This window comes from Dasypus novemcinctus, chromosome 18 (genome assembly GCF_030445035.2).
Source record: "Dasypus novemcinctus isolate mDasNov1 chromosome 18, mDasNov1.1.hap2, whole genome shotgun sequence".
Taxonomy (NCBI): domain Eukaryota; kingdom Metazoa; phylum Chordata; class Mammalia; order Cingulata; family Dasypodidae; genus Dasypus; species Dasypus novemcinctus.
Genome location: NC_080690.1, coordinates 66,614,522 through 66,684,974, shown reverse-complemented (window position 1 = coordinate 66,684,974; position 70,453 = coordinate 66,614,522). Strand labels below are relative to the sequence as shown.

The window sequence follows — 70,453 nt, the reverse complement described above, 5'->3', positions numbered from 1 at the left end:
ATTCACAATACGCTTTCATGAGTTTACTCAGTGGTGAGTGCCTCTTAATCTTCACCTACAACACAGAACTGAAAATTGGGGAAGTGTTGGATTCCTCTAGGTTCTTGGCTATGTTGCATAAAAGACTAAGAACAAGCCAGTTTAGTTAGGCCAGTAAAAAGAATTTATTGGGAAATGGGGGAAAAGAACAGAACTTGCTGAGAAATGGGAGAGAAGGATGGATATACACTCTGAAATTTGGTGCGGGCTCCTCTTGGCAGATAGGGTGAGCTCTTCTTGTGTGGTCACCTTTTTTTTTTTTTTTAATATTTATTTATTTATTTATTTATTTAAATTTCTCTCCCCTTCCTCCCCCGCCACAGTTGTCTGCTCTCTGTGTCCATTCGCTGTGTGTTCTTCTGTGACTGCTTCCATCCTTATCAGCGGCACGGGAATCTGTGTTTCTTTTTGTTGTGTCATCTCATTGTGTCAGCTCTCTGTGTATGCCATTCCTAGGCAGGCTGCACTTTTTTTTGCGCTGGGTGGTTCTCCTTACGGGGTGCACTCCTTGAGCGTGGGGCTCCCCTACGCAGGGGATACTCCTGCGTGGCAGGGCACTCCTTGCACGCATCAGCACTGCGCGTGGGGGTGTGGTCACCTTTTAAACCATTAATTATTCCTCCCCCTTGCTAATGTTAAGGGGAGGGCCTAAGCTGTTATTGGTTACCCCAGCAATGGTGAGGCCAATGGTGAGGCCTGTTTGGAATATCTGGGGCTAAGGGGAGAGCCTGGAAAGAGAAACTGAGACCTCAAGGTTAAACTCACGGTCTCACTGGGGTCTTGCAGCCATGCTGTCTGTCGGCCATATTGTGGCTCATCTTCTGTCTGTCGGCCATATTGTGGCTCATCTTCTCCATGTTTCCCTGGCTAATCTGCCCCAACGCCCCCCTCAGAGAATTCACGCCCTTATTTTTAAAGGGGTGCTGAGGGCTGATGACCATTCTTCTGTAGTTACTTCCTGCTGGTTAGGGCAGTAGTCCCTGCCTGACTGGGCATAAACCTCTCTGGCTATTCTACTGAGTTTGAGGAAAGACATGTCTGACACTGTGGTGGAAGTGGCTGAAATTTCCGCACGACTAACATCTTGTTCTGGAAGGTGTTGATTCTGGAAGAAATAAACTTAGTTACAATTTGAAGATTCATGGTCCCACTAAAAGGATAAAGAAGATGGTGGTAAGTGGGTTGTAGTAGTTTGGCATTATTTATGAATTCCAAAAATAGATATTGGATTATGTTTGTAAATTGGTCTGTTCCTCTGGACAGATTAGATTGTATTGGAATCAGAGGTTTCACTTTTACTTGATTAAATTATGATTAAGGTTTTGATTGGGCCACATCAGTAGCATGTTGAGTCCCCACTCCCTTGGTGGGTGGGGACTCAGAAAAAACACACAGAAGAACACAGAGGAGTTGGTTGAAGTCTTGATGCTGGAGCCCCAGGAAGTAAATAAACAGAGAAGCAGATGGGTGAGGAAAGAAAGAAGTTTCCATTAGACATGGCAGAGGCCCCTCGAAGAGACAAGTCATTTGCCTGATCGGCTACAACTGGCCTTGTAGAGAAAGCAGAGCAGCTGAGCCTGGAGAGAAACAAGCCCTGGGAAAGAGACTAGACTTATCCCAGCCTGCAGCTGATACTGGAAGAAGCTGAGACCATGGAGCCTTAAGAGGAAGAGGGAGGCTGAACCTTGCAGAGGTCAGCAGTCATCTTGCTCCAACACGTGGCCACAGATTTTGATGAGGGAAGTAACTTATACTTACAGCTTCATAAGTGTAAGTTTCTATCCCAAATGAATACCCTTGTATAAAAGCCAGCAGATTTCTGGTATTTTGCATCAGCACCCCTTTGGCTGACTAATACCTGGGTTCAAAAAGGGAGCCAATTATGACATACTGGACCATGACATACTGGACCAGCACCTTCAGAGGCTGCATCCTCCCAGAGTTGATGAGAAACAGCATTCTCCCTTGAGTTCTTTTATGCCATTGGTTGATTCAGGGGGAGACTGTGGTAGACTTTCTGGGTTTGGGTATAAACTGCCAACCCCAGTTCCCACAGCATTGGTTATTATTAGGACAGTTAGGAAAGGTATGAAGAGAGGCACTGCCCTAGACATCATTCACAAAGACAGTATAGACAACAAGACAAGCAGATGGCAAACAAAATAAGACAGTACTTAAGAGAGCCATTTTTTACCTTGTAGGCAAGTTCATGAACTACTTGGAAAATTAATTAAGTTTACCAGGACTTTTAACATGTCCAATATTCCTCTGAATATGATCTAGAATAGAACAATATCTCCATAATCATCAGGCATGTATTGAAAATAGGAGAGATATAGATACAGGACTTAATACTAATCAATGCACTGATCAATGCATAAATTCCTCTTTGAGCTGCAATTACTAGATCTAAGCTCCAGGTTTGTAATACCACACATGTTATCCCTCCACGGGAGCAGGCCATAATGCCAGTTGTGTTTAAGTTCTGCTTACATCACTTTGGTCATCACTGCTCCACTTGGAATGCCCTTTACAAAGCCAGCATGCGGCAGCACTGTTGACCCTAGAGAGAAGTTGGGAAGGTAAGGCTCCAATATTCCACTGGCCTTGTGCATAGCACCCTTCAGCGCTGTGGAACAGCGCCAGTCTGGAGACAATGTCCACTGTACATCTGGCCATGCTGAGCCATTGCTGGCTGCTGCAAGAGTCTGAAGCTACGTCGTACTCTCCATCCACTTCAGGAACATAACCAGAGAGGTAGTAGATACTTTTACTGTTTTAGGGGCCAATGATTGACCTAGGCAATAACTCAAACGGAGAGGCAAAATGCAGTGTATTGAAGGCCTAGTTTGAGTGTACAAGAGAGTTTGACAATTCTGAAGTCTGTCTCTTTTAATTTCCATACACTTTCTAAACACTTCCAATGCCATGTATAACATATCAAAGGAACTTAACTTTTTAGTACTTTGCTTTTTACTTTTACATTAATTAACAGGTATTTTAGTTTAGCAGTAGTACAGGAAAAACTACTTTCTCAATTATTTTATGAAAATCTAAGAGTCCCAATGAAATCAAGAATACCTTTGTTTACTACCATTTTAATATGGAGACTGAGGTGGCCTCTGACAGTTTTCCCTATTATGAAGTTACTTTTGTTATTAATATAAATTTAGGTCTCTAATAAATAATGGCTTCCTGGAATTAGCCACTTAAGTTCTTTTGTTTAGAAGATACTTTTGCAAACTTCTTATAGTTAACCATAACCATACCAACTAGTTACCTTACATTTAAGTAAGCTTATTAAATTATAGTTACCAATGAATGAAGTTTACTTTGTCCATTTAAGAGAGGACAGAGCTACATTTCCTTCCTTAGCTTAATTTCATTAAACATGAACTTAACAATTTCCATCATCTTAAAGATTTAATACATATAATGTTAATTTATTTAATTGGTATCCTATAAATGTAGGGAGATTACACCCAAGCTAAATAAAATGGAAACCATTATAGTTTATGCAAGGAATGTTCTTTTTCTTTCCTTTATGGGAGGCTAGAACCTCTTTGATAAAATTCTAAAACTATGAATAATTTTAAAAGCATACTGATTGCTAGTTTTTGGAATATATTACAATTGTTTGCTTTGTTTTAATCAAAATTTAGAAAAGATCTTTCCATAGCTTTCAAGGACTCTTCTTTTACTTACTGTAATTTGACAATTGGATTATTAACCACCCTTATTTTAAGGCTGTTAAAAGGTTTAATTTGGGGGATTACAGGGCAAACTGAAGCAGGCTAGTAAGATAGGGAATCAATAGACAGATCTGGAACCTGGCAAGAGAATCCACGTGGACATCAGTACCCCCAAGCTGGCTGCTGGAAGACCCTCCCCAAGATTCTGCCACTCAGAAGAAGATTCCTCCAGAAGCCAGGGGAAGCCCCAGACATTCCCCAAGGACCTTATCACTGGGCCCTCCTGGGAGATTGATGGGAGAAATAAGCAACCAAAGTGGTAAACAGCTGGACCTCCTCCCCTCCATTAGCAAAGGGGTGGGATAATCAACAGTTCAAAAAGCGGCGCCAGGCCTGAGTTCCCTCTCTCATGTGCTCTCTCACCTGTGGACCGGTCCTGCCCTCTGTGCACCACTCTCACTGTTTTTCGTCTGCCATGTGGCCACACAAGTAAAACTTGGGCATTTATAAAACTTGGGAATTGTACTCTGTAAATCAGCTCTTTATCATTTTTCAACCCCTTCCTCCTTACCTGGGACACATGGTCTGCTATTTTCTCCCATTTCTCTTCCCTCCCTACCTGAATAAATTACTGGTCTGACTCACCCAACGTGCTCTTGAAATTCATTTCTGCAGCATAGCCAAGAACCTAAAGGGAAGCAGACTTGGCCCAATGGATAGGGCATCCGCCTACCACATGGGAGGTCCATGGTTCAAACCCCAGGCCTCCTTGACCCATGTGGAGCTGGCCCACGCGCAGTGTTGATGTGCGCAAGGAGTGCCCTGCCATGCAGGGGTGTCCCCCACGTAGGGGAGCCCAATGTGCAAGGAGTGCACCCCATAAGGAGAGCCGCCCAGCGCGAAAGAAAATGCAGCCTGCCCAAGAATGGCACTGCACACACAGATAGCTGACACAGCAAGATGACGCAACAAAAAGAAACACAGATTCCCAGTGCCACTGATAACGATAGAAGCAGTCACAGAAGAACACGCAGCGAAAGGACACAGAGAGCAGACAACTGGCGGGGGGGGGGGGCGGGGAGGGGAGAGAAATACATTTAAAAAAAAAAAAAAACCTAAATAAAATCTGGTAACAAAACTATGATTCTTAATTCCCCAGCCTAGAAGATAGAAATTCTCTTTCTTTTTTAAAATTTTAATCTTTTTAAAAAGATACATAAATCACACAAAATGTTAAAATAAAAAATCTAAGAGGTTCCCATATACCCCACTCCCCACACCCCCCACTCCTCCCACATCAACGATTTCTTTCATTAGTGTGGTATATTCATTGCATTTGATGAGTACATTTTGGAGCATTGCTACACAGCATGGATTATAGTTTATGTTGTAGTTTACACTCTCCCCTAGTCCATTCAGTGGGTTATGACAGGATGTATAGTGTCCTACCTCTGTCCCTGCAATATCATTCAGGACAAAGCCAAGTCCCGAAAATGCCCCAATATCACACCTGTTTTACCCTCTCCCTGCCTTCAGCAACTCCCATGACCACTGTCTCCACATCAATGATATAATTTCTTCCATTGCTAGAGTCACAATAATTCTGCAGTGGAATGCCAGTAAGTCCACTCTAATCCATATTTTATTCCTCCACCCTGAGAACCCTGGGATGGTGATGTCCACTCCACCTCTAAATCAAGAGGGGACTTAGATCCCACATGGCTGATGGATGGAATTCTCCTGCTTGCAGCTGTAGACTCTCTCAGTTCCCTGGTGTGGTGGTTGACCATCATCACCTCCCTGTTAGCTGACCGGGGTAAGTCCAACGAACTGGAGAGTAGGTGTGGTGACTCTGCTGAGGCTCAGGACCCAGCTGGCACATAGACAGTCCAGAGATTCAAGTCCCCTGAGTATACACCAACCCTAGCACCAACCACAGGTTCAGTAAAAGTGACAGAAAAGGCATGCTTAGAGACATCACATCTGAGTCCAACTCCATCACACTCAGGAGCACAAATTCCAAAGTAGGGCCCACTGGCAAGGCACTGAACTCCAGAGCCATCTGTCATGACTGTAGGGCCTGCATGTCTCCATAGCCATCAGGAGCATCACTTCTAAGGGTTGTATCTACTTTGGCTGTCTCTGAAATCCTGCTGAGATGTTTGTAAGCATGACCCCTCTGATGATCTCCTGACTCATTTTGAAGTCTCTTAGCCATATAAACTCATTTGTCTTTACCATTTCCCCCCTTCTTAGTCAAGGCTTTTTTCTAGTTGCACCACCGGCTGGTGTTTGGCAGTAATCCCTCCACACCAGGGAGGTTCATCCCTGGGAGTCATGTCCCACAGAAGATAAAGATTTAATCTGTCACAGCCCTTTCCTTAGAGCTCTTGCAAAGAGAAGGCCCTGAGGGTTGGGTAGATTAAAGAGCTCAGGAAAAATTTTTCCCCTTTCCCAATAGTTCCTATATTCAGATTTCTATATGACCCTCCCATCAGGCTCAGCCTAATTTGTGCTTCAGGAATACTTATTTACATATAAGTGCATATTTGATTTTACAATGTGAATAGGGCATTTTAAATAATTTTTATTTGTTAATATGATATTAACATCCCATTTTATGAAGATATACACTGAGCAAATAGGCAGACACAAATAGAGAGTTAGACACAAACACACAACTCCCTGATGTTACTTATAGTTTGCATTCTTTTACAAAATAAGTTTAATTGTAAAACAACATTTAAGAGATTTCTTTGAAGGCTACTTCTTTCTTTTTTAAAAAAAAAATCTTATTTTTTATTTCTCTCCCCTTCCCCACCCCCCACCCCAGCTGTCTGCTCTCTGTGTTCATTCTCTGTGTTCCTCTGTGACCACTTCTATCCTTATCAGTGGCACCGGAAATCTGTGTTTCTTTTTGTTGCGTCATCTTGTGGTGTCAGCTCTCCGTGTGTGCGGGGCCATTCTTGGGCAGGCTGCACTTTCTTTCATGCTGGGCGGCTCTCCTTACGGGGCACACTCCTTGCATGTGGGGCTCTCCCACGTGGAGGACACTCCTGTGTGGCACGGCACTCCCTGTGCGCATCAGCACTGCACATGGGTCAGCTCCACATGGGTCAAGGAGGCCTGGGGTTTGAACTACGGACCTCCCATGTGGTAGGCGGTCACCCTATCCATTGGGCCAAGTCTGCTTCCCCTGAAGGCTATTTCTAATTACTCTAATTTGCACTGTGACCGGGCAGTTTTGCACAAGAATTTCATTCCTTTTAAATATTGGCTTATAACCAAATTGTTCCCAATGCTTTAAAATACAATTTTCCTTTACTTCAGAACTTTGCCTATTTTCCATTTTGACTTTGACAGAGCTTGGATAAGCAAGACCAATTCTGGTTTACACTCACTGAGGTCGTTGCAGCCTCAGGGAAACTGGTTTCTCTCATGACTTGCTGCCTTTAGGAACATCAGCAGTGGAGGTGGGAGACCCCCATACCCAGTCCTCAGCCACTGGACTGGAAAAGTGGATGTCCAGCCCCGAGGGTTGAGAATTCCGCCAGGCAGCAAAAACCTGGAGTCACAAGAGAAAAAAGGGTTACTAATAACAGTGGAAGGACTGGAGATGGGGGTGTCTCAAGTTTGCTTTCTCCTGAGCCATAGAGGGAAGAAGTTGTCATGAAATAACCATAAGCAAAGGCAAGGGCTGAGGCTAGACCTGAAGTGACCATAAACAAAGGTAAACTCAGTTTACAATTACTGTCACAATAGCTGAAGTCTGAGGGCTAGGTGAAGCTAGTTACAAAATAACCATAATCAAAGGCAAATTTATTTTACAATTATCATTACTATAGCAAGCACAAGCTAGACCTGAAGTAGCCATAAAGAAAGGTAAGTTAGTTTAAGAATACCTTCACAATAGGTGAAGTCTAGGTTTCATCCACCCAGTTATAGTAATTTCAGTTACTATCCTTCTGGTGTTTTATAATATAAAGGCATGTATGTAATTGAAGCAGGCTAGTAAGATAGGGAATTAATAGACGGATCTGGAACCTGGCAGAGAGTCCACATGGACATCAGTAAGCCCCAAGATGACTGCTGGAAGACCCCCACCCCCAAGATTTTGCTATCCAGAACAAAGACTTCTTCTGGAAGCAAAGAAAAGTCCTGGATATTCCCCAAGCACTTTATCATTGGGTCCTCCCTGGGGGGTTGATGAGTGGGTGAGCAATCAAAACAGCAAATAGCTGGAACCCCTCCCCTGCCATTAGCAAAGGGGTGGAATAATGAAGAGTTTATAAAGCAGACAGGGAGGCCTGAGTGCTCTCTGGTCCTGCTCTCTCACCTCTAGAGCGTTCCTGCCCTCTGTGTGCCACTCTCACCATTTTTCCTCAGCCACGTGGCCATGCCTGGGACTTTATAATCTATAATAAGGAATTATAGCTTGTAAATTAGCCCTCTTCACCCCGTTTCACCCACTTCCTCTCTACTTGGAATCCCTGATCTGTTATTTTCTCCCATTTCTCTTCCCTCCCTACCTGAATAAATTACTGCCCTAACTCACCCTGCATGCTCTTGAAATTCACTTCTGCAGCATAGCCAAAAACCTAGATAAAATCTGGTAACATAATGATCTTAACTCTTAGTTATGGTTTCTAGTAAGTTTCCATTTAACAATTTGAGCACCTCTGTTCATTAAGTAAGCATCTAAAACAATTTTATTAGTAACATCTTTGTTAAAGTTTTTCTGCTTTCCCCACAGTTGAACTAATTTCACTTATGCATTATACATCAAATTCAATGCAAGATAGCACTGACCTTTGAAGACTTATTTTTAGGTTAACTTTCCCTGCTATCCAATTTGTAACAGGCGAACTCCAAATCTAATTTATGAGTTTCTACACACAAGCAGACTAACAAAGTTAAAGCAAGCACAGATTAGAGCCGAAGAGAGAATTTTACACACTAGGAGTTCTATCCCATTGGTTACCTCTGCCAAGGGGTAAAGCTCTGCGAGGGCTTTTTCACTGGAAGAATTGGAGTGTTACAAGAAAATAGGCAAGGAGCTAGGAATAGTTAGGAACCGTTGAATCTTAGCGCATTTCCTCATCCCTTTAAGGAGACATGGTCATGTGGTCTCTGGCCCTCAGATCTGTCTTCTCCTCTTACACAGATTTAGCTGGAATTCAGGGTCCCGTACAGAGCTTACTCTTGGCCATATTGCAGCCGTGTGGTGGGCAGGAAAAGATTAGCCTCTTTATTGAGTAGGCAGGTGGTCCCAATTTATTTTATTTTTTTAAAGATTTACTTTTTATTTATTTCTCTTCCCACCCCCCTACCCCATTGTCTTCTCTCTGTGTCCATTCACTGTGTGTTCTTTTGTGTCCACTTCTATCCTTATCAGCCACACCGAGAAACTGTGTTTCTTTTTGTTGCATCATCTTGCTGTGTCAACTCTCTGTGTGTGCGGCGCCATTCCTGGGCAGGCTGCACTTTCTTTCGCGCTGGGCAGCTCTCCTTACGGGGCGCACTCCTTGCGTGTGGAGCTCCCCTAGCCGGGTGACACCCCTGTGTGGCAGGGCACTCCTTGCGCGCATCAGCACTGCATGTGGGCCAGCTGCACACGGGTCAAGGAGGCCCGGGGTTTGAACCGCGGACCTCCCATGTGGTAGGTGGATGCCCTAACCACTGGGCCAAGTCCGCTTCCCAGGTGGTCCCAGTTTAAGAGCCGTCCATTATCCTAGGGGAGAATAAAATGCGTTTGTCAGTCTGGGGGCTTTCCACTGCTAGATCTAACTGAATGGTTTACTCACCGGGCCAGTGTCCTGGAAATCGGGGAGCCCTGCTCTCTGTCCCCATGTTCTGGGACAGGAGCTTTGTCTCTGGTTGTCTCCAGAGACTTAGAAGTCTTGGGGGCATCTGGGTCCAGGTCCAAGACTGAACCCCCAAGCCGGGCTGACCCTAGGAAGGGGGCTGGCTGGGGCCCTTTCTTGTGCCTCTTTGCAGCAGCCTTAGGAGCTGGCTATGGGTGAGCTCCCCTCATAGCTGCTCCCAGGGGCCCAGGTCTGCAGTCAAACACCATTAAAAGCCCATCAAATACTACAACTACTTGTTCTGTGACTTGTGGGCGAACGCCCTCAGGGACAACCCCCTACACACAACCTCAGGGCTTCCCCAGGGCAGAGGGAGAGCAAAGCCTCGAGGCATTGCTGAGGGTGGGCTCATACCTCCCTAACAAAAGCAGTTTCAGTTTCCAAGGCCTTCTAAAGCCTCTCACAGACCCAAAATGAGGACAGCAGTAGTTGGAAGATCAAAGGTACTTTTAATTAAAAGGACTTGATCCAAGGGTGACAGCCCTTCTGAACTCAGAGGGACCTGGTAAACTCCCAGCCGACTTCTGCTAGACTCAGGCGGTATATACGCCCAGTCAGGTCTCAAAGGCAGTTGCACCTCCCACCCAGGACTTCCTTGGATCTAGGAGGCAGGGAGACTAGCCCCTCCCACCTCAGCAGTGGGAGCCAGAAGTCTGGGCAGACCGAGTTTATGTCCTGTGGGAGCCTATCCAGAACCCCCTTTTAAACGAGCAGGCTAAAGACTCTTCTAATTAAAAGGAACTCACAGAAAGGACCTGGTAAACTCCAGAAATCTGGGCAGACCAAGTACATGTTTTGTGGGAGCTTATCCAGGAATCCTCTAGCCATTAATCCTCGTTTAAACGGCAGAACTAAAAGAGGGCATAGACAGGTATAAAAAGATTTAGACTTACCAGTCCTTGCTGGGTGTCAGGGAGGGTTACCTCACTCCCTCCTGGCTCGCTCACCAAATGAAGACAGGGAAATGCCAGATTCCTCTAGGTTCTTGGCTATGTCGCATAAAAGAATTTAAGAACATGCCAGTGTAGTCAGGCCAGTAAAAACAATTTATTGGGAAATGGGGAAAAAGAACAGAGCTTGCTGAGAAACGGGAGAGAAGGATGGATATACACACTGAAATTTGGTGTTGGCTCCTCTAGGCAAATAGAGCAAGCTCTACCTTGTGTGGTCACCTTTTAATAACTATTAATTATTCTTCCTCCTTGCTAATGCTAAGGGGAGGGCCCCAGCTGTTATTGGTTATCCCACCAATGGTTGGGACCAATGGTGAGGCCTGTTTGGAATATCTGGGGCCAAGGGGAGGTCCTGGAAAGAGATACTGGGACCTCAAGGTTAAAGTCAAGGTCTCATTGGCGTCTTGCAGCCATATTGTCTGTCCGCCATGTCATGGCTTGTCTTCTCCTTGCCGCCCTGGCTAACCTGCCTCAGAACCATTTTACCCACCACCTTCAAATTAATATGATCATTGTTCTCAGTCTTTTTTCTTTTTAAGATTTATTGTTTTCTTTCTCTCCCCTTCCCTGCCCCCCCCCAGTTGTCTGCTCTCTGTGTCTATTCACTGTGTGTTCTTCTGTATCCGCTTGTATTCTTGTCAGCAGCACCCAGAATCTGTGTCTCTTTTTGTTGTGTCATCTTGCTGCATCAGCTCTCCATGTGTGAGGCACCACTCCTGGGCAGCCTGTGCTTTTTTTTTTGCGCTAGACGGCTCTCCTTATGGGGCGCACTCCTTGCGCGTGGGGCTCCTCTACACAGGAGGCACTCCTGCATGGCAGGGCACTCCTTGCATGCATCAGCACTGAGCGTGGGCCAGTTTATCACATGGGTCAGGAGGGCCTGAGTTTGAACCCTGGACCGCCTATGTGGTAGGCAGACACCCTATCCATTGGGCCAAATCTGCTTCCCCTGTTCTCAGTCTTGACTCCATCATCAGGTTTTTGATCAGTCATGGCATGAGCAGAGTCTCCTCAGCTGCTGCTTCACAAATGAGGTACCAGTTCCTCACCATATGAGCCTAAACTCATTTTTGTATATGGTGAGAGGGAGGCATCTTTTTTTTTTTAAGGCAATAGCAGGGATTTAGCCCAGGACTTCGTATGTGGGATACGGGCACTCAACCACTTGAGCTACACCTGCTCCCCCACAGTCATTCTTGTGCATGTGGATTTCCAGTTGTCCCAGCACCATTTGTTGAAGAGACTTTTTTTCCCCATTGAATGGAGTTGGCACCTGTGATGGTTAGGCTAATGTGTCAACTCAGCAAGGTAATTGTGCCCAGTTGTTTGGTGTAGCAAGCCCTGGGCTACCTGTAATACAAGGGCATTTATGGGCTCAGTCATAAGTGAGTTTACTGCATAGATGTCTGATTACATCTACAATAAAGCAGGCAGACTGCCATCAGCAATGAGTGATGTTTTATCCAATCAGTTGAATGCCTTAAAAGGGGAAGTGATGTCAGCATTCAGAGAGATTTTCCAGCTCGTCTTTGGACACCCAACATCTCCCAGAACTCATCAAGGATCTTCACTGGACCTTCATTGGAGCCCCTGGTTTGCAGCCTGCCTGCGGAATCTGGACTCATGCATCCCCACAGTCATGTGAGAGAATTTTATAAAGGCTCATACTGTTTATAGATATCTCCTTTTGATTGTTTCCCTAGAGAACCCTGACTAATCCTGCTACCTTCCTTGAAGACTTCCAGGAAGATGGCGGACTAGAAAGACATGAGACTCTCTTCTCCTACAGAAAAATAGCTAGAGGACAGGCTGAAACAGCCTAGACAAAGATTTTCTAGGGTTTAGGACACGAGGCAAAGGCTGAACAGTGCCCAGAGGAGAGAAAGACAAAGGAGGGACATCTCAATGACAGAACTGTGAATTGAAACCAGTGGCTGCTGCTGCTGACACCATCCCACACACTAAAGACACTTCAGAACTCTCTGGCTTCTGGGCCTGCAGTTACAGACAAAGGGGGCTCCAGAGATCTACCACCCCAGGAAAGGGGAGAGAGAGGGACACAATCTAAGTCTGACTCTCCTTCTGACCCACATATTTGGTCTGCTGTGTCCCAGGACCCATTCCAGGCTGGATGGGGCTGTGCCGTTGCTTGCCTTCGAGCCGGTGAGAGGATAAAGATATAAGACTCTCCCAATCTCCTTTTCTACTAACGGACTGATTGTTGAGGACTCAGAGGGGAGTGGAAATATTTCCAACCTGGGAAAAGGGAGGGGGCTGCCAGAGAAGGCTGGAGACCTGTCTCAGAGAGAGTTTGAATTATAAGGCTCATAGCTTCCACACAGAAAGCTCTATCACATTGAGCCGTCTGTGTTGCAGCAAATGCTTTCTGACCAGGCATTGAACTAAGACCTGCCAAAGAGTGCCATCTGCTGGCAGACCAAGGAAGTGCACCCAGGAAAATTAAAAATAAGTAGGAGAGACTTTTTCTGGCCTCTATAGCCTCCCTCCCAAGTCCCTAAGAAGTGACCAATTACTGGATCCAGTGCCCCGTTTTGAGTAACCAGCAGGAAAATCCTAACAATTCAGGTTGAGCCCAGAATCAAAGGGCAGTGGTAACAAACAGCCTCCTGCCACTAAATCCCTATAGAAGAGAAAGAAACCAAGCTTTTGAGTAAACTACATCCTAATCAGATGCCTAGATATTAGCAAAAAACTATAAGCCATATACTAAGAGAACAGAAGACATGGTACAAGAAAAATAATATATCAAAGCCCCAGAAGAGATGCAGAAAGACAATATGGTCAAAGAGATAAATGACATCAAGAAGACATTGAGGGAAATGGATGTGGCTCAACCAATTGGGCTCCCATTGGGCGCCTGTCTACCATATAGGAGGTCCACGGTTCGATCCCCAGGGCATCCTGGTGAGGGCAAGCTGGCCCACTCAGAGTGCCGGCCCATGTGGGAATGCTGCCCCATGCAGGAGTGCCACCCTGCATGGGAATGCCACCCTGCACAGGAGTTCCAGCTGATGTGGAGAGCTGGTACAGTAAGATGACACAACAAGCGACACAGAGGAGAGAAAATAAGAAGACATAGCAGAACAGAGAGTTGAGGTGATGCAAGAGAGTAATCGCCTCTCTCCCACTCCAGAAGGTCCCAGGATCAGTCCCTGGAGCTGCCTAGTGAGAATACAAGCAGACACAGAAGAACACACAGTGAACTGACACAGAGAACAGACAAGGGAGGGGCATGGGGGGGAGGAGAGAAATACATAAAATAAATCCTTAAAAAAATACATTGAGTGAGCGCAAAGAAGAATTTGAAATCCTGAACAGAAAAGTAACAGAGCTTATGGGAATAAAAGACACAATAAGTGAGATAAAAAACACATTCGAGGCATACAAGAGGAGATTTGAAATGATAGAAGAAAAAATAAGTAATACTGAAGACAGAGCAGCTAAAACTGAAGAGAGAAAAGAATAGAGGGAGAAAGGAATGGAAAAAATTGAGCAGGGCTCAGAGAGTTGAATGAACACCACAAAATGCAACAACATACTTGTCATGGGAGTTCCAGAAGAAGAGAAGAGAAAAGTGTGGGAAACAAAGGCATGTTGTTTCCATAATAGCAATTTACTTCCTTGACCACTGCATCACGCTGTCCCGTTAGAGATATACGTGCCGGACATAAATATCTCAGGGAGATGTAACATTCTGGCGGAACCAGGACTTGATAGTATGGAACAACCTGGGCAACAAGATTAATGAGTATATTTGTTTCAATAACATAATAAAGCATTGTGAGCTTTGGTTTCTATCCAATCCACTGTATTATTTAGAATGAGCTAATGGTAATAGTTATCTAGAATAACTTCTGTCTAATGATAATAGTTATCCAGAATAGTTCCTGTCTCTCATGATCGGTTGGGATATATAAGCAAGCCCCTGAGATCAATAAATTTGTCTGATGAGCATGAGGCTTCACTGCTCTCAGATCCCCTGATCCCAATCTCTCTTTGTCTTTTATTCCCGATACCCTTCGGATCCGCGACTCTGACAAAAAGGGGCAGAAAGGGTATCTGAGGAAATAATAAATGAAAATATCCCAACTCTCACTAAAGAAATGAACTTACATGTCCAAGAAGCACACTGTACCCCAGTCAGAATAAATCCAAATAGACCTACTCCAAGACACATACTGCTCAGAATGTCAAATGTCAAAGATAAAGAGAAAATTCTCAGAGCAGCAAGGGAGAAGCAAACCATCACATACAAGGGACGTCCAGTAAGACTTAGCACGGCTTTCTCTTCAGAAACCATGGAGGCGAGAAGATAGTGATATGATATAATTAGGATACTGAAAGAGAAAAACTGTCAACCAAGAATTCTTTATCCAGTAAAATTGTCCTTCAAATATGAAGAGGAGTATAAAATATTCATAAACAGAAACTAAGAGAGTTTGCAAAAAAGAATCTACCTTTGCAGGAAATATTAAAGGAAGCCTTAGAGCCTGAAAGAAAAACACAAGAGAGAAGGGTTTGGAAGAGAGTATAAAAGAAAGAAGAGCAGAAAGGATAACCAAAAGAGTAAAAAGACAGACAAAAATAAGATATGACAGGGGAAACGGACTTTGGCCCAGTGGATAGGGCGTCTGTCTATGACATGGGAGGTCCGCGGTTCAAACCCCGGGCCTCCTTGACCCGTGTGGAGCTGGCCATGCGCAGTGCTGATGCGCGCAAGGAGTGCCGTGCCACGCAAGGGTGTCCCCTGCATAGGGGAGCCCCACGCGCAAGGAGTGCGCCCGTGAGGAAAGCCGCCCAGCGTGAAAAGAAAGAGCAGCCTGCCCAGGAATGGCGCCGCCCACACTTCCCGTGCCGCTGACGACAACAGAAGCGGACAAAGAAACAAGACGCAGCAAATAGACACCAAGAACAGACAACCAGGGGAGGGGGGGAATTAAATAAATAAATAAATCTTTAAAAAAAAAAAAAGAAAAGAAACAAGACGCAGCAAATAGACACAGAGAACAGACAACCAGGGGAGGGGGGGGGAATTAAATAAATAAATAAATCTTAAAAATAAAATAAAATAAGATATGACATATTAAAACCAAAGAATAAAATGGAGGAAGTAAATAGTGCATTTACAGTAATATCATTGAATGTGAATGGATTAAACTCCTCAATAAAAAGATACAGGCAACAGAATGGATTAAAAACCATGAGCCATCCATATGCTGCTTACAAGAAACTTAACTTCGACATAGGAATACAAACCAGCTGAAAGTGAAAGGTTGGAAGAAGATACTCCACGCAAATAGTAACCAGAAGAGAGCAGGGGTAGCTATACTAATATCAGACAAAACAGACTTTAAATGCAAATCAGTTATAAGAGATAAAGAAAGCCATTATTTATTAATAAAAGGGACAATCCACCAGGAAGATATAACAGTCACAAATATCTATGCACATAACCAGGGTGCCCCAAAATACATGAGACAAACTCTGAGAAAACTGAAGGGAGAAATAGATATCTCTACAATAATTTTTGGAGACTTCAACACCCCATTCACATCATTAGATGGAACAGCTAGACAGAAGATGATCAGGGAAACAGAGAACTTGAACAATATGATAAAGAAATTAGACCTAACAAATATACAGAACACTGCATCCAAACTCAGAGGTGTATACATTCTTCTCAAGTGCCCATGGGTCTGTCTCCAGGGTACAATGCAGCTCTCAATAAATATAAAAAGATTGAAATTATACAAAGCACCTTCTCAGATCATAATGGAATGAAATTGGAAATCAATAATAGACAGGAAAAAAGTAAATTTGCAAATGTGTAGAGGCTGAACAACACACACCTAAATAATCAGTGGGTCAAAGAAGAAATTGCAAGTGAAGTCAATAAATATATTGAGACAAATGAAAATGAGAACACAACTTATGGGCTACAGCAAAGGCAATCTTGAGAGGGAAATTTTTAGCCTAAATGCCTATATTAAAAAAGAAGAAAGAGCTAAACTCAAAGATTTAACTGAACAACTAGAGAAACTAGAAAAAGAATAGCAAACCAATCCCAAAGCAAGCAGAAAGAAAGAAATAATAAAGATTAGAGCAGAAATAAATGAAATTGAGAACAACAAAAAAAAAATAGAGAAAATCGACAAAACAAAAAGCTGGTGTTTTGAGAAGATCAATAAAGTTGACAACTCCTTAGACTAACAAAGAAGAAAAGAGAGAAAATTCAAATAAATACAATCAAAAATGAAAGGGGGGAAATTACAACTACCCCACAGAAATAAAAAGAATCATAAAAGGAAATTATTAGAAACTGTATGCCAACAAATTAGACAACGTAGAGGAAATGGACAAATTCCTAGAAATGTGCAACCAACCTACACTGATGCTACAAGAAATGTAAGAACTTTTTTTTTTTAAAGATTTATTTTTATTTATTTAATTCCCCTCCCCTCCCCCGGTTGTCTGTTTTCTGTGTCTTTTTGCTGCGTCTTGTTTCTTTGTCCGCTTTGGTTGTCAGCAGCACGGGAAGTGTGGGCGGCACCATTCCTCAGCAGGCTGCTCCCTCCTTCGCACTGGGCGGCTCTCTTTATGGTGCACTCCTTGCGCGGGGGGCTCCCCTACGCGGGGGACACCCCTACGCGGGGGACACCCCTACGCGGGGGACACCCCTGCCTGGCAGGGCACTCCTTGCGCACATCAGCACTGCGCATGGGCCAGCTCCACACCGGTCAAGGAGGCCCGGGGCTTGAACTGCGGACCTCCCATGTGGTAGACGGACGCCCTAACCACTGGGCCAAAGTCTGTTTCCCCGAAATATAAGAACTTAACAAACCAATCACACTTAAGGCGATTGAATTTGTCATCAAAAATCTCCCAGCAAAGAAAAGTCCAGGACCAGATGGCTTCATAGGTGAATTCTACCAAGCACTTCGAAAGGAATTAACATCAATCCTGCCTAAACTCTTCCAAAAAACTGAAGAGGAGGGAAAATTACCCAACGCATTTTATCTAACATCACCCTAATACCACAGATAAACACACTACAAGAAAAGAAAATTACAGACCAATCTCTCTAATGAACATAGATGCAAAAATTCTCAACAAAATACTTGCAATTTGAATCCAATAGCATATCGAAAGATTTATATATCATGACCAAGTGGGATTTATTCCTGGTATGCAAGGCTGGTTCAACATAAGAAAATCAATCAACATAATACACCACATTAACAAATTGAAGGAAAAAACCCACATGATCATCTCAATTGACACAGAAAAGGCATGTGATAAAATCCAGCATCCCTTTTTGATAAAAACACTTCAAAAGATAGGAATAGAAGGAAAATTCCTCAATATGAGAAAAGGCATATATGAAAAACCCATAGCCAACATCATGCTCAATGGGGAAAGGTTGAAAACTTTCCCTCTAAGATCAGGAACAAGACAAGGATGCCCACTGTCACCACTGTTATTCAATATTGTACTAAAAGTTCTAGCTAGGGCAATTAGAAAAGAAAAAAAAATTAAGGGCATCCAAATAGGCAAAGAGGAAGTAAAACACTTACTGTCTGCAGATGACATGATCTTGTACTTAGAAAATCCTGAAGTATCAACAACAAAGCTACATGAGCTAATAAATGAGTTCAGCAAAGTGGCAGGATACAAGATCAACATGCAAAAATCAATAATGTATTTGTATTCTAGTACTGAACAATCTGAGGATGAAATCAGGGGGAAAATTCCTTTTTCAATAGTAACAAAAAGACTCAATTACCTAGGCATTAATTTAACCAAAGAAGTACAGGACCTATATGCAGAAAACTACAAAACAATGCTAAAAGAAATTTTAAAAGACCTAAACAAATAGAAAGACATTCTGTGTTCATGAATTGGAAGAATAAATATCATGAAGATGTCAATCTTACCCAAACTGATTTATAGATTCAATGCAATACCAACCAAAATCCCAACAGCGTACTATGCAGAATTAGAAAAGGTAATTACCAAATTCATTTTGAAGGGAAAATGCACCGGAATAGCCAAAAGCATTCTAAAAAAAGAGAGCAATGTGAGAGAAATTTCACTGCCTGATCTTGAAACATATTACCAAGCTACAGTGGTCAAAACAGCATGGTAGTAGCATAAAGATAGACACATCGATCAGTGGAATAGAATTGAGAATCCAGAAATAAACCCTTATCTATAGTCAACAGGTTTTTGACAAACCTACCAACTCAATGTTAATGGGACAAAACAGTCTTTTCAACAAATGGTGCTGGAAGAACTGTTTCATCTATAACCAAAAGAATGAAAGAGGACCCCTATCTCACTTCCTGTACAAGAATCAACTCAAAGTGTATCAAGGACCTAAGTACAAAACCTAGGACGATAAAACTACTAGAAGAATATGTAGGGAAACATCTTCAAGACCTTGTAATAGGTATTGGTTTCTTGGACCTTACACCCAAAGCACATAAAAGAAAAAAAAAATAGATAAATGGGACCTCCTCAAAATTAAACACTTTTGTACCTCACAGGACTTTGTCAAAAGGGTGAAAAGGCAGCTAACTCAATGGGAGAAAATATTTGGAAATCACATATCAGATAAGGATTTAATATCCATGATATATGAAGAGATGTTACAATTCAACAATAAAAAGACAAACGACACAATTTAAAAATGCACAAAAGACTTGAGTAGACATTTGTCCAAAGAAGAAATACAAATGGCAAAAAAACCAACCACATGAAGAAATGATCAACATCACCAATGATGAGGGAAATGCAAATCAAAACTACACTGAGATATCATTTCACACCTATCAGAATGTCCACTATTAAAAAGACAGAGAACTACAAGTGTTGGAGAGGATGTGGAGAGATAGGAACACTTAATTACTGTTGGTGGGAATGCAGAATGGTACAGCCACTGTGGAGGACTGTTTGGCAGTTCCTAAAGAAGTTGAATACAGACTTACCATGTGACCCTGTAATACCACTACTGGGTATATACCCAGAAGAACTGAGAGCAGTGACACAAACAGACATCTGCATGCCAATATTCATAGCAGCATTATTCACGAATGCCAAAAGTTGGAAACAACCCATGTGTCCATCAACAGATGAATGGATGGGAAGTGGATGTAGCTCAAGCAATTGGACTCCTGTCTATCATATAGGAGGTCCAGGGTTGGATGCCCAGGGCCTCCTGGTGAATTCAAGCTGGACCGTGGCAAGCTGGCCCAAACAGAGTACTGGGCTGCACAGAGTACTGTCCCACACAGGAGCGCTGGCCCATGCAGAGAGTTGACGCAGCAAGATGATGCAACAAAAAGAAACACAGAGAAGAGATAATAAGAGACACAGCAGATCAGGGAACTGAGGTGGCGCAAGAGAATGATGGCCTCTCTCCCACTTCAAAAGGCCCCAGGGTAGGTTCCCAGAGCCACCTAATGAGAATACAAGCAGACACAGAAGAACACAGAGTGAACAAAACAACCCACAGATGAATGGATAAACAAACTGTGGTCTAGTCACACGATGGAATATTATGCGCCTGTAAGAAGAAATGAAGTCATAAAGCATATGACGACTTGGATGAACCTGAAGGACATTACGTTGAGCGAAGCAAGCCAGACACAAAAGGACAAATACTGTGATTCCACTACTCTGATCCAAATATATTGTGTAACATATTGTATGATTCAAAATTTTTTATATGTATCCAGTACATTTAAATGAGAAATGTATGTTTTTATTCAAGTATATTTTCTTTTTAGTTTTTTTCTTTCTATTTTTTAAAATGTTACATTCAAAAAATATAAGAGGTCCCCCCATAACTCCCACCCCCCTCTTTTTAGTTTTCAATTGTTTATATTTTCAATTATTAAATGTACAAAATAAAGTTGAAAAAAATACTGCACCCTTGTTGAAAATCAACTGGCTGTAGATACGTAGATTTATCTCTGGTCTCTCAATTCTGTTCCACTGGCCTCTTTCTTTCTTGACTGTTATCACCCTGTCTTACCATCTTCATAGCACTTACTACATGCTGTGAACTTACAGACCTTGTCCTATAGTAGGTATCACTACACATTTTTAACTGAACGGAAGAGGTAGGCACGATTATAAACCTCCACTTTCCAGATATGGAAACTGAGGCTCAGGGTCACACCACTAGAAAGTAGTGGAGGCAGAATTTGAACTCAGGTCATCCTGGTTCCATCCTGGTGCTTCTGTGTGTCCAGAAACAAAATCTCTTCAGGCTCTTGGCTTTGCTTCCCCTGTAGGTAAAACATGCCTTGGGGCATCTCTAGCTGCTGACCGTTCCTTGAGGACATGGGGATTTCAATATTCTGGAAGTCCATTGTCAGGTTTTCTACCCTCCTCTCCTCCCCAACTTCGGTGCCCGCGCGGGCTGACACCACTGGCAGCTCCTGGCGTCACAGCTGAGCCTATGCCAAAACCTGGACTGGATAACACGGTTGCGGGAGAGGCGGGCTCTAGAAGCGCAGCCAAGAAAGTGGAAGGCCAGGTCGGGGAGGGTCTTAAAGGTCTGAGGGGAGGGGTCTGAACCCTGGGGTCGGAACTATTAGTCTAAGAAGGCCGAGTTAAGGGCTCTGGCATCCGAGCAAGTAAGTACCAGACAGGGAGGTCGGCCAGGGGGCGTGGCCAAAGGCTCTGGGGGCGGGAATAGAACGTTCGCCCCCTCAAGATTCTGGGGGTGGAGCTAAGAGCCCTGGGGGCGGGGACTGGATCCAATAAACAAGGGCCCTGAGGACCGTCCCAGAAGGAGTTCCAGGGCGGAGCTAGTGGATACCTGGGCGGGTTTGAGGCTCTTTGGCCCGGCCTTGGTCTTCCGAGGGGCTTTCGGGAAATTCAACAAACAATTAGGGAGAAGGTTTGGGGGATCTGGGAGTGTCTTCCTCCACTCCATCCTCCTCCCAGAGGCGGGGGCCAAGCTCCGGGCTGAGAAGCAGGGAAGGCCCTGCCCCTTCCAGTCTCTCTGCATCTCTATTGGCCGAGGGGCCTGCGCGACAGTCTCTCATTGGTCCGGAACTGGAGAGGAGGGGGTCCGCAGGGAGAATACGCGCCGGTTGTGGGCGAGGCCAGACGGTGTCGAGGGGGGTCTCGGCGCGGCCAATCCCGGCCCGAGGATTGTGTTGGAGGGGGTCCTCGCAGGGGGCGTCCCCGATCCCCTTTTCTTGGCATCCTGGAGGATGACCCCAGTGCCAGGCCCGCCGCTCGCCGCCTGATGCGGGGCGGGCCGAGCCCGGGATGCTGGAGCGAAGGGCGTTGCTATGGCAACGGGAGGCAGGGCCTGGGGTGGGGACCGGGCCCGGGCTGGGGCCGGGGGGGCCGGAGGTGGCTGTGGCGGGGCGATGGCGGAGCGCGGCCCGGCCTTCTGCGGCCTCTACGACACGTCCTCGCTGCTGCAATACTGCAATGGTGAGACCCCTCCCCAGCCCCGACCCTGGCCCCGCCCGAGGCTGGACCCATCTCCTCCAGCCCAGCCTCCTCCTTCCTAGTCCCCATCCCAGTCCCTGGCCCAAGATCCCCCTTCCAGTCCCTACGGCAGGACCCTGACCTCAGGGCAAGGACTCTGATTCCCAAAGCCCGGATACCAGTCCCCCACCCGCTTGGACGCTCCGCGTTCCTGAAGTGGCTAGACCGAGAGAAGTGGGTAGAGCTTGGGGTCGGAAGAGGGCGAGGCCCGGGGCCCACCAGGGCTGGAACTCTGCTTTCCCTACCCTCGCAAGCCTCTGGGACCCTCCCTCTTCTCCCTGGCAGGTGGGGGACAGGATGGGGTAGGGTGGGAGAAGAGTTTGGCCTTGGTCTCTGGTAGGGCTGCCAGAAGCCTTTGCCTCCGCTGTTCCCCCAAATCTTCAGGCCCTGCCCCTCCTATCATGAGACCCCCCCCCCCCTACCTTCTTCCTAGACAAATGGCTCTAGTACTAGACGGGCCTTGGTGGGTGTCAGGCCCAGGTATGGAGAGCTGGAGGCAGAGGTGTGGGGAGGGGAGGTGGGAGATGACTGCTAATCTCAGGGCTGAAGGGCTCAGCTGGGAGGGGAGGGTCAGGAGGGAGCTAAGGGTTCCAGTCATCCCTTGGGGTGCACAGGCCAAGGCCTGGCACTGGTGGGGACTGAAGGGTCAAGAGGAAACCTTCTCCATTTCACTCTGGGGGGACTGAGAAGGCCCATCTTCCAGTTTGGATTTTCCCTCTCACTGGGTGCACACCCCAGCACCTGGGGACCCTTAGAGTTGCCAGAGGACCTGGAAGGTCCATTCTAGCCTCCTCTGCCCCTCTAAGAGGCAGGATGACAGAGTGTCTAAGACAGCTCTGGGGACCAGAGACCACCTGGAGTCAGCGTAGGGTTCTGCCACTGAATGCAGTGTGACCTTGCTTGCACAAGTCACTTCATCTCTCTGGGCCTCAGTCTCCCTGCTCCCGGCTCCCCTCGCCACGCCCTCCCCCCAAAAAACTACCAACGGGTATAAAAATGTAACTAGAGTTGTAGGGAGCGTTAGGTGCCGTAATAATAATAGTCTGGATTTACTGAGCACGTACCATGAATCAGTAAGTGGGCAAAGTATGGTGCTTGGCACACGTAGACCTGTTTTTCAGAGTAGTATTATTGGTAGGTAAGAGGGGGCTCTGCACATTTCCGCCCCCCATCGCCATCCTCACTTTCCTCCTTTGCAAAAGGTGATGCCAGCAGGACCCTAAGATTCTTTCCTGTCCTGAGCTCGAAGTCCTGATGGCTCTTTTCCTCACCTTCTGCAGGTCCAGGCCCTGGACTTGGGAGGCGCTGGGTGGGGGCAGGGCGGGCCGAGGCCCGGCAGGCCATTGGCCGCGGGGGCGGGCGGGGGGAGAGCGGGCGGCAGCACTGCGGAGCCCGGCGGGCGGGCGGGGCAGCTTAGGACGCAGGATGGCAGGTGCGACCTCCGCATCCCGTCCCTCTTCATGACTCCCCTTGCACTTCCAGCGGGCTGGGAGCCAGAGACTCCTCGGTGGTGGCGAGCAGTGAGTCTGGGTATGAGTGGTCTGGGGGGGGGAGAGGGACCACCTCTTTCCTCCGCCCTGCCCACTCCGGGAAAATGTCCGGGGAGGGGTGCAAGGCGGTGCGAGAGTCATTTTGGCCGCACCCACGCGGTGGAGAGGAGGGGGGAAATCGAATGTGCAGAGACAAAATAAAGAAGGGGACCAGAGGAAGCGAATCCCGGCCGGAGAAGAGAGTTTGGCTGTCAGACCCCCGCCGGCAACTCCCTTCCTCGGGTCTCCGGGGTCTGCGATGCTCTGCCTGCAATGCCGAGATCTGCCGCCAGGGGCCGCAGGCGCTCCGTCCTTGCGGCTGGCTCCGGGGTCGAACACCTTGGGGAGAAGAGGGGAACGCGATGACCTTTGGACTTGGAAAATCTTAGAAGTCGGGAGACGTCAGGACCCGACATAGAATTATTGGTTTTCGTCAGAGAACGTGGGGTATCAGTTCTGGAACGTCGGTGTCACTCAGAGTAGGGTGGTTGCAGCTCTGAAATGTTGATGTCTGAGTCATAGAATCTTAGAACCAGAGTCGAAGCATCTTCCCCTTGCTCCTGGATTCATAGAATCTTAGAAGGTAAGAGAGGAAGGGACTTCCCCAAGTCGCACAGCCGGTGTGCTGCGGCTGTGAGAGGAGTGTGAGGCAAGGGCTGCCGAGCGATGGGGATTTCCTTCCCCTTCGGAGCCCTCTTCCTTGGCAGATCTCCAAGCGTCCCAGCCCCGGTAGCGAGAGAGGAAGGGGGCGTGGCTGGCCCCGCTAGGACCGGGGAAGGCAAGGGGGTCGCCTCCAGGGTCGGAGTTCCTGGGTGTCCCCGGCAGCCAGCGCTCCCCCGCCTTCTAGATGACAATTTGTCGGGCACGAGCGGCATGGAGGTGGACGACCGCGTGTCGGCGCTGGAGCAGCGGCTGCAGCTGCAGGAGGACGAGCTGGCGGTCCTAAAGGCGGCGCTGGCGGACGCGCTGCGTCGCCTGCGGGCGTGCGAAGAGCAGGGCGCAGCGCTGCGCGCACGGGGCACCCCCAAAGGCCGCGCGCCCCCGCGCCTAGGCACCACTGCCTCGGGTATCTGCGCTAAAGAGGAAGGTGGGCTGGGGAGGAGGAGGGTCCGGCACCTCACGCTCACCCCTTCTGTCCTCTGGTCCTCCAGTGTGTCAGCTCTTGAAAGGTCTTCCCACCAGGACGCCCCTCAATGGCTCGGGAGCCCTGCGGCGAGTGGGTGGCTATGCCACGTCTCCATCCTCTCCCAAGAATGAGGCAACCTCCGGGCGCAGGTAAGGCACGGGAACATGGGCTCCCCAGCCTCCTCCAAGACCAAGGCGAGACACGTGCCCGAGCTCCTGCGGCGGAGGCTGCGGGAAGTTCTCGCTCGCCCGCGGCCAGCGCCTGCCGGCCTCTAGGTTCTGTCGCCAACCATGCGGTCTCTTATAGCAGCGGCCGCCGCTACTTGTCACCAGAGCGCCTGGCCTCGGTGCGTCGCGAGGACCCGCGCAGCCGTACTACTTCCTCCAGCAGCAACTGTAGCGCCAAAAAAGAAGGGTAAGACCTGGGGAGGGGTCCTGCCACTGAGGGGGCAGAGAGGCGGGAAAAAGGACGGGGAATCTGGGGTCATGCCCTCAGGCCACCAGGTATGTGGGGAACAGTTCAGAATGCGAAATCAGTGCTAGAAGCCTGGAGGGACCCATCTTGAGGCCCCCTGCTCTCAGGCGCAGGTCTGGAAAGGCGGAGCCAAATCGAGGGGCGTGACCAGAGCCTTAAGAGGCTGGACTAGTGGCCGTCAGGGAGTAGCCAGGTGTCACGGGCGTGGCTCTTCGGGTACAGGAGCATCCCCGCAGAGTACCGGGGTGGGGCCCGGCGGGAGCCTCGGAGATTCAGCAGGGAAAGGGGGCATCAGGGCTGGGGGCGTGATTGGAATTGGTGGGCGTGGCCAGGGTCTAGCCTGGGCGGAATCAGTACCTGTGGGCGGGGGTCACAGAGGCTGCGACCTGGAGGGAGTGTGACAGCGGCCGCGAGCCCCTGCGAAGCCGAACCCAAGCACACGAAAATGGGTACAGTTTGAAGATTGCGCGGGGCCGGAGGCGGGCGGGGGCACCTGTCGGGAGGCGGAGTCCGACGGAGCTCCTCCCAGGGCCTGGGTCACGTGAAGAGGGGCGTGGTCGGGAAAGTGGGCGGGGCCAGAGGGGGTGGAGAGCGGGAGACCCTTCAGTTAACGAGGGCTGAGTCCTGCCCAGGGCGCACGCACGAGGAGGAAGGCGGGGAGAACAGACGGTTGGGCGTGATCAACCCCCGGAGGCGGAGCCATACCGATGTCTGGGCGGAGCCAAAACCAAAGGGGAGGGGTCACGGCGTGGTGGGCGTGGCCAGGGCTTGGAGGCGGAGCCCAACAGAGGCAGCACGAGGGTCTGAGGTCGCACGGTTCCACCCCAGTCAAATGCCAGCCAACGCGTGCTTCGCGCCCGGTGCCCAGGCCCACGGCAGCGCCGCGCCCTGCCCAGGAGTCAGCCAGCCTAATCCTCGCCGCGTGCCCGGCTGGGAGGGAGCTTATCCCTCCATTTAAACGTGCAGGGCAGCTGGAGGTTGTGGGATCTCCCTGTCACACTGCTCGGAAGTGGCAGGACTGGGGTTCGAGTCGGGCAGGCGCGCTCCAGGGTCCATACTCTCTGCCACGATGCTCCCCCGCTCCCCCGAACAGCCTGGGATCGAGACCCCACAGCCCGGGAGGTGGGACCGGGCGTGACCCGCCTGCTCCAGGGTTCGGCCGCGGAGGGCGGGGCGCAGGGGCGCGGGCGCCTCCCGGGGCCGGAAGCGGCGGAGCCAGTCGCGGCTCCTCCCCCGGCCCCGAAGCTCCGCCGGCCGCCGCCATGAGTAGCTTTGGCCCTGGGTGAGACCCTCTGGCACACCCCACCTTTCCCCGACTCCCGGGGCCTGGTCCCCAGGTCTTCCCCTCCCCCGGGACCCCGCCGACGGAGGAAATGTGGAGACACGCCCCTTCCTTGCCCCGCTTCCCCCGCTGCTGGAAATTTGGGGCGCTGGGGGCCTGGGGGTGGGGAACCTTGTGGGCCCCGTGGGGGTGAGGAGGGAGGGGCCCTCGGTGCCTGCCCCTTCCAGGATCCGGTCCTCCACTTCGTGCTGTGTGATCTTGGGCGATCACTGCCTCTCTGGGCCTGTGTCTTAGGCTCTGCAAGATCAACCGAGCAAAGCACACGGCCTGCAGAGAGCCAGCGCTGCGCTCCTAGCGGCCCGCGGGGCAGCGGGGACCTCCGGGGCACGGCGGGGGCGTGGCTTCCCCGCCCGAGAGCCGGAGCGCTAACGTTTTATCTTTTTTTGGTCCTTTCTTGACAGCAAAACCAAAGAAGTTATCTTCAGCCTGGGTGAGTGGAGAGAATTGGAGGGGCGTGGTTGGGACTTGCTGGGGTGAGAGGCCAGAGCTGGAGATCAGAAGCCCGGGCTCCTGGGCCTCTGCCTCTCGGGCCTCAGTTTCCCTGCCTGTTTAAAAAAAAAAAATGACGCTTAAAAGGGAGAGGACATGGGGACGGGGGCAGGTGTCAGCGCCTGACCTCTGGGGGTGTCCTGGCAGAGGAGGGCTTCGTGAAAATGTTCCTGCGGGGCCGCCCCGTGCCCATGCTGATCCCGGATGAACTGGCGCCCACCTACAGCCTCGATACGCGCGGGGAGCCACCTTCCTGCAGGCTAAAGCTGGACTGGGTGTATCCTTTTGCTGTAACCCCTCCTCCCTACCCCCTCCCAGTCGGGCAGAGACAGAAGCCTTTTGAAGGTGGGACTTCCCAGGCCACGGGGTCAGCCGGCAGAAGAAAGCAGCTTAGCTGAAATGACCTTTTATGATTCATCGGTGCAGCACGTGTTTACTGAGAACCTCCCCAATGTCAGATATGCTTCTCTAAGTGAGCTTTGTTCATGGGGCTCAATCCCTAAAGAGGGGAAGGCAGATGATAACCCAAAAACTGGTGATTACATAAACAGGACCATTCAGTTATAGGTAAATGCTGGGGATACAGTACCCTAAGGTCATGGGAGAGGAGGAACTGGGCCTCGAAGGGACAGTTGAGCTGAGAACTGAGCAGTTAGAAGGAGCTGACGTAGGGAGAACTGGGAGGAGAATGTTCCAGACCAAGGGCACAGCAGGTACCGAGGCCCGGGCGGCTGGTGTGAACTTGGACGTGGTGTATTAGAGAAACAGAAGATGGTGGTACTAGTTAAGACCCCTGGCTTTGGAGGCTGACAGAAGTGGGTTCAAGCCCAGCCTAGCCTCTGGCTTGTGACCTGGGACCAGTCACTTTGCCTCTTGTGCCTCAGTTTCCTCCTCTGAAATAATGGCTTTCATGATCACAGACTTAGAAGGCTGTGAGATAATGGGTAAAGGGGCTGAGCTTATAGTATGTGCCTTATAAATAGGGACCGGTGAAATAATAATGAGCCTTTACTGAGTACCTACTATGTGCCAGGCACTCTCTCATGTAGGAATGCACTGAATAATGTGAGCCTTCTCTTTTGTAGAATCAAGAATGTGTTTTCCCCACCAGCGGCCTCTGACACCTGAGGTCAGCATGATGGGAACGAATGACTTATTCCAGATGAGGAAACCGAGACCGAGAGAGGGGCCTTGGTCCTGTGCTAGGGGTCACAGCCAGTCTGAGGCAAGGACCCCTGGTTCTGGGCCTCCACCTTTTTTCCAAAAAGCCCACTGGACTTGGAGTCAACATTCCAGGGATCCAGTCCCCATCTGCCTCTTTGGGCCTTAGCTTCTTCTCTGGAGGAAGCAGGGAGGTTGATGAAATGACTGGCCTCCTGGAAGCCCAGAGCCTCCTCAAGGGAGTCGAGCTAGAGGTCAGATGAGAGGTGGCTGAGACTGCAAAAGTCATTGGGGCCTTAGTTTCTCCTCTACAATGGCTGCAGGTTGGAGCAGTTTCTGTGGGGTCAGGGTATTCAGATTGTCATTCATTCAAATTTTTTCTGAACGGCTACTGGGACCGAGGCCTGGGGACAAAGCAATGACCAGAGCAGGCTCAGCCCTGTCCTTCTAGGGCTCACAGTCCAGTGGAGGGACAGAACTTGACCATAATGACCTGGAATGGACAGGGCTGGGATGGGAGAATCCAGGGGCTTGGTGGGGATAGCCAACCCAGCCAGGGGCTCAGGGAAAGCTTCCTGGAGGAGGGGATACAGAAATGAACAAAACAGCCCAGTCTCAGCCATCCTGGACCTTGGACAGTTAAGAAACCAGATCGTTACTGGATCTTGGACAGTTCACAAAGCACATCATTACTGAATGTGATAAGTACAGTGAAGGAAATGAGCCTGAATTCTGCTCTAGGGTCAAGGCTGGGGAAGCAATAATGCCCTGAGCTTTCCGAGGAACTCCGAGATCAGCAAGCAAGGGAGAGCAGCAGCCCCGCTAAGGCCAGGGACCCAAACCAACTCCTTAACTAGTCCCTGGGCATCTCCAGCTACGGGTACCGTGGCCGAGACTGCCGGGCCAATCTTTACCTGCTGCCCACGGGGGAGATAGTGTACTTCGTGGCCTCCGTGGTGGTGCTGTACAGTGTGGAGGAGCGGAGGCAGCGCCACTACCTGGGTCACAACGACGACATCAAATGGTGAGGCCAGGCTGACCCCCTCCATCCCACTCCCCTCCCCAAGACCTAAGCCCCTCCGACAGGGCCTCTGCTTCCACGTGACCACAGTGGGTGGGCGCGGTGGGACCATCTCAAAAGCTGCCCGTAGGCTGCCCTGGGGGGAAAAAAAGAAAAGTGGGTTAATTCATTCAAATACCTGGATTGTTTAATTCTTCAGAAAATTCCCAGCCGCCGCTCCCGACAACCCAGCAGTGGATTGGTGCCGGGTGGTGGGCCCTTTAAACCTGTGCGCCCTTCTGGCCCGAGCCTTGCCTCTGAGCCTGGGTACCCAGAGGGCATCCCCTTATTGCAGAATGAAGGACTAAATTAATGTTTATTGACTTAATCACTCATTCCACCAACTTGGGGGCTGATTAAACTGGCAGCGACCTGCTGAGGGAGGGGGCCTCGAGGCCCCTCCCTCCCGCTGAACCCTCCTCACCTTGCCCCCTCTCTACCCAGCCTGGCTGTCCACCCGGATATGGTCACCATCGCCACCGGACAGGTGGCGGGCACCACCAAGGAGGGGAAGGTAAGGGGGTGGCAAGGAGCAAGCAGAACAGAGGGTCCCGGACAGGGAGACGCTCAGGGAGGGGGGCCGTGGGCCAGCCCCCCAGGTAACAGGCCGCTCTTTCCTGCAGCCGCTGCCGCCCCACGTGCGCATCTGGGACTCAGTTTCCCTTTCCACCTTACACGTGCTGGGCCTGGGGGTGTTTGACAGAGCCGTGTGCTGTGTGGGCTTCTCCAAATCTGTAAGTCCTGTGCCTGCTTGCTGGGACCCAGCCCTCCCCTTTAAAAGCAGCGGCGAGCGCCCGCAGCTGCCCTCCGCGGGGTTTGGGGCTGAGGCCACGCCTTCCAGAGGCCACGCCTTCCAGAGGCCACGCCTTCCTGGCCCGGGCAGCTCAGGCCACGCCCCTTGGCCGAATTCCAGGTGCGCGGGGCTGTCTTGGAGACCTCACTGGTCTGCTTCTTTTATCAGTTATTCCGGAACCACATGCCCTGCTTTGCCCGGACCTTCTCAGGCTTGACCTGTAAATTTAGCGCCGTTTCTATTATTTTTAGCGCCCTTTTGCGCCGCAGGGTCTTTGTCCCTTACGGCCTTGTCTAGACCAGCTGCTGCCAATCCCCGCCGAGAACAGTACGGAAGTTGACAAACACCCACGTGTGTGCTCGGTGGGAGTTTTTTTTAAATCATATTTTACATGTTTAGCGTATTTTACAAAAGTATCTGTCAGAATGGATTACAGAATGAAAAAAGCAACCGCTCCTTCCCCCCGTTAGTTTACATAGCGCTGGATTAGGGCCTCAGAGGGTGGCTGAGGTCCACGAAGAAGGTATTTGAGAACTTGTGACGTTGCCAGAGTGTAGAAAGAAAGAAAGAAAGAAAAAGCTGCAGAATCAAAATTGTCCGACCACGGTTATGAAACACAACCTTGTGTCACCTCTGTTAACTGTTTAAAGTCACGTGCCTAAAAGCTTTGTCGCATGTGAACATGGCCGGCTCCTCTCATTCGGCACAAATTCCCAGCTCTGCATGAGAGTGGCTGGTAAATCGCAGCTGAGCGTGAATTCGATGAGTTGCTGTGGTAGTGTCTCTTCCCAAGGAAAATTCTAGGAAGTCTTTTTTTTTTTTGGTGTGTGTTAATTCTACTTTATTTTATTTTTTTTAATTATTTTTTTAATTACATTATGCATGAGGTCCCATTCAACCCCACCGCCCCCCACTCCCCCCACAGCAACACTCTCTCCCATCATCATGACACATCCATTGCACCTGGTAAGTTCATCTCTGAGCATCACTGCACCCCATAGTCAATGGTCTACATCATAGCCCAGACTCTCTCACGTTCCATCCAGTGGGCCCTGGGGGGATCTATAATGTCCCGTAATTGTCTGTGAAGCACTATCCAGGACAACTCCACGTCCTGAAAACGCCTACACATCTCATCTCTTCCTCCCGTTCCCCACACCCAGTAGTCACCATGGCTACCGTTCCCACACCCATTCCACATTTTCTAGGAAGTCTTTCACATGTTTTTACGGCGCCTGGATGGGCGTGGATTTTACGGGGTTTCAGATGCTGTCAGCCCTTTGAAGGTCTCCAAACAAGGTTGAGAGGCCAAGGCCCCCGTGCGGGGGCTGGGCCAGCGCCCTTCTCCCCCTCCTCTCCTAGAACGGCGGCAACCTGCTCTGTGTGGTGGATGAATCCAATGACCACGTGCTCTCCGTGTGGGACTGGGCCAAGGAGGCCAAGGTGGTGGATTGCAAGGTGAGGTGGCCCTTTGTTATCATCTCTCCCTGAAGCATTCAGTGATTAGGACCCTGGAATCAGATGGGCCCGAGTTCAAGTCCTGGCTTTGCCATTTGCTGGCTGTGTGAATTTGGGCAAGTGGCTTACCCTCTCTGAGCCTCAGTGGCCTCATCTCTAAAAAGGGATCCTGGTGGCATCTCCTTCAGGGGACCTTGGCGAGGGTGTTGGGATGTGGGGTGGGTGGACTGGGCCTCCGAAGGCTTAGCAAGAGGTGGCTACTGACTCTACAGGCCTGTCGTGTCTGAGCTAGACTGGGACCTGCCTCTCTGGGGCAGTGGCCCATTTTATAGATGAGGAACTTGAGGCATGGGGTGGGGGGGCTCCGTGTCCTTGGTTAGGGGCGGGAGACCGAGGTGCTGGATGGGGGCTGCTGTTTGGGGAAGGGGAGAGGCCGAGAGGCTGGGCTGTGGAGGCAGATCGGAGTCGCCTTCGATGCTGGGCACAGCTTTTACCTGGCCTGTGGGTTTAGCAGGAGGCCTCCCCTCTCTGAGCTGCGGTTTCCTGATCTGTACTGGGGGCAGGGGCCACAAGTGGGCCTTCTCTCCCAGGCGTTGTATGAGGAGGAAATGAGCTGAGGGCTGGAAAAGGCTGAGCCCAGGGCCTGAGGCAGAGTAAGGTCCCCAGAAGCGCCTGCTGTGCCGTGAGGATGAGGAAGGGGGTGCTGTCCGGTCCTGCCCCCTCTTCCTCTGTTTGCCTGTACGGGAGGGGTGGGGCAGGCGGGCGTCAGGGCGCAGCTCCCACGGCTGTACAGGGAGCCCTTCGTGGGGAGGGCGTGGGGGCCCCGGTGCCTCGCAGGTCCTCATTCGGAGCCTCTTCCCCCAAGTGCTCCAACGAGGCTGTGCTGGTGGCCACCTTCCACCCCACGGACCCCACGCTGCTCATCACCTGCGGGAAGTCCCACATCTACTTCTGGAGCCTGGAGGGGGGCGGCCTGAGCAAGCGGCAGGGCCTCTTTGAGGTGAGTGCCTGGGCGCAGGGACCGGGGGGTCCTGCAGGAAACACCCTGGATGGTCGCAGGGGCTGGGGATGCCAGGGACGCTGAGCTCCCACCGGCCACGGCCTTGGCTTCCTGTTTACGTGGGGGTGCTCCGCTTGTACTCTGAAGTTGTGAGGATTCAGTGGGTGGAAGGGGTTCGCCGCTCCCAGGGGCTGGCGACTGCTCAGTCCGTGGACGCCGCTGTCGTCGGTGATGTAGATAAACATGGAGAAGGCCGAGGCCGCGGTGGGGGCAGAAGCCGAGTGGCCCAGAGGGACGCGAGCTCAGACAGAGAAACTGAGCCGCAGGTGGTGGGCCTGGGAGAGAAGGTGTGGGGCCCCCTCTGGCAGGACTCCCCTCCTGTGGGTGTGTCTCGGCTTCTACCCCAAAAAAGGAGGCCCGGGAAGCAGCAGGTACAGCTGGAGAGGAAATGGAGGCACTGAGAAGAAGGGACTGAGATAGACCCAAGACCAAGAGGGAAGAAGGAAGGGGCAGAGAGGAGGGGAGACCAGGGGGCGCAGAGGGGTGGAGAGGGAAGGCAGGGAAGAGAGAGGCGGCAGGATGTGGGGCGCGGGGGGCAGTGGAGGCAGGAGCCCGTGGGGAGCAGGACGGGCTTCCCGGCCCTGGGGGAGGGGTGAGCGCACACAGGCCGCCCCCGCCTCACTGGTGCGCTGACCCCTTCCCCTCCCCCTGCACCTTAGAAACACGAGAAACCGAAGTACGTGCTGTGCGTGACCTTCTTGGAGGGTGGCGACGTGGTCACCGGGGACTCTGGGGGGAACCTCTATGTCTGGGGCAAAGGTCAGTGTCACTCCACCCGCCTGGTCCCCAGCCCAGTCCCCCTAACACCCTCGGCTGTGCCTCCCTCCCTCTGACTGCTTGGTGGAAGGTATGAGAAGTTAAAGCCCTGGCTGCCGGGTTCCAGCACCCCCGTCAAGGTCCCTCTCCCCTTTCCTCTCCTCCGTGAAATCTTTACTCTTGTCCTCTGCAAATCCCAAGTCAGGGACCAAGTCTGAATTATATGTCAATGAAGGGTCATCCCAGTTGGCGGGTGAATAGCTGGATGGGTGGGTGGTTTGTCCCAGCCAGTGGATCAGTGAATGATGAATGGATGGTTGAAGGAAGAGGTTATCCTAGTCAATGACTGGATGAAGAAGTAAAGGAATGTGACTAGGTGGGCAATTAACTGAAGGAATAATTGAATCAATGAATGGGTGTCCCAGCTAATGGATGACTATGTTAATAAATGAAGAGACTGTCCCAGTCAGGGCATCTATAAATGGATGAATTAATTTATAGATATAAATGAATGGCTATATAGATGAATGGTTTATAGGTGAGAATAAATGAATGATTATTTCTGCCAAGGATTAAATGTAATGAATGAATGGATTATCCCAGGAAGTAGACCAATGAGTGAATGGAGAGTTGATTGTCATAAAAAATGGATGGATAAAATAAATGAATATAAAGGCGTGGATGGTTGTTCTAACCAACAGATGGATAAAAGAGTAAATAAGTAAGTGATCAGGTGCATAAACGCTTGTCCCAATCAATGGATGACCTGTTATGAATCAATGAATGAATAAGTGGTTGAATGAATGAGTTATATTAGCCACTGAATGGGAGAGTGAGCGAATCAAAGAAAGAATGAATGAGCTACCTACTACCTACCTACTGACCTATTGGATGGTGAGTGTATTAATGAATCAATGGATTGTCCCAACCAAGGGTAAAGGGATGAATGAAAGCTTGCCCAGCCTTTGGGTGAATGTGTGAATAAAGGTATGAATGGTTTGTCCCAGCCCGTGAATGGCATGAGCAAATGAATGAGTAGTTTTGGCCTGGTCAAACATCCTTTTTTTTTCTTTCACCTACATTTTGCTCCTGAGTCAAGGCTGCATAGAAATCCATTCTTATTCTACAGATGGAAAACAACAGGCCCAGAGAAGGGTAATGACGTGGCCAGTGGCTGAACTGGGCAGAGTCAGGGCAATGGTGTCCAAGGCCCCTGCCACACATCACATGGGTATATGGGATGAACCAGGTGTTTGCTATATGACCCTCTCTGGACCTCAGATTTCCTGCCTGTAAGATGAGCAGGAGACAGTGATTATCTCCAAGCACCAGTTCTGCTGACCCCAGGGCACCAGGCCCCCTGAGGGGTTACCCTGGCAGGACTGGAAGGCCACTGGGTTTAGGGGTCTGGCAAGCTTTCTGCCCAGCTCCCAGCAGTGCCCTGTGCCTGCCATGTGGCCTTGGGGAAGCTGCATCTTTTCTCAGAGACGCAGTTGCCTCATCTGTAGAATGGGTATAATATCATCACCTCCCTCCCAGGCTTGGTCTGAGGTTTCCTTGAGATCAGGCAGTGGAGAATAAATTGTGAATAATCAGTGGCAGTGTGTCTTTCCCAATAGATACTGAGCTTTCTGTGAGCAGGGCCTCGGTCTGATTCATCTCTGTGTCCCCAGGCCCAGCACTGGGCCCAGCCCACAGGGCTTCAGGATGGGTGGGTGATTGGAAAGACCAGTGGACCAAAGGCTGCCTGGGCACAGGCTGGAGGAAGTGGTAGCACAAGGTTTCCTTGAATCAGGCAGTGGAGAATAAATTGTGAATAATCAGCAGCAGTGTGTCTTTCCCGACAGATACTGAGCTCTCTGTGAGCAGGGCCTGGGTCTAACTCATCTCTGTGTCCCCGGGCCCAGCACTGGGGCCTTTTTTTTTTTTTCTCAAGATTTTATTTATATATTTATTTCTCCCCAGCCCCTTATTTGCACTTGCTGTGTGCTGTGTCTTTAAGAAGCATTGGGAACTGAACCTGGGACCTCTGATGTGGGAGCGAGGCACCTAATTGCTTGAGCCACCTCCATTCTCTGCTTTGTTCTGTCTCTCATTATGTTTTTCCTTCTTGTGTTTCTTGTTGCGCCAGCTTGTTGTATCAGCTTACCGCACCTGTCAGCTCGCTGTCTTGCTCATTTTTCTCCAGGAGGCACCGGGAACCAAACCTGGGACCTCCCATGTGGTAGGCGGAAGCCCAATTGCTTGAGCCACATCTGCTTTCCCACAGCTGAGTCTTGAAGCTTGGGAAGAGCCTGGGGGTGCTTCCTGGCCTTTACCCTCATCTCGTGGCCTCCAGACTTGCCCCCTTGGATTCTGGTTCCGTTTGTTTCCAGGAACACCTTTCTGAAATGTGGCCCTGACCCTCCCTGGTGCACTCAAAGCAAGATCCAGGCTCCTCTCCGAGGCCTCCAAGTCCTGGCATGGTCTGGCCCCGCCTTCTCTTGCCTTGCCTTGCTTTCCCCGCTGTCATCACAGCTACCACCGGATGGGTTGGCTTAAGCAATGGGGACCTCCTGGCTCACAGTTTTGAGACTAGAAGTCCAAAACTGTGGCATCAGCAAGGCATTGCTTCCTCCCTGAAGACGCATTCTGGGGCTGGCCGCTGGCCTCGGGTCCTTGGCTTTCCCATCACACAGCAGTGCACACGGCGGCCTCCCTGGCCTCTCCTTTCTCTTCCCGATTCCCTCCACTGTCAGCTAATAGCTCTTTCCATAAAAACCGCAGTAACAGGATTAAGGCCCACCCTCATGCGGTTGGGCACACCTGAACTAAAAACAGCATCTTCCAAAGGTCGTGTCTGCAATGAGTTCACACCCACAGAAATGCATTAAGATTAAGAACATTTTTTCCCAGGGTCCATAATACAACTCATCACGCTTGTTGATGCTCTTCTCCTTGGTCACACCAGATTTCTTTTCATTTACTAGAAAGTCCATGCTCTCTGCCCTTTGCACATGCAATTCCTTCTGCCTAGAACACTTTTCCACCCTGTTCTTAAAAAAAACAGTTTTATTGAGATATATTCACATACCATACAGTGCATCCAAAGTGTACAGTCAGTGGCTTTTAGTATAATCACAGTGTTGTGCATTCATCACCACAAAAGTTTTTAGAACAATTTCATTACTCCAAAAGGAAAAACTCCACACCCCTTGGCAGTCACCTCTCAAAACTGCTATCATTCTCCAGCTCTATATAAGTACTAATCAAATTCCATCTCTATACATTGATTTATATTTGCATTTTATATAAATGGAGTAATACAATATGTAGTACTTAAAAAAATTTTTAACTTTATTTTGTACATTTAATAATTGAAAATATAAACAAAAACTAAAAAGAAAACACAGTTGAATAAAAACATACATTTCTCAAATGTACTGGATACATATAAATTTTCTTTTTTTAATCATACAATGTGTTACACAATATATTTGGTTCATAGTAACACAATCATGCAATATTTGTCCTTTTGTGTCTGGCTTGCTTCACTCAACATAATGTCCTCATCTCTTTAGGAGGCACAAGAAACTGAAACCAGGATCTCCCATGTGGGAGAGAGGCACTCAATCTCTTGAGTCACTCTGTTTCATGCTTTGTGTCTCTCATTGTGTATCCTCTTTGTGTTTCTTTGTTGCATCATCTTGTGGTATCAGCACGCCACGTCAGCTTACTGTCTTGCTTGTCTTCTCTAGGAGGCACTGGGAACCAAACTCAAGACCTCCCATGTGGTAGGTGGGTGCCCAAATGCTTGCGCCACATCTGCTTCCCTGAATTGATTCTTGTATAGAGTGAAATAGGGATCCACTTTCTTTCTTTTGGTTATGGATATCCAATTCTCCCAGCACTATTTGAAGAGACTGTTTTGTCCCATTGACGTGGACTTGGTAGGTTTGTCAAAAACCAGTTGCTATTAGAGGTAAGGGTTTATTTCTGGACTCTCAATTCTATTCCAGTGATCGTGTGTCTGTCTCTATGCCAATACCGTGCTGTTTTTTGTTTGTTTGTTTGTTTGTTTTTTTAAAGATTTATTTATTTATTTAATTTCCCCCCCTCCCCTGGTTGTCTGTTCTTGGTGTCTATTTGCTGTGTCTTGTTTCTTTGTCCGCTTCTGTTGTCGTCAGTGGCACGGAAAGTATGGGCGGCGCCATTCCTGGGCAGGCTGCTCTTTCTTTTCACGCTGGGCGGCTTTCCTCACGGGCGCACTCCTTGCATGTGGGGCTCCCCCACGCGGGGGACACCCTTGCATGGCACGGCACTCCTTGCGCGCATCAGCACTGCGCATGGCCAGCTCCACACGGGTCAAGGAGGCCCAGGGTTTGAACCGCGGACCTCCCATATGGTAGACGGACGCCCTAACCACTGGGCCAAAGTCCGTTTCCCGCCGTGCTGTTTTGACCATAGCAGTTTTGTAGTGTGTTTTAAGGTCGGGAAGTGAAAGTCCTCCCACATCACTCTTCTTTTTTAGAGTGCATTTGGTTATTCAGGTACACTTTCCCTTCCAAATAAATTTGGTAATTGCCTTTTCTATTTCTGTAAAATAGGCTGTTGAAATTTTGGTTGGTATTACATTGAATCTATAAGTGTCTTTGGGTAGGATTGACATCTTCACCATATTTAGTCTTAAAATCCATGAACACGGAATGTCATTCCAGTTGTTTAGGTCTTCTTTGATTTCTTGTAGCATTCATTGTTTTGTAGTTTTCTGAATCTAGGTCCTGTACATCTTTGGTTAAATTGATTCCTAGGTATTTGAGTCCTTTTGTTGCTATTGCAAATGGATTGTTTTCCCTGATTTCCTCCTCAAATTATTCAATATTAGTGTACAGAAACATTACTGATTTTTGCTTTTGATCTTGTATCCTGCCACTTTGCTGAACTTGTTTATTAGCTCATGTAGCCTTGTCCTAGACATTTCAGAATTTTCTATATATAGGAGCATGTCATCCACAAATAGTAATAAGAGTTTTACTTCCTCTTCTCCTATCTGGATGCCATTTTTTTTTTCTTGTCTAATTTCTCTAGCTAGAACTTCTAGTATAATGTTGAAACAATGATGACAGGGGGCATCTTTGTCTTATTCTTGATCTTAGAGAGAAAACTTTCAACCTTTCCCATTGAGTACAATGTTGGCTGTGGGTTTTTCTTTTTCTTTTTTTTTTAAGATTTAAAAAAAAAAATTTATCTCCCCTGCCCCCTCCCCACCCCGTCCCAGTTGTTTGTTTTCTGTGTCCATTCACTGTGTGTTCTTCTGTGTCCCCTTCTATTCTTGTCAGCGGCACCAGGAATCTGTGTCTCTTTTTGTTGCGTCATCTTGCTACATCAGCTCTGTGTGTGTGTGGCGCCATTCCTGGGCAGGCTGAACTTTCCTTTGCGTTGGACGGCTCTCCTTATGGGGTGCACTCCTTGCATGTGGGGCTCCCCTACGCAGGGGACACCCCTGCGTGGCAGGGCACTCCTTGTGTGCATCAGCACTGCGCATGGGCCAGCTCCACACGGGTCAAGGAGGCCCGGGGTTTGAACCATGGACCTCCCATATGGTAGGTGGACGCTCAGTCTGTTGAGCCAAGTCCTCTTCCCTGTGGGTTTTTCATATTAGCCTTTGTCATATTGAGGAATTGTCTTTCTATTCCTATCTTTTGAAGTGTTTTTATCAAAAAAGGATGTTGCATTTTGTTGAATGCCTTTTCTACATTGATTGATCAGTTGTTTTTTTTCCTTCGATTTATTAATGTGGTATATTATATTAATTGATTTTCTTGTGTTGAACCACCCTTGCATACCAGGAATAAATTCTACTGGGTCATATTGTATAATTCTTTTGATATGCTGTTAGATTCTATCTGCAAGTATTTTGTTGAGAATTTTTACATCTATGTTCATCAGAGAGATTGGTCTGCAGTTTTCTTTTCTTGCATTTTTATCTGGCTCTGGTATTAGGGTGATGTTGGCTTCATAAAATGTGTTGGGTAATTTTCCCTCCTTTTCAATTTTTGGAAGAGTTTAAATAGGATTGGTGTTAATTCTTAAAATGTTTGGCTGAATTCATCTGTGAAGCCATCTGGTCCTGGACTTTTCTTTGCTGGGAGATTTTTGATGACTGATTGACTCTCTTTAAATGTGACTGGTTGTTGCATTCCTGTGTTTCTTGTAGAGTCAGTGTAGGTTGTTTGTGCATTTCTAAGAATTTGCCCATTTCCTCTACGTTGTCTAGTTTGTTGGCACACAGTTTCTCAGAGTATCCTTTTATCCTTTTTATTACTGGGCGGTCAGTCATGACCCCCCCCCCTTTTCATTTCTGATTGTATTTATTTGCATCTTCTCTCTTTTTTTCTTTGTTAGTCTAGTAGGGGTTTGTCAATTTTATTGATGTCAAAGAACCAGCTTTTGTTTTGTTGATTTTCCCTATTGTTTTTTTGTTCTCAAGTTCATTTATTTCTCCTCTAACTTTATTATTTCTTTCCTTCTGCTTGCTTTGGGATTTGTTTTTGTTCCTTTTCTAGTTTCTCCAATTCAGTTATATCTTTGGGTTTAGATCTTCTTTTTTTCCCAATATATGCCTTTGGGGCTATACATTTCCTTCTCAAACCTGCCTTCACCGTATCCCATAAATTTTGATAAGTTGTGTTCTTGCTTTCATTTGACTCAATATATTTACTGATTTCACTTGCAATTTCTTCTTTGACCCATTGATTTTTTTTTAAAACACTGACCAAGTTATTTACTAGTCAAGAATTTTCTTTTCAAGTTGTGTCTTTAAGATGTATCCATCCATATGTTTGGATTAAATTAAATTTATAATCAAAAACCTTTTGCTCAGAATTCTACTCTTAAGTATAAGCCATAACTTATCAAAGCATAGTCCAAACACTATATAATAATACTACCATTTAGATTGATATGCTTCATCTGAAAAACTTATCTTACACACAGGAGTTTTGCCGTTTCTCCAGAATAAATGTCCCCATGTCTAAAACTTTAAATGATAATCACAAAAGACAGATTCAAATAATTCATGCTACGCATTTTCCATCTGGTGTTGGAGCGCCATCTTCCTTCTCAGTTACGGTCTCTACAGTGCCCGAAGCAGACACAACAACCATTGTTTCATTCATTGAAGCTGTCTTTATTTCTCAACAATAGCTACACAAACAGCAATGATCTCATCACTTTCAAAGCCATAGTCAGAAATTTTACTCTGGAGAAAAATCTGTTACTTCTGACCATGATTCACTCTTTTTAATCCTCTCTACCACTTTCTGCTGCTCCTGGCCAGTTCTTGCCCAAGGAAGGTCTTCTTTCCATATTTCAGGGTTCATTGGATAGATGTAAAGGGCTACTTGAAAACTTTGAGTCGCTTCATCCATTTCGTCCTTAGGCGCTCTGTTGTCATATTGTTCTGTTGTCTTTCTTCTTATGCTTTAGTTTACCCTTCCTAATAATCTTCATTTCTAAACTCTTCTCCACATCTCTCATCCTTGTTTCTTCCTTTCAGGCTGCAGCACCCCCTGTAGTATCTCTTGCAAATCTCGTCTTTTGGTAACATATTCTGTCGGGTTTTGTTTGTCTGTGAAAATTTTGAACTCACCCTCATTTTTGAAGGATGACTTTGCCGGATACAGAATTCTTGGCTGGCAGTTTTTCTCTTTCAGTACCTTAAGTATATCATACCACTTTCTTTCCTCCAAGGTTTCTGATGGGAGGTTGGCACTTAATCTTATTGAGTTTCCCTTGTATGTGATGCTTTGCTTTTCTCGTGCTGCTTTTAGAATCCTCTTTAACTCTGGATATTTGTCATTCTGAATAGTAAGTGTCTTGGTGTAGGTCTATTAGAATTCTGTTTGGGGTGCGTTGTCCTTCTGGGATATTGATATTTATGTCCTTCATAAGTGTGGGAAGTTTTCAGCCATTAGTTCCTCATATTTTCTTTCTGCCCCTTTTCCATTCTCTTCTCCTTCTGGAACACCAATGATGCTTTGTGCATTTTGCATTGTCATTCAATTCCCTGAGACTCTGTTCCATTTTTTTTTCCCATTCTCTTCTCTTTCCGTTCTGCCTTTCTAGTTCAGATGTTCTGCCTTTGAAATCACTAATTCTGTCTTTAAGCAATTCAGAGCTGCTCTTATGTGCCTCTAATGAGGTTTTAATCTCATCCATCATGTCTTTCATTTCCATAAGGTCTGTTACTTTTCTTTGTAGGCTTTCAAATTGTTATTAATGCTCTCCCACTGTCTTCTTAATATCCTTTATTTCTTTTGTTATTTTTCTCCCTTTATCTCTTTAGTCGTATTTTCTTTAAAATCTTTGAAGTGATTTAGGAGAGTTGTGTGATTATCACTGATTAATTGTATTAACTTCTGTATCTCTTCAGGATGTTTGGTTTGTTCTTCTGTCTGGGCCATCGCTTCCTGTTTCCTAGTATGGCTTTTAATTTTTTGCTGATGTTTAGGCATCTGGATATGTTGGTGTATTTACTCTGATGGCTAATGTCTCTCTCTTGCCTATTCCTCCCCCCACCACACACACAATTCTTCTTTCATATTGAGTTCAACTTATTCTGTCTTTAAAATTGCCCAACTTAAGTTTTCAGAATCTGGCCAGTGACTCACAAGTAGGGTGCAGATTTTCTCCCAGCCGTTGGGTACAGAGCGCGCCGTTTTTGTCCCTGCAGTATCCAAACTGACCAGCAGATGGCGGTAGTGAGCGCACCTTTCCAGGGAGGTATTTCAGTCTTGGCTTTCCTATGTTCCTGTGTTGAGTTTCCGGATCAGAGATTCAAAGTGGGCTCTGCTGGTGAAATTCATTAAAGAAAAGCACCATGACCTCCCCTCCCTTTTCCCTTGAAACGGCTGACAGGGAGGAAGATGTCTGTTCCCCTCTCAGTGGGTTGCAGTGAGCCAGGGCTTTTACCCCAGCTTCACATCTTGGGGCTGGGGGAGGGGGGCCTTTTCGGGCTGTGGGGCCTTGGTAAATCATGTTTGTTTTTGGGGCTTCTTCATCTCTCTGTCACTCACCCTCCTGGGAGTTGTGTAGTACTGTCCTGGTTTGGTGACCCCTAAAGCAGGTCCCTCAGACAGCTTTTGGCTCCTTTTCCATTGTTTATGTTAGAGCATTCAGCTCTGCCTGTCAGCCAGACACCATCTTCCCACAGCTCCCTCCCCATTGATTCTTCTTTTTAAAGATTTAAATTCCCCCCTCCCCCGTTGTCTTCTCCCTGTGCTATTTGCTGTTTGTTCTTCTATGTCTATTAGTATTCACATTAGGTGGCTCTAGGAACCGATCCTGGGACCTTTCGGAGGGGGAGAGAGGTGATCATTCTCTTGCGCCACCTCAGCTCCCTGGTCTGCTGTGTCTGTTATTGTCTCTCCTCTGTGTCTCTTTTTGTTGTGTCATCTTGCTGCACCAGCTCTCCACATGAGCCAGCACTCCTGCGCAGGACAGCACTGTGCACAGGCAGCACTCTGCGTGGGCCAGCTCGCCACAGAGGCCAGCTTGCCTTCACCAGGAGGCCCTGGGTATCAAACCCTGGACCTCCTATATGGTAGATGGGAGCCCAATTGCTTGAGCCACATCCACTTCCCTCTAATGTGTTATTTTTTTTTAGTATCAGATAACCTTTTATTTTAAAAATTAATTTATCGACATATATCGCTCACACATAAACATACATAAACAGTAAGAGTATAGTAATAGTTGTGAACTTACAAATCAAACATAGAACGTCATACAGGACTCTCATAACTCATCCTACCACTAATACCTTGCATTGTTGTTAAATCTTTTTAATTAATAATTAAAGAGCATTGTCAAAATATTACTACCAGAGTATTTTCCCCCAACCCCCAAATTATCATTATCTTTATATCATTTGTATGTGAACATACATAAACAATTAAGTGTATAGTAAAAGTTGTGAACTTAGAAAGCACACATGCATAACATCGTACAGGGGTCCCATACATCAACTCTCCACCAATACCTTGAATTGTCATGAGATGTTTTTTTATAAATTATGAAAGAATTGTCAAAATCTTACTACTAATTATAGTCCTTATCTTACATTTGGTGTGTTTTTCCCCCAACCTACCCTATTATTATTTTTTAAATATATTTTTTTTATGACAGAAGTTATCAAATTATAAAACAGTCATGCACATGTGCAGAATTCCCAAACAACAGCCCTCTATCAAAACACCACACTGTGGTGGGACATTTGTTAGAGATAAGATAATGTCATCTGATTACTACCACGTCCATAGTGTACATTTGGCTCACATTTTCCATACTGCCTCATTATCAACACAGTACATCTTTGGCATAGATGCAAGAATATTATATTACTGCTAACCACAGTCCATCGGTCACTCCAGTTGTATTTTTCCCCTGCTTCTCCACATTCCCAACACACTGCAGTAGTGATGTACATTTGCTCTAGCTCACAAAGGACGCTCTTGCATCTGTACCATCAACCACAATTCTCATCCATCTCTTGCTTTACTGTGCTATTCAGTTCCTAGATTATTCTCCAGCATTCTGTCAATTGGCATTTACATACTAGACTACCATTTTCAGCTACATCCCCATTTATAAACTAGCTATTACTCACTATGTGTTACCATTCACTTTATATATCTCCACACTTTTAAAGAAAAGCTAATTAAAACTTCTATATACATTAAGCATCAGTAGTCTATCTTAGTCCTCCTCTCATCTCCTTTAAGAATCCACCACCTACTACCAGAGTCTTTTTTTTTTTAAGATAGATAGATTTGTTTGTTTGTTTGTTTACTTACTTATCTCCCCTTCCCTGCCCCCACCCCCAGTTGTCTGTTCTGTGTCCATTCACTATATGTTCTTCTGTGTCCGCTTGTATTGTCAGCGGCACCGACAATCTGTGTCTCTCTTTGTTGAGTCATCTTGCTGCGTCAGCTCTCCGTGTGTGCAGCGCCACCCTGGGCAGGCTGCACTTTTTTCATGCTGGGTGGCTCTCCTGGGGTACACTCCTTGCACATGGGGTTCCCCTACATGGGGGACACCCCTGCATGGCATGGCACTCCTTGAGCGCATCAGCATTGCCCGTGGGCCAACTCACCACATGGGTCAGGAGGTCCTGGGTTTGAACCTTGGATCTCCCATATCCACCAGGTCTTACAGATATTTTCCTACAATTTCTTCTAGAAACTTTATGGTTCTTGCTTTTTATTTTTAGGTTTTCGATCCATTTTGAGTTAATTTTTTGGTAAGGTAAGATAGGGGTCCTCTTTCCTTCTTTTGGCTACCATTTGTTGAATGGACTGTTCTTTCAGCACCATTTGTTGAATGGACTGTTCTGCCCGAGCTGTGTGGGTTTGACAGGCTAGTTAAAAATCACTTGACCATACATTTGAGGGTCTATTTCTGAATCATCAGTTGGGTTCCATTGGTCTATGTGGTCTGTCTTTATGCCAGTACCATGCTGTTTTTACAACTCTAGCTAGGTAATCTGATTTAAAGTCTGGAAATGAGGGTTCACTTTTCCTTTTTATGATGTTTCTGGCTATTCAGGATCTCTTACCCTTCCAAATAAACTTGATAATCATGTTTTCAGTTTTTTTGTTTGTTTCTGGTGGAATTTTTATTGGGATTGCATTGACTCTGTATGTCATTTTGAATAGAATTGATATCTTTTTTTTTTTAAAGATTTTATTTATTTTTTATTTATTTCTCTCCCCTCCCCCCCCCCCCCCCCCCCCGTTGTCTGCCCCTTGTGGCTTGTTGTGTGTTCTTCTGTGTCCCCTTGTATTCTTGTCAGCAGCACTGGGAATCTGTGTCTCTTTTTCTTGTGTCATCTTGCTGCACCAGCTCTCCGTGTGTGTGGTGCCACTCTTGGGCAGGCTGCACTTTTTTTCGTGCAGGGCAGCTCTCCTTGCAGGGTGCAATCCTTGTGCATGGGGCTTCTCTATGCAGGGGACACCCCTGCATGGCACGGCACTCCTTGCACACATCAGCACTGCATGTGGGCCAGCTCACCGCACAGGTCAGGAGGCCCTGGGTTTGAACCTTGGACCTCCCATGTGGTAGGTGGACACTCTATCAGTTGAGCCAAATCTGCTTCCCCAGAATTGACATTTTAATGATATTTAAATCTTCCAGTCCATGAGCATGGAATGTTCTTCCAGTTATTTGGACCTTTCTTGATTTCTTTTAACACTGAGTTGCAGTTTTTTGAATACAAGGACTTTACATCATGGTTAAGTTTATTTCTAAGTACTAGAGTTTTATCTGTCTTATTTTCACCACTCTTTTGACACTTTTAGTTACTTTTATTGATATGGTCTTCATTTCTAGACTCTCTTCCAGGCCCCTCTCTCCTGTCTTTTCTTTTCAGGATCTAGCACACCCTTTAGTATTTCCTGAAAAACTGGTCTCTTGCTTAGAATTTCTCTCAGTTTCTGTTTATCTGTGAATATTCTAATCTTGTCCTCATTTTTTAAAGACAGTCTTGCTGGATATAAGGTTCTTGGCTGGAAGTTTTTCTCTCATAGTATCTTAAATATATCACACCACTGTCTTCTTGCCTCCATGGTTTCTGGTGAGAAATCAGCACTTAATCTTATTGGATATTTCTTATATGTTAAGCATTGTTTTTCTCTTGCTGTTCTCAGAACTCTCTCTTTGTCTTTGGCATTTGACATTCTGATTAGTATGTGTCTCAGAGTTGGTCTATTCGGATTTTTTCAGATGGGAGTACATTGTGCTTCTTGGACATGGATATCTATGTCTTTCAATAGGGTTGGGAAATTTTCTACCATTATTTTTCAGATATTCCTTCTGCCCCTTTTCCCTTCTTTTCTCCTTCTGGGACACCAATGACATGTATGTTTACACACCTTTTGCTGTCATTTAGTCCCTGAGACTGTGTTCAATTTTTTCAATTCTTTTCTTCATCTGTTCTTTTGTATGTTCACTTTCAGAAGCCATTTCTTCAAGCTCACCAATCCTTTCTTCTGCCTCCTCAAATCTGCTGCTATAGGATTCCAATGTTTTTTAAATTTCATTTATTGCACCTTTCATTCCCATAAGATCTGCTATTTTTCTGTGTATGCTCTCAAATTCTTCTTTGTGCTCATCCAGTGTCTTCTTAATATCTTTAATCTATTTAGCCATCTCATTGAATTCATAAGGAGATTTGTTTGAACATCTATGATTAGTTGTCTCAACTCCTTTATGTCATCTGGAGGCTTATCTTGTTCCTTTAACTGGGTCATATCTTCCTGTTTCTTGGTACAGATTGTAATTTTTTGTCAGTGTCTTAGTATCTGGCTTACTAGAGTGTTTATTCTGGGTGCAGTGTTTCTCTTTAGTTTCAGGCTTCCTGCCCTTTCTTCCTTGCTGGTTGTGCAGCAGGAGCCAAGGATGTAGTTGGTGCTGTAAGCTGTGGAGGCTTAAGCTGTCCTCATTGCCCCAGGGACTGATGAAGCTTCTCACAACTTTTCCATTGCCAGGGGTAGGGACAGAGTCACAGCTGTGTGGAACAATCCAAGTCATGCAGGCCTAGACTGTAGTTGCTCAGAGAGACTGATGAAGCTTCCTGCCCTTTTCTCCCCTGCCTGGGGCGGGGATGGAGCTGCAGATGTGGGCAGCAATCTATGCAGTGCGGGTCCAAGATGACCACAGTTGCCCCAGTAACTTCTGATTATTCAGTCTGTGCCAGCCAGAGGTACCTGTAGCTACCTGAATAGGCTGGTGCAGGGCTCCTCAGCCTCCTCCCTGCCAGAGGTGGAGGTGCAGCCTAGTCTAGGGCTGCGGGCTGATCTGGGTGAAAGAAGCCAGTCCCTACCATCATTGTGATTTAGGTCAGCCCGGCTTCCCTTCATGCTGGGGCAGAGTCAAAATGGCAGCCACTGGCCTCTTTCCGACTTGGACAGATTCACACCCCGGCTGTTCCTAGGGTTATATCTTAGCCAGCCGAGTCTACCAATTGGTAGCCAGCCATCTCCTCCTCCCATTTTTGGGAAATGGAGCTTCCAATTCCAGCCATAGAACAGCTCCTGGGGCGGCTCGTGCCGCCAGAGTAGGATGATCACCATCCTCCGCAGCTTGGCTGGTAATTTCCGGGAGAGGCTGGCGCAGGTCCCCCCATCTTCCTCCCTGCCGGAGGTGGTGCTGGGGCCAAGGCTAGAGCTGCAATCTGATCTGGATGGAAAGAAGCTGGTCCCCACCAACCTGTGATTCTCAGTCTACCCCACTTCCCCTCGTGCCAGGGGTAGAGTTAAGATGGCGGCTACTGTCCTTTCTGACTTGGACAGGCTCAAATTTTAGCTGTTCTCAGGATTATGCTTTAGCCTGCTGAATTTACTCATCAGTAGCTGAAGTTGGTGTCCAACTGTCTCTCCCTCCTCTGTTTTTGGGAAGTGGAGCTTTCAGTTCCAGCCACAGAACAGCTCCTGAGGCAGCCTGTGCCTCCAGTGGAGGATGGGCACTGGCCTCCGTGGTGTGGAGCGCTTTACTTACAAGCCTTCTCTGCAGATGGGCAGTCTCCTTCCAGTCCTTCAAGGATGTTGCAGGATGCTCTTCAGGTTTCCTGGAGCCCCTAAACAGGTGCTTCAGCTAGCTCCAGAGCGCTCTGGTTGTTTACTAACTGCCCTATAGCAGGAGCTGACTAGGAACTCCTTACTCCATGGCCATCTTTCTTAGTTTGGCTTGTAATTTTTTGCTGGTGTCTAGGTAACTGATTATGATGGTGAGTTTACTTTGATGCTCAATTTCTCTCTCTTGTGCAGGGATTTAATTGCAGGAGGCTTGTTACTGCTGTTCTTTTATTCCTGGGTTCAATCTGTTCTAGGTCTTTAGGATTGTCCCTGTTAGTTGTTCAAATCTGAGCCATGTACTCAGTAATGGGTTGCAGACCCTCTTTCTAGGGCCTTGGGGAAGGAGGCTATGAAGGCTCAGAAATCCTCTTATTTACTTTTATTTATTTTAAAATATTTATTGATTGATTGATTGATGATTGAGGTTCCATGGGCTGGGGATTGAACCCATGACCTCATATGTCAGAAGCCAGCACTTAATCACTGAGCCACATCAGCTTCCCTGAGTTTGTTTTTTTCATTTGTTTTGTTTGTTTTTGTTTTTTTTTCAGGAGGCACCAGCAACCAAACCCCAGACCTCCTACATGGGAGGTGGGAGCTCAACCACTTGAGCCACCTCTACTCCCCACCTATTTACTTTTAGTTTCCTCTCATGCATTTCCTTGGTCTGCCAGCAGACGGCACTCATCAGCAGTTCAAAGCCTGGTCATTGTGTGTTCACTGAGTAATGGACTGGATCAGTGTGACAGAGGATCCTGCCCGGAGGCTAAGAGCCTCGCAGCCCAGACTTTCTCAGAGGCTGTTCTCCAACCTTTGCCCTATCCGGCCTGCAATAGCTCATGGGACACAGTAGACCAAATCTGTGGGCCCAAAGCTGGGTCAGCCTTAGGCTGTGTCCCTTTCTCCCTGTTCCTTGGGAGGTGGATTGTGGGGCTCCCTTTTTCTGTAGCCACAGGCCTGACCAGAGAATTCAGAGCTCTCTATGCCTAGGGTGGGGGAAGGGCAGCCTCCACTCATTGTTCTTTTCCTGTGCCCTTCTCTGTCCCGGGCAGCGTCCAGCCTTCCCCTGGTGTCCTGTACCCTAGAACATTTTTTTCCAGGCTGTTTCTGCATATCCTCTAGCTATTTTTCTGGGAGAGGAGAGGTCTCTTGTCCTCGAATCTGCCATCTTCCCGGAAGTCCTGTTACCCTCCACCCTCTTTTGTCTTACCTGACTCCTACTCATCTTTCAGATGCTTGCTCAAACCATCTCTCCTCCAGAAAGCTCTTCCTGATCCACCATCCTCTATGGGGTCCCACAGACTCCTGGGTAAACCAAACCTACCACCTTGGGTTGTCACTGACTGTTAATGGGTCTGTCTGCCACTTGACTGTGACCCCTGTGAGGGCAGGACCTGGGGTTTTCTTGGTCATATATGTATCTCCAATATCCCCTAGAATGAGGCTGGGCCCAGAGTAAATGCTCATTGTTGATTGAATGGGTTAATGGATGAATGAATGGATGGATGGATGGGAAGACTGACAGATGAGTGGGTAGATGGATGGGCAAATGAATGGGAAATGGGTTGATGTTTATATGGAAGGATGGATTGACTGATAAATGAGTAGTTGGTAGTGTAGATGGATAATTGAATGAGAGGTAAATTGATGGGTGAATGGAAGGAAGGGTGAGGAAATGGATGGATGATGGATGGATAGGTGAGCGAAGTGAATGGATGATTGGAGATCATGGATGGAGAGACCAATAGATAGATGCATGGATGAATGGACGAGTGGCTAGATCAGAAGGGTAGATGCGTAGGTGTTGGTTCAAATGGTTTAATGGATGATGGTAGGGTACTTGAGTAGGTGGGTGGTGCGTGGTTGGATGGGGTGGGTGGGTGGAAGGGTAGCTAGAAGGATGGAAAGATGGGTGGATGGAATGAATGGCTGTAGGCTCAAGAGCTCAAGCTGTTCTCCAGGGGCAGCTTCCCCATCGTCACCCTGCCCCATCCGCCCTGCAGGTGGGAACCGCATCACACAGGCGGTGCTGGGTGCCCACGATGGTGGTGTGTTTGGGCTCTGTGCCCTGCGGGACGGGACGCTGGTATCTGGAGGGGGCCGCGATCGACGGGTGGTCCTCTGGGGTTCCGACTACAGCAAGCTGCAGGAGGTAGAGGTGAGGAGGGGGCACGGCTCCAAGGAGGGTGGGGCGGCTTCCCCCGGCCCACCAGGGCTCCTGACGTTAGCCCCTCCGTTCCCCGGCCTGTCACCTGCACCCTGCCCTGCGTGTGTCCTGACCTCCCGTCCCCTCTCCCCCCACCCCAGGTGCCCGAGGACTTCGGCCCCGTGCGCACCGTGACGGAGGGCCAGGCAGACACGCTGTACGTGGGGACCACCCGCAACTCCATCCTGCAGGGCTCCATCCACACCGGCTTCTCGCTGCTGGTCCAGGTCCGCCCGCAGCTCCCTCTGCACCCCTCCCCAGCCACTTCTCTTCCCTGCACCCTCCATCCCTCCTTTCTTCCCACTCCCGTTTCTCCTTGCCTCCCTGCCCTGTCTCTTCTCCCTTGGCCTGGCAAGGATTTGTCTTCCCTTTACCTGTCCTTGCCTCATAACCCCACACTACTCTGACCCCTGACCCAAGACCCCCCAGAACTCCCTATGATCCAACAATTAATGGGTTACCTGGTAGCAGAGCAGGGAGTCCCAGGGCCCTGGCTGGGAGGAGGCACACCGCCTAGCCCAGGGCCTCACACCTTCCCAGGGCTCCTGGGCCTGTATTCTACCTGTAAGCTCAAATGCCCACCCCTCCCTCCCCAGTGTGCCATGCCCCTTACCCCCCACCCAATTACCAAACCCACCCGCTAAGAGATGGTGCAGTTAAGAATATGAATTCTGGAGTGTGATTACCTGGATTGAGATCCCAGCCCTGTGGCTTGTTTGCTGGGTGATGTCGAGCAAGCGGTGGCCTCTACAAAACGGAGATAATAACAGAACCGACAAGGATTCCATGAGTCAGTTCGTAGGAAGCATTTAGAATGGCCCTCGGTGTGTGGTACACGTGTGAGTCACCTTGGCCAAAATTGTCTCCTGTGCAATAGGCCCTCGCCCTCCTTGCCTTCCCTGCACTTTTCCTCCAACAGTCCAGCTGAAATCGTGCTGCTGCATTTCAAGTCCCCCCTCTGGCTCTGGTCTCCATAGGAAGAACTTGAAGGAAAACCAGAGGACCTTTCTAGGTGTCAAGGCCAGAAGGGATCTTAGCGATCCCATTTTCACAGTAAAAATAAGTAGCCACGTCCATTTTGTGAGCCTGGTCTCTGCACTGACCTATTAGCGCCCTCGATCTGTGACTTGAGAGAACACAATGCTGTGAAGCAGCTAGTAATATGATTGGCCCCACTTTACAGAAGATTAAACCGAGGCTCCATAAAGAAGTCGCCTGCCCAGGGACTCAGCCAGTAAATGTGAGCTGAGCATCAGCCCCAGCTTGGGCTGGCTCCTGCCTGCCGCTTGCAAACAGGAAAGCCAAGGCCCCCTTGCTGCGCGCTGTGGACAGCGTCTCCCTTGGGTCCCGCTACAGGCAGAGCATGTTGCCGGGGCTAGCGCAGCACTTTTTCCAGCATCAGGGTTGGAGTGGAAAAGGGCAGGATTGGCTGTCCCCATGCTGCTGATTTCGCCTTTTGCCAGGGCCACGTGGAAGAGCTGTGGGGCCTGGCCACGCACCCCAGCCGGGCGCACTTTGTCACTTGTGGGCACGATAAGCAGGTGCATCTGTGGAGCGCGGAGTCTCGCCAGCCCCTGTGGAGCAGGAGCATTGAGGTAAGGGGAAAGGGTCCAGCAAAACTGCCTACCTCAGCCCGTCAGGGTGCAGCACATCGAGCAGAAACCTCCTGATGTGTTTTTAAGTAGGAGGGGATTTAACACAGGGAATTCGGTGTTTGTAAACTTGTTCTAAGAGCTGGAGGAGCATATTCTCAACTGGAATAACACCCAGAACAAGAGAGGTGCGGAGTCAGAAACTATTGAATTCTAGAACATGCCATTGTAGTTGCAATCCAGAAACCACCAAGCTGTGGCTGCCGTAACCGTGAACCGTAGAGCCACGCCATCCAGTATGGTAACCACTAGCCACACGTGGCTCTTCAAACTTAAATTCATTAAAATTTAAATAGAATTGAAAATTCAGAGTCCTGGGTGTACTAGCCACATTCCATGGGCTGAAGAGCCACCTATGGCTACTGGCTACCATATTGGAAAACACAGATAAAGAACATCTCCATCGTTGCAGAAGATTCTATTGGACAGTCTTGCTCCAGAGCCTCCCAATGCTTGCTAAATTTGCACAGGCCAAAAACGGAGTCTCAGTGTCCTTTCAAAGTACACAAGGCTAATGACTGGCCACTGTGTAGAGGCAGAGAAATCTCATTGTTTTGGTGACCCAACTGGTAGGTAGAATGGCAGAGGCAGGGCCTCCACCTTCTGCCACCTGTTGCCAGCTAAAGCACATTGACTGTCAGACCCAAGTTAGAGCAGAAGACTGGTTGCAAGGGATTCTGGGAAATGTAGTCTTTAAGCTCCCCTGCTGCTGCAGGATGGAAGCACCCACCAAAAGGAAGGTGGTAGGTCTGCAGTGCCCACCCACACTGTCCTTTGGGGCTTTGCTCTAGCAGTCTCTGCAGGTTGCCCCTGATTCTGCATGGCCTTTGAACTTCTGTGAATTGGGGTTAGTGTCGCATGGAAATTATTAGAGGCATACATAATAATTGTCATCCCGGCTGCCTTAAAGGAACACCTATTCTATGCCCGATCCTGTGTTTCGCACCCCAATTCTCCAGTTAGCCAGGGATCACAGATGCCTGTGCTCCATCCTCAGACTGATTCACGAGCTCTGGGTCTGGGGCCAGGAGGCTTCAGGTTTTTTTGGGATTTTTTGTGTTTTGATTTTGGTTTTGTTTTTTGTTTGTTTGTTTGTTTTTGGAGGTACCTGGGCCAGGGATTGACCTGGGCCAGGGATTGAACCCTGGACCTCGTATGTGGGAAGCCGGCGCTCAACCACGGAGCCACATCGGCACCCCTGAGTTGGTTTTTTCATTTGCTTGTTGTTTAGGAGGCATCAGGAACAGAACCCAGGACCTCCCATGTGGGAAGCAGGCACTCAACTGCTTGAGCCCCATCCGCTCCCCAGTCTTGAATGTTTAACACACCCTCAGGTTGCTCTGACTCGGGTGGTCTGTGGCCCACGCTCCGAGAAATGGGCACTTGACTTGCATCACCTTTTCGACTCCTGCACCAAACTCCTCAGGGCAGTAGGGGTGATGGGTCCCCACTCAGAATCAGACTCAGAAAAGCAAAATTACTCGTCCCGCATTACAGTGCAGGAATCACAGCTGCCTTCAGGGAGTGCTTGCTGAGGGCTGTCATTGTGCAAGGGACCCTCCCAATGCTCAGAACAATCCTGGAAAGTAAGAAAGTGAGATTTGACTGTCTCCATTTGCCGAAGCAGGTAACTGGGGCTTGGACAGGGAACTTTACTTGATCAAAGTTACATAGCTATGGAGTGTCAGAGCTAAGGTTAGAGGCCAGGTTTGACTCCATGCTGCTCTATTGCTTGCAAACCAACCAAATGCCCCCAAAATCCAAAATTGGTAATACCCAGTGCTGATGAAGATGTGGAAAACTGGCACTGAGACATGGCTGGTGATAACTTGATATATTTTTATGGAGCATAAACTGATATATACCCAAAGCCTTAAAAATATGACTTTGGGGACTGCTGGGACCAGAAAATTACCTTAGAAAATCATCTTGGGTGAATAAAGACATAAGAGATTTAAAGCAGGGAGGAAAAAAAGGATCCGGAGTCTGTAGTAACAGGTTTAAAGTTTTCAGTTCTGGCTGATATTAAAGGAAAAGGGGATGTTTTCCAGGGTGTCTGGGGCAGCGGGGGAGGCCAAGAGCCCTCAAGCCAGGCTGAAGAGTTGGCTCTGAGGCAGGGGAATAGCCCAGTGGAAGTGGCAGTCCAGCTCCAGCCCTGGCTCTTCCCTCCTCTCCCCAGGACCCCGCCCACTCCGCTGGCTTCCATCCCAGTGGCTCTGTCCTGGCCGTGGGCACAGTGACTGGCAGGTAAAGCATTTGGAGAGGGTTTCTCTGCTCCTTGGGACATTGTCCCTAGACACCACCCCCCACCCCCTTTTACTGTCCCAAAGCCCATAGAGATTTTAATTGCGCCCCGACTGCTTGCCAGGCCCTGAGCTCCCAAGGTTCCTCTGGAATCAGCCTCTCCCCCAGACCTCACTGATCCCTCCCTGAGACCCCACAAATTCCTGCCCCGCTCTGCTCACCCCCCCATTCCTTCTCCCCCGAGGTGGTTACTGCTGGACACGGAGACGCACGACCTAGTGGCCATCCACACTGACGGCAATGAACAGATCTCGGTGGTCAGCTTCTCCCCAGGTAAGGGGCGGGGCTGGGGCCCGGGGCGGGGCAGGGCCTGGGAGCAAAGGCTGGGTGGGGAGGGCGGAGCCGGGGGCGGTAGGTCTGGAGGGGGGCTTGGCTAAGACTGCAGTGGGGGTGGAGTTGGGACTGCTGAGGAGCCTGGGGTAGGGGAGACTTGACTCTGAGCGAGAAGTGGGTGGAGCCAGGGTGCCTCCTCATAGCCCCTCCCCTCCCCCAGACGGGGCGTACCTGGCCGTGGGCTCCCACGACAACTTGGTGTACCTGTACACAGTGGACCAGGGTGGCCGCAAGGTCAGCCGCCTGGGCAAGTGCTTGGTGAGTGGGCAGTGGCCTCCAGTGCGGGGGATGCAGAATTAACCAATTTTCTACCCCATGCGAGCACAGCTTCAGCACTCAACTGGCTGCCCTGGTCATGTGGAAGAGCCTTAGCCCCGCCCACACCCCCTCCCGGTGTTCTGAGCCCGCCCCCCGTGTAGCCCCTCCCTTGCATTCTGAGCCCGCCCCTTCGTGTAGCCCCGCCCCGGACGTTCTGAGCGCACCCTCTGTCTTGCCCCGCCCCTCTGCGTCTAGCCCCGCCCACTTGGTCTCACGCCCTCTTGTTCCCAGTCCTTTTCGTCTGGCCCCGCCCGTGATAGTCTGGCCCCGCCCCCTCATTCCAGAGCCCACCGGTGGGCGCCTTTGGACCCCTGTGTTCTCACCCTGCCTCTGCATTTTTACTTCGGTCCCTTCCAGGGCTAATCACGCCCTCTCTCCTCGGCTCTGCCCGTCCAGCTCTGACTCCGCCCCTTCCCTCTCCCGCAGGGCCATTCCAGCTTTATCACCCACCTGGACTGGGCCCAGGACAGCAGCTGCTTTGTCACCAACTCTGGGGACTACGAGATCCTGTACTGTGAGTTCTCTGAGACCCAAAGGCCCCCTCGTTTGTATGAGCCTGTTGGCAGAGACTTCCCCGCGGGCTGGAATAGGAGGCTCAAGCTTTCTCCTTAGCCTTTTGTGTTCCACAGACCCCTTTGCCAGTCAGGTGAAAACCACAGACCCCGAAGTCCACGCTGGACTGTGTCTTATTTAATAGATCTATCACACCCGCACCAGCACGTCCCCACGAGAGTAATGTTGTTTTGAATTCCAGTGCAAGCCCACCCACCCTTGTTAAGAACCCCTGTTCTAGACTTTCTCCTGTGGCTGATTAACTCAGGGGAGGGCCCCACTTGAACAAATTCCTCCCTTTCTGGTTGGATGAGGGGGATGCAGGTTTTGAAGGAGATGGCCCTGATCAGGTTCGGGGGTGTCGGGACCCAGGCTCCTGTGCCCTTGGCCAGCCTGGAGCTGTGGAGCCCGCCCTGGACCGTCGCTTCCTCTGCCTTGTCCCTCAGTGTCCACTGTCTGTGAAATGGATGGGTTAAGTCAGTAGTTCTTCCAGCTCGGAACCCCTCCCCCGTTTTCTACCCAGGGGACCCCTCGACCTGTAAACAGATCACCAGTACAGATGCTGTGAGGAACAAGGAATGGGCCACAGCTACTTGTGTCCTGGGATTTGGAGTGTTTGGTAAGTTCTGGAAGACGGAGTTCCAGAGGTCCAGAGGTCCCACTGAGGACAGGAGTTCAAAAAAATATCCCTGACTGGTGGTCTTCCCAATCTTTTGTTGGTTACCTCGAGGGCAGGGCACTTCCCCCTTTCCTCATATGGGCAAGATTTGGGTAGAAGGAAGGGGTGGAGGGAGGTGGGTGCCGAGGTCCCCTGGAGCTGCCATGAAACGAGAGCAAATTGGGTGGGGACACCTGGCCCTGGGGCCCCTTTGCTTAGGCATTTAGGTGGCCATCACACACTCCTGAGCACCTTGGAGCCCAGGCTTGTGCTGGGGACACAGCAGTGACCACAGCAGCCTCCCCTCTGCCCTCCTGGGGCTCACAGTCCAGTGGGGGAGTCAGGCCTGTCCCCGGACAGTGAAAGCCGCAGACCAGCTGGGATGGTGATTCTCAGAGGGATGTTGGGCCTCAGCCTGGGAGGGAGTCAGGAGGGGCTTCCTGGAGGAGATGTCCATGCTAGGACATGGAGGATGAGGAGGTGCTTTCCAGGGACTGAAGGAGGAAAGGGAATAGCATGTGCAAATGCTCAGAGGTGACACAGAGCTTGGCATTTGGGAAAATGCAAGAAGTCAGGGTGGCTCAATATTGCAGAGATCACTGAGAGTGCCGGGGAAGGGTGGGGCTGGGGCAGCAGGCTGGGCCACGTCTGGCAGAGGCTTGGGGGGCATGGGAAGAAGCCAGAGCTTCTCCAGGGTGCATGGAAGACTTTTGAGCTGGGAAGGGACTGGGTCCAATTTATCTTCAGATCATTCCGACTCCCATTGCTGGCTCCAGCACAGCCGGGTGGGAGGAAGGCAGGGGGCCTGGGGCTGGGGCCTCCTCCTCCTGGGGTCTCTGGCCCCAGCTGACATCTTACTACTTTACTCCTCTCTCCCCCTCTTCTTGCCCATAGGGATCTGGTCTGAGGGGGCAGATGGCACGGACATCAATGCTGTGGCCCGCTCCCATGATGGGAAGTTACTGGCTTCTGCGGATGACTTTGGCAAAGTCCACCTGTTTAACTACCCCTGCTGTCAGCCTCGAGTGAGTCCCTCTGAGGGGCTGGTAGAGGTCGGAAAGGGGTGACAAGCAGGGTTGGGAGCAAGATTCAGAGAGCCCTGATCCAACCCCATCCCCTTTTGGGCCTCGGTTTCCCCATCTGTACCAGGAGGGCAGTGGGCTTCATTCCAAGGACCTTCCTTTCTCACGCTGACGGATGAATGTGCGAGTCTGGTGCCAAAGCCATGGCTCTCTAAAGCCCTGAGGTTCTGCAGTTCTGAGATCTTGGGTTCTTTTATCCTGACCAACTCAACAAATGTTTATTGAGCACCTACTCTGTGTCTGGGTGCAGGGGATCCAGCAGTGAGCAGGATCACTGCTGCACGGGGCTGACGTTCCCAGGGTGTGAGGGTTCCAAGATGCTGTGGCTCTAAGGGTTTTGGATTTGGAGCATCTGTGATTCTCCTGCAGTTCTAGAACAAGGGTCACAAACTCAAAGGTGCTGCATCAGGCAGGTGGCTAGAATGAGTGACTTGGGTGCGGAGTGAGGCAGTGGGGACCTTGGGGGGCACCCCATGGGGTGCAAGCTCAGTGTAGCCTGATCTTGGGAGTTTTTAAGAGAGGCCAGAAATCAGCATTTTAATGCAAACTCCCTCCATTTTTGAATGTCAGCAACTCTCTTTCCAAAAACACTGGCCTCGTATTCAACTCTTCCATGGGCCACCAGCAGATAACCTGTGTCTAAGCTAGAACTGGGCGTTCATTTTACCATTCTCCAGTTCAAACAGAAGAGCGGTTGAACATGTTACTGTGAAATTTTTCAGAGACAAAGCAGAGAGAGGCATCCCATGCCCCTGCTCTACCATATTACCCATGCCCAGTTCTCACCAGATTTGGAAAACTTGTTTCTTCTTTCTTGGCTCCTTTATTTTTCTGTAGTTCTATTAAACAAACTCCCTACATGACCTTTAGGCCCCTTAAAAAATTCAGATAGTTCTTACATCTCCACAAATCCATTCTCACACCGAATAATTAACACTAATTCCTTAATGGGATCTACTACCCAGTTCATATTCAGATTTCCTGGATTGTCACAGAAACGGCCTAACCAGTAGCTTTGTTTGAAATTCAGTTGTGTCTCAGATCCCTTCATGGAGAAGAGCCTGGCCTTTGTCACATCCATCGTTTTTCATGCCATTGACTTCATGGAGAAAGCGACTGGTTTTGCTGTTGGTTGTTAATGTACCAGGAGGGGGGTAGGGTCAAGTGAGGTGGGATCACTTGACCTTTGACCTCCTCCTTTCCTTATAACAGGCACTGAGCCACAAATACGGGGGACACAGCAGCCACGTGACAAACGTGGCCTTCTTGTGGGACGACAGCATGGCCCTGACCACGGGGGGCAAGGACACCAGCGTGCTGCAGTGGCGGGTGGTCTGAAGTGCGAGTCCCAGGGGCCCGGGACTGGGAGGAGTCAAGGCGGCAGGGCCGGGCTGCTATTTTCGGGAGATGTCTATTGCCGAGTAGAGTAATATATACCCAGAGTATGTCTATAGCAGAGGGGCTTATGGGGTGGGTGGGTGGACTGGCAGAGGGCTCTTATTTATCGGGGTGGAGAGAAGGGTCACATTGCCTTGGGGGAGCCATTGGGGCATTTGGTTTGGTTTTGTGGGGTTTTTTATGTTTATTATTTTATATCATCCAGAAATAAAGACATATGCACTGAAGTGGAATGTCGGTGTCTGCCGATTTGTTTGGTGTGTGTGCATAGATCGTGGTGTGTCTGTAAGAGTATACGTGGGGAAGCAGATGTGGCTTAAGCCATTGGGCTCTCGTCTACCATATTGGGGTTCCCAGGTTCAGTTCCTGGGCCTCCTTGTGAAGGCGAGCTGGCCGGCGCCATGGAGAGCTGGCCCGCACTGTGAGCTGACGCAATGAAAAGACACAGAGGAAAGACAATGAGAGAGACAACAAACCAGGGAACCGAGGTGGCTCAAGCGATTGAGTGCTTCTCTCCCACATTGGAAGTCCCAGGATGGGTTCCTGGTGCCTCCTAAAGAGAAGACAAGCAGATACAGAAGAACACACAGCGAATGGACGCAGAGGACAGTGAGTGCAGGTGGCAAGGGGAGGCGCAAAAAATATTTATTTTAAAATAGTATATGTAGGGAAACGGACTTTGGCCCAGTGGTTAGGGCGTCCGTCTACCACATGGGAGGTCCACGGTTCAAGCCCCAGGCCTCCTTGACCCGTGTAGAGCTGGCCCATGCGCAGTGCTGATGCGTGCAAGGAGTGCCGTGCTACACAGGGGTGTCCCCCGCGTAGGGGAGCCCCACGTGCAAGGAGTGCGCCCATAAGGAGAGCCGCCCAGCGCGAAGGAGGGAGCAGCCTGCCGAGGAATGGCGCCGCCCACACTTCCCGTGCCACTGACGACAACAGAAGCGGACAGAGAAACAAGACGCAGCAAAAAGACACAGAAAACAGACAACCAGGGGAGGGGAGGGGAATTAAATGAATAAAAATAAATCTTAAAAAAAAATAAAATAAAATAGTATATGTGTGTGTTGCAGTGTTTGTGGTGAGGGACAGTTATTACTTAGTTATTATTACTTAATTATTTGCAAGTGACAAAAAACACACGTCACTCTGGCCCAAAGAGAACTCACTTGGGCCACACAGCCAGACAAGGAAGGTCAGGGAGGCCCCTGGGACTTCCAGCCAATGAACCAGGGATTTGAGGGTTCCCAGGACCCTCCCGCCATCCCTTTTCTGACTTCCGGTGAGTTGGCAGTTATCTCTGGGACCAGCATTCCCCCTCCGAGAGAAGACAACCATTCCCTGAGGCCCCAAGTCCAATGATTCCAGGGAAGGGCCATGATTGGCTTCTGACTAGATCGGTCAGCAGGTTGGTCTACTGTTAATTGGCTTGGTGTGGGTGAAGACCCACCCCCAGACCAATGGTTGTCACCAGGGAGTAGGATTGTGTGCAAACATGGAAGCTTCCTCCTGATCCACAGCATGGGAGAAGGAATGTATTCACAGGGGTGGGTTGTTAAGAAAATAGGTATCTGGGAGAGTGCAGTGTTAGGAATCTGGATGTGGAAAAAGACAGAAAACTGACTCGGCAACACACACAATAAAAAGAAGTTACTAGTTCCTGGAACTGAGTGGTCCAGGTGGGACCCAGATGGAGTCAGGGGCTTAACTGTGGTTATTGGCTGTTCTGGGTTGAATTGTGTCCCCAGAAAACTCACGTTCAGGTCCTAAGCCCTGGTCCTGTGACTGTGACCTTATGAGGAAAAAGGGACTTGGAAGATGAGGAAATTTGGACGTGGAGACAGACACTAGGGGGAAAATGCCATGTGACAAGGGAGGCAGAGACCAAAGTGCTGTGGCTATAAGCCAAGGAATGCCAAAGATAGTGGATGCCTTGGTGTCCCAGCTGCTATGACGCATACCACACGACAGGTTGGCTTAACCCCAGGAATTTCCTGGCTCTTGGTTGCAGAGACTGGCAGGCCGGCCTCCTTCAGGAGCTGTGGTGCTCTGGCCAGCCAGCCGGCCAGCCTCGGGTTCCTTGGCTTTCTCGTCACATAGCAGTGTTCTCTCCTTTTTCTTCAATTCCGGTGGCTTCCAGCTTCTGCTGCTCCGTGTGGCTTTCTCCTCATAAAACCTCCAGTAACGAGTAAGGCCCAAGCTCATTCGATTGACACCTTACCTGAAAACACCTGCCCAAGGTCCTATTGACAATGGGTTCACGGCCCCAGGAATGGACTGAAAGTGAGAACATGGATTTTTCTGGGTGTCCATCATTCAACCTAGCACAGCAGACAAACGCCAGGCATAGACGAGGTGAGGAAGGACCCTGGCCTGTAGGCTCCCCAGGGCGGGCGGCCCTGCCAACACCCAGCTTTGGGACTTCCAGTCCCCAGAACTGTGTGATGCCACATGCTTTGCTAGAGCAGCCCTAGGAAACCAAGGCACTGGGATTCTCCTTCCCTCAGGGATTTGCCACATTCTCAATAGCAGGCAGTTTCCTCCACGGAAGGAGAGACAGTGTCGCTTAGGGGCAGTCTGAGCAGGCGTTCAGGTGCCTGGGTGCCGTCTGGGTTCAAATCCTGAATTCTCAGCTTAGTAGCTGTGTGACCATGAGCACATTTTTTACTCTGATTTGTTCTTGATTTCTAACATGCCTGCAGAGAAGTGCCCTCATCCATGTACATTCTGCTTTTTCACCAACTGCACAGCCCTGTACAAGCAGCTCCCAGATGGAGAAACAGAAGTCTCAGTCTCCCAGACACCCCCTTGTGCCCCTTCCCAGGTGTTGCCCCCAAAGTAGCCACTATGACTTCAGGCACCTTGGAATAGTTTGGTCCATTTTTGTGCTTTAAAGGGTTTGGCAAACTTTTCCTGTAAAGGCCCGGAGGATAAATATCATCGGGGTTGGGGGCCACCCAGGCTCCATCACGACTGTCAGTCTAGTGTAAATGCAGCCGAGACAATTTGTAAGTGGGGGAGCGTGACTGTGCCCAAAATCTCTGAGGGCACCAAAATTTAAATGTTTCGTAATTGTTGCTTGTTATGAAATACTATTCTTTTGATTTTGCCTTTTCAACCAAATAAAAATGTAAAAAAACATTCTTAGCTGATAAGCCATACCAAAAAAAAAAGGGGGCAGAAAGTAGGATTTGGCTCACTGCTGTAGTTTGCTCGTGCTTGCTATAAATAGATGGAATTGTAGAGTAGGAATTTTGGGGTCTGGCTTCTTTCCTTGCGTGAATTAGTAACAGGACCTGCCCTGTGGGGGTGTGTGAAAATTGACTTAAAATTCATGTAAGCGCACTTAGGACAGTGCCCCGTACATAACAAGTACTTTATAATGTTACCTATTATCATTCTTACTGTGTTGTGAACTCTGACACCATGACTGCAGGTATTCCTACAAGCCACGTGGTGACCTCAAAGCAAGAGGCGGTCTTTCTCCACCCACCAGCGAGCAGAATGCCAGGAGGGATCTGATTGGCTCAGCCCGGGACCCAGGGCCACCTTTGAACCAATTGCTTGGCTCAGGGAATGGGGTCATCTGATTGGCCAGGCTTGGGTCATGTGTCCACCCTTTGTTTGGGGTCCTTTAGTGCAGGTGTTCTTAACCTTTTGTGTTCCACGGACCCCTTGGCCTGTCAGGTGAAAACCACGACCCTTGCTAAGTCCACACTATACTGTGTCTCATTTAATAAATCTATCACACCCGCACCAACACGTCCCCACAAGATTACTGTTTCTTTGCATTTCAATTCGAACTCAGGGACCCCTTGTTAAGAGGCCCTGGTTTAGGGAAGCAGATGTGGCTCAAGCCAGTGGGCTCCCGTCTACCATATAGGAGGTCCAGGGTTCAATGTCCAGGGCCTCCTGGTGAAGGCGAGCTGGCCCATGCACTGAGCTGGGCCGCGCAGAGTGCTGGCCTGCGTGGAGTACGCACAGGAGCGCTGCCCCGCGCAGGAGTGCTGGCCCATGCGGAGAGCTGGTGCAGCAAGATGACGCAACAAAAAGAGACATGGAGGAAGCGGCTGTGGCTCAGTCAGCTGGGCTTCAGTCTACCATCTGGGAGGCCCTGGGTTCGCGTCCTGGGCTTCCTTGCAAAGGCAGGCTCGCTCGCCTGCCACAGAGTGCCGCTGCCCGCAAGCGCCGCGGAGGGCCGACTCAGCAAGGTGATGCAAAAACAAAAGGGAGACAAGTAAAAACACAGAAGAACGCACAGCAAATGGATGCAGAGAGCAGACAACAAGCAACCTGCAAGGTGGGGAGGAATAAAAATAAATAAAAAAAAAATACAGACTCACAGAAGAATGCACAGCGAATGGACAGAGAGCAGACAGCAAGCAAGCCTCAACCAGGGGAATAAAAAAAAATTTAAAAAAGAGACATGGAGGAGAAATAATAAGAGACACAGCAGACCAGGAAGCTGAGGTGGCACAAGAGAATGGTCACCTCTCTCCCACTCTGGAAGGTACTAGGATCTGCTCCCTGAGCCACCTAACAAGAATACAAGCAGACACAGAAGGACACACAGTGAACGGACACAGAGAGCAGACAATGGAGGGAGGGGGGAGAACTAACTAAATAAATAAAACTTAAAAAAAAAAAGAGGCCCTGGTTTACAAAGGGAAGGGGATGGAAAGATGTGTGTGAGCGGGCCATGGGTTTTACTAGCGACTTTAGCCTTGTTGTGTGACTCTGAGTGACATCCTGGAGGACAGGCTCTCACCAGTCAATACCTCTGGGGGTTTGAAGTTCCTTCTCCTGTTATCTATTGATCTGCAGCTCATTGCTTGGCGTCCGTCACGTGATCGAGGGCAGGTGATGGCTGCCCAACATTCCCAAGTCTTTTTTTTTTTAAAGATTTATTTATTTATTTAATTCCTCCCCCTCCCCTGGTTGTCTGTTCTTGGTGTCTATTTGCTGCGTCTTGTTTCTTTGTCCGCTTCTGTTGTCGTCAGCGGCACGGGAAGTGTGGGCGGCGCCATTCCTGGGCAGGCTGCTCTTTCTTTTCACGCTGGGCGGCTTTCCTCATAGGTGCACTCCTTGCACGTGGGGCTCCCCCACGCGGGGGACACCCTTGCGTGCCAAGGCACTCCTTGCGCGCATCAGCGCTGCGCATGGCCAGCTCCACACGGGTCAAGGAGGCCCGGGGTTTGAACCGCAGACCTCCCATATGGTAGACGGACGCCCTAACCACTGGGCCAAAGTCCGTTTCCCCTCCCAAGTCTTTTTGATATGGAGAGGGAGAGTGGGAATGAGGGCGACGATTGTCTGGCTGCTTCCGGCTGTTGGGGGCCGTGGTGGGGGACGCTGCTGCTCCTTCTCTGGCTGGGCTGCAAGCGGGGCTCTTGAGAATCTGGAGTTAGGGGCATGTAGGTGATGCGTCTCATCAGCAGAACGTTGTTGACGCGTGTCTCAGGCCGGGCACGGCTCTCTAGATGAAATTGCAGAAGGATCTGAAGAGGAAAGGACCAAAGATTAATGGAGTGACAGCTGTGACGATAAAGGGAACAAAAGGCATGAAAAGAGACATGATCCAGGTGCCCCAGCTCCTGCAGAATTGGGACTTTTCAGGTTTTGATTTATTTTTTGGATTTCGTTGGTAACTGGTTGGACTTGTCCTGAGTGGTTGACGTAGAAGCAACACTCTTCTCCCAGAAAGGCTTCAGGTGCACCTTGGGTGGGGGTTAGAGCATCGCATGCCCGCCTATGCAGTAGGACTGCTTCTGCCAGGGACTGTCGCTGTGTGTCCAGCACCCTTAAACCTACTGAGATTTCTTCGGTGAGTTTGGTGAGGGTGGCGGGCGGCTGTGAGTACTGATGCTGAGAGTGACCTCGAGAGGTTCCGGTGAGCCCGAGAGTGATCACGATGGGGATGGGTCCTGCGCGTTTAGATTTTGAGATGAGGGGTCATAGAAGGGAGGTAGGGGTGGCTGAGATATTGGTGTAGCCCATCCAGGGGACAGCATGGGCTAACGTGCAGGCGGGGAGAGAATGGGATAGAGAGTTACTGCATGGGAATGACAAGCCCGATTTCCTGGGGCTACGTAGAAGGACGTGGTCCAGTTACTACATACGTTTCCTTGTGCGTCTTTCCTCGGAACAGGTTTTGGGCTAGAGATAGGGCCGTAGTTGGGTTGGGGCTGGTTTGGTGTTGATACGTGGTCGAAGGCTCAGAGGTATCCTCTGACGGGATTCCAAAGCATAGGAAGTGGTGTTTCAGGACAGACAGTTGTCGTGTCGTCCAGCAAGCAAATAAAAGGTAATGATGAGGTGATGGGGATCAGCAGGTTGTGCCGAGGGTCTGCCTTGGTTCCCCCAGTTGGGTTGTAAGAGGTCGCAGGAGGGGTTATAGGTGTGTGAGTTGCTGTGTAGTCACAACCGGGCTAGCGCCACGCGGGTGCCCGCGGAGCAGGGCCTTTACCGAGTGGCCTAGGGGCGCCTTCTCTGTTCCTGTGGAATGTGTGTCTGCCCTGGTTTGGGGGAATTTGGCCGAGAGTTTCGGCTTTAGTGGTGTTGGCTGTGGCGCGAAATGGGAAGTGTAAATGTGAGATGCTGAGGTTGGTACCGAGGGGTCCCGTGTGGGGCGGTTTATCTTCCAGGTGTTGATTCAGGAATGGACGGACAGATTGCGTCTGTGACAGGCTTGGGGGAGAGTGCTACCGTTTTCTGGTCACCCTGGACATGCTCTCTCAGACTTCCTGGGATGAACATGATCGTGTCTGCCCACTCTTTTTCTGAAGCAGGGATTATCGTGGGTGGCTTGGATCGGGGGGACACAGCCAGCACGAGGGCAGGTTGAGATACTGGGTCGCTTGGTTGGCTAGGAGTACGGTGTGCTGAGGGCCGGGCGAACACAGGCTGAGGGGTGGCTGTAGAGCGAAGACAAGACAGGGGTGTTCATTTTAATTTTGTTGGGATTTTATGAGAATGATAAAAGTGAGGAAATATATTTGCTCCGGGGTGTATGAGAAGAAATCTCCTTGGAGCCAGAGGTCAGAGAAGCACAGCAACAGTTGGGAAATGTAAATGGGGGTTTGGTAGGAAGTTTGTAATTCTTGGAGGAGAATTGACAAGAAATCTTTGAAGAGCTCCGTGAGCATGAGCTTCGCGGGTTTGAGTGCCACCAGTAAAGGAGCGGTGGCAGGCTGGGCACCACATGGGGTGGCGCACTCTGCTATACCCGAAACAACCAGAGAAAGAAGGAGGTAGAGGTTAGCACAAAGAGAACGGCCACCCGACAGGCTGTGGACGTGTTTCCGGCTTGAAATAGGATTGGTCTCACCCGGAAGTTTGCGAAATAACAGCTCAAGTTCTCTCGAGGTGGCCAGTGTTGTCAGGGGCTGGGGAAGTGAGGAAGACAAAGTGGTTTCTGGAGGTTGCGGGGTGGGTTTGAGTCGGGAAAAGTGAATCCAAGACGAGACACCAACCAGTTTAGCTGCTGTGGGCATACTCAGTAATATTAGACGGGATCCAGCCCATGGGGGTCGGAGAGGTTTAGGGTGCAAGACTTTCAGGTAGACCCACTCTCCTGGAGCTTGGGGATGGGGCCTCTGTTGACAGTTGGGGTAGATTTTCTTGAACTTGCTAAGTATGTGTTGGGTTTTGTTTCAAATGGGGAGGTAGGGAAGCAGATGGGGCTCAACTGAGAGAGCATCTGCCTACCAGGGTTCAAACCCAGGGCCTCCTGACCCGTGTGGAGCTGGCCCACGGGCAGTGCTGATGCGCGCAAGGAGTGCCATGCTACGCAGGGGTGTCCCCGCGTAGGGGTCCCCCGCATGCAAGGAGTGCGTCCCACAAAGCGGAGCTGCCCCACGTGAAAAAAGTGTCGCCCACCCAGGAGTGACGCTGCACACACAGAGAGCTGATGCAGCAAGATAGGGCAACAAAGAGAGACACAGTTTCCCAATGCTGCTGACAAGAATACAAGCAGACACAGAAGAACACACAGCGAATGGACACAGAGCAGACAACAGGAGGGAAGGGAAGAGAAATAAATAAAATAAATATTTTAAAAAATAAAACTAAACTAAAATAAAATGGGGCGGTAGCTGCTTAAGAGTGAGGAGGGAGGGAGGAAACTTTCTAAGACATAGGGTCGACATTCGTGATTTCAAAGGGGCTGACGAGGTGGGGTACACGAGGAAGAGAGCGGAGTCTGAGGACTGCAACTGGGGCAAGTTCTATCCAAGTGGTCTGAGTTTGGATCAGGAGTTTAGCGAGGTATGCTTCTATCAGGCTGTTTGCGGGTTCTGCTTTGCCTGATGACCAGGGCCGATATGGAACGTGTCATTTCCAAGTCAAGTTAAGAGCAGTGCGTACCCTCGGGCTACCCAGGATAGGAAGGCGGAGCTGTTATCTGATTGTACTGAGGAACCCGGGACGATTTCACGATTTCACGTCCTAGGGCTCTGGTTACCCCGCCTGCCTTTTCTGAGGTGCTAGGAAGGTTTCCACCCAGCTGAGAGGGTGTCAGCCAGGACTGACAAGGATTTTACTGCAGGCATGTAGGTGAATTCCACCTGCCAGTCCTACCTGGGTGTCTGTCTGTGTGCTTGACGAGTAGGAATCTGGGTTTTCTGAGGCAGCTTTTGGGGTGAAGTTGTTGGGCAGATGTGGCAGGACGCCGAGATTTCTGACAATTTTGTGAGAGCTACGAAGTGGGAGAGCGGCCGGATCCGTGGCTTAGGGCCGACGTGGAAGTGGTTAGGTAGGGAAGCGACGATGTCTAGCTCCTCCTGGTTCGGGGACACTATCTTGTCGTCTTTGAAAATCCACCCCTTCTTGGTCTTTGCCCTGGCCCGCAGAGAGGAACGGCTTTCCTCTAAGCTGAGGGGCCGTGCTCGGAGCTTCGATGGGCGTGTGAGATGGGCCTTTGGTTCTGGTGGCCTGGCGCTTCGCCTCTTTGCCTGCTCTTCTCCTGGGCAGCTGGGTCGCTCTGTTTCTGGGGCACCTTGCAGGGAGGGGCTGCTGCGTGCGGGGGCAGCCTGGCAACCTGAAGGAGTTTCGGAATCAGGCGGCGACTGACGATGGAAGACCCGTTGGTGGGGAGGGACCCTCCTCTCCACAGGGAGCACCTGCGTGTACGGCGTGATGTGCGTGCTTGCAGTCGGTGTGTATGTTGACCGGGAGCTTTGGCCTCTAGTTAGGGCTCCGGTGAGGGCTCTGGGTCCTGCTCGCTGGGAAGCTGTGCCTGTTGGTCACGGGTCTGATCCTAACACTCTGCCGGCTTCCTATCGCACCCCCTGCCTGCGCGGAGTTGTCCGTTTTGGTGGAGCTGCTGTCGGTGAAGCAGTTTGGAGCAGGTTCTGGCAGGGGTAGATCTGAGATGGTGGGAAGTGGGTTGATGAAGTGAGCAAGAATTTCTAAGCGGTCGTGTTCTGGGGTTTTCTTTTCTTTTTTTTAAAGATTTATTTTATTTATTTCTCTCCCCTTCTCCCCCGTTGTCTGCTCTCTGTGTCCATTCACTGTGTGTTCTTCTGTGTCCGTTTCTATCCTTATCAGCGGCACCAGGAATCTGTGTCTTTTTGTTGTGTCATCTTGGTGCGTCAGCTGTCCTTGTGTGCAGCACCACTCCTGGGCAGGCTGCACTTTTTTCACGCAGGGTGGCTTTCCTTGAGGGACGCGCTCCTTGTATATGGGGCTCCCCTACACAGGGGTACCCCTGCATGGCAGAGCACTCCTTGCGCACGGCAGCCCTGTGCATGGGCCAGCTGCACACGGGTCAGGAGGTTCTGGGGATCGAACCCTGGGCCTGCATATGGTGGACGGACGCGCTGTCAGTTGAGCCACGTCCGCTTCCCCTGGGGTTCTCATGTTTGTATTAGGTATGGGGATTAGGGCAGCGGGATTACGGGAGAGGCACGGTGCAGAGAACATTTGGGTTTTGGAGGAGGGTCGCATGTATGGCTTGTAGCGAGTGTTAGGGATGAGTGTAATAGCTTGATGGGCCTGTGTGAGGAGAGAGTGTGAGGAGGATACGTGGAGGGCTTGGAAGGACACCAATCTTCCAGGTTCCTGAACAAGTAGGGCGGTGGCTGCTAAAGCTGAGAGACGGTGAGGCCTCCCTGTGATAGTCCCGTCTAGCTGTTCTGAGAAGGACGCAACTGCGCGGGGGCCAGGCCCATACCTGTGGGTTAGGAGTCCTCGCGCACCCCCCCTCGCATCTGTGCGTAAACGGAAAGGCGGGCCTGGCTTGGCAGAGCTGAGGCTGGTGCAGTGCCCAGGGCCCTCTGTAGCTGCCTGAATGGGCCGTTCCTGAGCTAGACCTTTGTGAGTGGGGGTTAGGTGTGGTCCGAGGTAAGTGACCTCGGGGGTGGAAAACTGGCCCTTATCAGGGGAAACTCGGTACTTCCTGTCTGCGAGCAAGCTGAGAAGAGCGATGGTTTGCTTGATGGAGAATTCCAACGAGGGGCTGCGTAGGAGGAGGTCGTCGAGGAATCCAAGAGAAGGCTGGGTGTTAGTGACAGGGTCGAGAGAGCACAGGCTGCAGCCTGACCGAGTGCATGGGGCTGTCACGGAAACCCTGAGGGAGGGCTGTCCACCTGAGTTGTTGGGGAACTGTGGTCGTTGGGTTTGTCCAGGCACAGGTGGATAGGTTCTGGGGGGAGCGATCAAGAGGGCCAGGGAAGAAGGCAGCTGCAAGGTCCACGAGTGAAGTGAGAGGTGTTGAGGGTATTCTGGAAAGCAGTGCATATGGGCTGGGAACCACGGGAGGGAGAGACTGAGTGGCCTCGTTAACTGCTCGTAGGTCCTGAACTAAACAGTAGGTGCCGCTGGGTTTCTCTACAGCTAATAGAGGAGTGCTGGCAGGGGAACTGGTTGGCCAGAAGGGCCTGCAGAAAGGAGTCGGTTGATGATGGACTGTCGCCCAAGTATTTCTTGGGGGGATAGAGGATATTAAAATTTGTTTGGAAAGCATTTGTGGTTAAAAAGGGTGACTTTAACAGGCTTGTGATGTTTAGAGATTGAGGCGTGTTCTGTGCCCCAGACAACTGGGATGGCCGCTCTTTAAGGACAGGGGGGAGATTTGAGGTGGGGGGTGGGAGCGGATGTAGGAGGAAAAGCCTGTCTGTTGAGAGCCGGGAAGTTAATAGTTGCACGCGGCTTGGCTAACAGATGGCGCCCTGTTAAGAGCGTGGGGCAGGCAGGTATGGTTAGGAATGAGTGTGTGAAGGAAACTGTTCCAATGAGGCCTGTTAGAGGTTGTGTTTGCAGAGGATTTAGGACCTGGCCGTTAACCCCCACAATAGAGATTGGGGAACTAAAGGTCTGGCATGTTCTGGTAAGACCGAGTAAGTAGCCTGTGCCTAAAAAAGGAGATTGGGGGACGCGGTTGTGGCTCAACTGATAGAGCGTCCACCTACCATATGGAGGGTCCAGGGTTTGATCTTCAGGGCCTCCCAGCCCATGTGGTGAGCTGGCCCACGCACAGTGCTGCCATGCACAAGGAGTGCCCTGCCACGCAGGGGTGTCCCGCATAGGGGTGCCCCACGTGCAAGGAGTGCGCCCCTCAAGGAGAGTCACCCCGCACGAGAAAAGTGCAGCCCGCCCAGGAGTGGCACCGCACACATAGAGAGCTGACGCACAAAAATGACGCAACAACAACAAAAAGCAACCGTTTCCTGGTGCTGCATGACAAGAATGCAAGAGGACACAGAAGAACGCACAGCGAATGGACACAGAGAACAGAAAACGGGGGGGAAGGAGAGAGAAATAAATAAAATAAATTAAAAAAAAAAAACAACAAAAAGGAGATCAGCTCACCCGCCACAGTTTGATTGCCCTGGGTTCAGCTCTGGTGATGGAGGGGATGGGGGCTTCGAGCCTGGGGGGCGTCTGTCTTCTGCAGCTAGGCCCAGCCATCTGGGAGGGACAGTCCGGCTTGGGGTGAGGGGCTGACTTTGGAACAGCTGGTCCTGGACTAGCTGTCAAAGGGCAGTCTGATTTCCAATGTCCTTGATCCCAG

General features: G+C 49.4%; 1 protein-coding gene across 10 annotated transcripts; it reads left to right on the top strand.

Annotated features, from left to right (window-relative positions):
* Nucleotides 1-21,879: 21,879 nt before the first annotated feature.
* On the top strand, nucleotides 21,880-58,679 carry EML2 (EMAP like 2). 10 transcript variants are annotated; one of them, XM_071209337.1, is made up of 24 exons: nucleotides 21,919-22,026; nucleotides 23,286-23,363; nucleotides 23,566-23,603; nucleotides 24,460-24,678; nucleotides 24,764-24,887; nucleotides 25,045-25,152; nucleotides 26,956-26,984; nucleotides 27,191-27,320; nucleotides 29,079-29,228; nucleotides 29,709-29,778; nucleotides 29,888-29,998; nucleotides 31,420-31,515; nucleotides 32,381-32,515; nucleotides 33,235-33,334; nucleotides 49,947-50,101; nucleotides 50,251-50,376; nucleotides 51,613-51,744; nucleotides 53,981-54,048; nucleotides 54,290-54,378; nucleotides 54,599-54,696; nucleotides 55,183-55,270; nucleotides 55,832-55,927; nucleotides 56,861-56,991; nucleotides 58,261-58,679. In XM_071209337.1, exons 2-24 carry the CDS (start codon nucleotides 23,338-23,340, stop codon nucleotides 58,384-58,386), a joined length of 2,445 nt encoding a protein of 814 aa, XP_071065438.1. In that variant the 5' UTR covers nucleotides 21,919-22,026; nucleotides 23,286-23,337; the 3' UTR covers nucleotides 58,387-58,679. The 10 variants fall into 10 exon arrangements, 9 of the variants coding, with proteins under 9 accessions (XP_058136427.2, XP_071065442.1, XP_071065439.1 ...); XM_071209339.1 differs by having other exon boundaries at nucleotides 21,945-22,026; nucleotides 23,566-23,613; XM_071209338.1 differs by lacking the exon at nucleotides 23,566-23,603 and having other exon boundaries at nucleotides 21,918-22,026.
* Nucleotides 58,680-70,453: the final 11,774 nt, after the last annotated feature.

Bases quoted from the DNA above. Each gene is read 5' to 3' on its own strand.
- EML2 (XM_071209335.1), top strand. From the start codon at position 23,544: ATGACTCCCCTTGCACTTCCAGCGGGCTGGGAGCCAGAGACTCCTCGG. The intron at 32,516-33,234 runs GTGAGTGCCTGG...CCTGCACCTTAG, and splicing joins AGCGGCAGGGCCTCTTTGAG to AAACACGAGAAACCGAAGTA. The intron at 50,377-51,612 runs GTCCGCCCGCAG...GCCTTTTGCCAG, and splicing joins GCTTCTCGCTGCTGGTCCAG to GGCCACGTGGAAGAGCTGTG.